Below are 72,089 nucleotides of genomic sequence, written 5' to 3' on the forward strand. Positions count from 1 at the left end.
AAAGAAGAATGTTAAAATTGACAACTTAAAAGTGAAAAATGAACCCGTAAAGAAGTTGATAACTCAAAATGGTAAATTTTACAAAAGGGTTGCAGTAACTCAACAGGCGTGGAAACCTAAAATTGAATCAAAAGTTGAGAAGAAAGTTTCAACTTCTGAGGTGAAAAAGGCTGAAGAGTCAATTACGGTTGATTATGATGCAAATTTTCCACCTCTCAAGGCTGAAAAATTTCAAAATTCAAATTGCGAGAGTCAAGGTTACACCTAAGGCTGATGAAGCATGGGTGGACACCATGTTTGATTAAACAGTTTGAATTGTCGGAGCTTCCTGGTTCGCGAAGCATGAATCAGCATCTTTCTTGAAGTTGTTTAAGTGATGATTTGTTATGTGCAGGATCTTCCAAAACTTGTATCCAGGTGGATCATGGATAGTGGAGCATCGAGACATATGACAGGGAAGACTGCATTACTGTATGATGTGAGAGACATTAACGGTGGTTATGTGGGTTTTGCGGGTAATCAAGGAGGAAGGATCATAGGTGAAGGAACGTTATCGAATGGCATTGTAACGTTTGAGAGAGTTAACTACATCGCTGAGCTGGAGAACAACCTGCTGAGTATCTCCCAGATCTGTGACAGGATGTATACCACTCATTTCACCGACAAAGAATGTTTGATCTTGAAACCGGGATTTGTGATACCTGAAGAGTGGATCATCATGAGGGCACCAAGAGTCAACGATCTGTACGTGTTGGACATGAGCGTTGCTACTACAACCACGGGTCAGGCTCATTGTTTTGTGTCCAGAGCAACGGAAAAAGAGTCGAGGTTATGGCACCGAAAGATGGGGCATATTCACCTAAGGAAAATGAATCACTTGGTGCATAATGATTTGGTCACAGGAGTGCATGTCAAAGGTTTTCATCTGGAAGGGGAGTGCATAAGTTGTGTCAAAGGCAAACAGAAGAAAAAGTCACACCCTACAAAGCAAGTCAATTCAGTTTCAAGACCTTTAGAAAGACTTCACATGGATTTGTTCGGTCCAGTGAATATTAAGAGTATAACAGGAGATTACTACTGTTTGGTCGTGACTGATGATTATTCCAGATTTTCGTGGGTTTCATTCTTGAAATCAAAAGACGAAACGTTTGACAGCTTGATGGCGTTGTTTAAAAGAATTGAGAATCTGTACCAGAGGTCTATCTGTAGAATTCACAGTGATAACGGTACTGAATTCAAAAACAGTAAGATGGAAGAATTTTGTGATGAAAGAGGTGTACTACATGAGTTTAGTGCTCCGTACACTCCGCAGCAGAATGGAGTTGCAGAACGCAAAAACCGGACGCTAATCGAGACAGCCAGAACGATGCTTGCAGATTCTAAGTTACCAATTAATTTCTGGGCTGAAGCTGTTTCTGCTGCATGCTATACTCTCAACAGAGTTCTTACTGTAAAGAAATTCAACAAGACGTGTTTTGAGCTACTCAATAAACGCAAGCCGAATTTGAAGTATCTAGAACCGTTCGGATCACCCTGTACGGTGATAGAGCCTAATGGAAAGTTTGGTTCGAAGAGCATTGAGGGAATCTTTGTTGGTTATTCAAGTCCTATGCGACGTGTCTTCGTTCCAAGTGAGAAGCGGATTATTGAAGCAGCGAATGTTGAATTTCAAGGTTACACTATGCCGCCACAGAATCCTGGTGATTCATGGCGTTATCATTATGAGAAACTTTGGGATTCGTTTGACATGAGGGAAGAATCAGAGGAAGAAGAAGATTTCTTTGATGAGCTGGATATTTTGCGAGAGTATGAGTCGCAGCTCAGGTTCCCAGCGGAGTATTCTAGAAGACCTCGGGAAACTTCAAATGACGATGAAGCAGGTCCTAGTAATGCTGGTGAACATGATGATGAAGTTGCTCCTGGTAATCAGTCGGAGGTGAATGTTGATCAAGAAGCTGATAACATGCCAACATTTGACCATGGTGATTCAGATCTTGAGGGGGAGCAGATCCAGTTATCAAGTCAAACAAACCAAGTTGGTGAACAAGATGCAGATCAAAATGTTACTAATCTGGAGGGAAATGTAGATGTTCCAAGCGAAGTGATGCTGAGAACTCTTTCTTATCATCCAGAGGAGTTGATCATAGGAGAATTGCAATCGGGCGTTCGCACGAGACGTCAAATTGACCAGGGCTTAACATGTTTTTATTCTACAGTAGCACCTTTACAAACTGAATTTTCATTAAGATGTTTTATCTCGCAGATCGAACCGAGAACTTACAAAGAGGCGCTTACTGAAGACTCTTGGGTCATAGCAATGCAAGAAGAGTTAAGTCAGTTTGAAAAGTTGGGAGTGTGAAAGTTAGTGGATTTGCCGGATGGTCAAAGGAAAATCAATACAAAATGGGTTTTCAAATGTAAGAGGGACGACAGAGAAGTGGTTGTAAGGAACAAAGCTCGACTCGTTGTTCAAGGCTTTAGTCAACAGGAGGGGATTGATTTTACCGAAGTCTATGCTCCTGTAGCTCGACTAGAGGCTATCAGAATTTTCCTAGCATTTGCGTCTTGGAAGAATTTCAAAGTATATGAGTTGGATGTTAAGTCAGCGTTTCTTTATGGCAAGGTCAAAGAGGAGGTTTATGTTGGTCAGCCGCCGGGCTTCACTGACCCAATCCACAAAAACAAAGTTTATCTGCTGGACAAAGCGTTGTATGGTCTACATCAGGCGCCGAGAGCCTGGTACGAGACTTTGTCTCAACACCTACTCGCTAACCAGTTCATACGTGGAAAAGTGGATGCCACTCTCTTCACTAAAGTCGTTGATGGTCATCTTCTGATAGTACAAATTTATGTGGACGATATAATTTTTGGGTCAACGAATGAGAAATTGTGCAAAGATTTCGAACAGGTGATGAAGCAGAAATTCGAAATGTCATCAATAGGGGAGATGAAATTCTTTCTGGGTTTACAAGTTGAATAACTACCTGAGGGAATTTTCATTCATCAAACGAAGTATGTGCATGATATTCTAGAGAAATTTGGAATGTCAAGTTCTACTCCAGCTGCTACCTGACGTGACCGTGTCGTCCCGATCAGTCAAAAACCCAATTAAACCTAGGTAGCTAGGGTAAGTCGGGTATCGAATCCACGAAGAGCTTGTGGTCAGTATTGCATGACCTGTTCGACTAGTTAGACTATTTACAAAAATGTACAATGTGATTATGAAGATTGCTAATTTTTATTTTTAGTTTGTTTAGAAAAATTATTAGAAACCACTAATTAGAATGAGTAAAAATAACAAGTTAGAAACAATGGTCACACCCGGTTCGACAACTGCAAGACCTAGAGTTTCTACACGTTAGACTTAATTTAGTTGCATTCGATTATTAACGGATTTAGTATTACGGGGCTTAGGTGTCAAGAGCTATCAACGTCATAGACAACGGACCGCACTACACTTCGTTACCAAGAACATGTAAATCCTAACCTATAGCAAGGCATAATTGCACATATTCATTTCACAAAGTCAAATTTAATAACTCATTCGACAATTCATGAATCCAATACAAATGCAAGACAATTGATATAAGTTTCAAATGGTTAAATACAACTAGTCACAAATTAAATCATAAACAAAATATTGAAACCCTATAATTCTTACAGAGTCTACACCGGGGTGAAACCCTAAGAAGATTAGCCGAGCATTGTGTGTCCAGATCCTCACCAAAAATCCTTTTTTTTTCTTTAGTCTGCGTCCCAGCAGTCAAACCGTAACCCCCGAGATGATATGCGGCTGCCACTATTTTTTCGATAATGCTGATGTTGGGCCGTGGATTCTTATGGAGCAACCCCCAAAAATAATAATGATTCTCCAATCTTGTTATGATCGTGGCCCAATATTAGTGGGTGAGAAGCCCACCAAGTAATTGTTTATGGCTGCCAATAAAATCGAGATATGTTGCTGCCTATTTTTCGAGAGCCCATAAACAATCCCACGTGACCACCCTTTGCCGTCCACCAATAGTGTCTCATGTGCGGCTCTTCTCATAGGTCTGCCAAGTCACGTGCACCTTTCTTTGGTGTTGTGATGATTTATTTTAATGATGATGATAATTCTTTTAATCCTTAAAAGTCCCCTCCTTTTCATGTGAGTATGACTGCCAAATAGTAATTATGATGTCCTTCAAAACAACTCCCAATGTTTCACAATGCCTTTCAAATGTATGCATGATGTTCAAAGAGGTCAGTCATCTGCATGTATTAATCATGTTGTCCATTTTTTTTCTCAACGATGCTATATGTTGGCCGCCTTTAGTGATATCACATATTCCGCTTAATCGTTAAACTCCGTAACTTCACCAAATTACGCGTTCTTACCTGCAAACATACAAACTCTCACAATAATCTAATTCCAATCATATAATCATATAAAACAATCTAAACCACACAGAATCAACCCTTAAACACCCATGTTTCACACTCTACATCACATCCCCACACTTATCGTTTGCTTGCCCTCAAGCAAATCTGTCTTTCACTTTCACGTGGGTCGAACGAGAAACACACTTCCCATTCCCTAGACAAAGGCTAAGGTCTAATGTCATACCCGGTTCAAACTTTGACACATTCCGAAATATTTAACGGTATAGTGAATAATCACATAAGAATGGTTACCCAAGATTAACCCGCCCTTGAAACTAATAATTCATGCACATCCCTCACAATGTTCTCTCCACTCGGTTTAAAATTGGCTAATAATTGATGCATTAGAGCTTTTTGAAATATCACTCAAACCGATTAGAACACGTACCCGTATAGGCTTGCAACTCAATCGTTCTCCACCACCGAACACGAATACTAAGTACAAGTCATAAGGTCTTTGGAGGGTTGTAATGGGGCTAGGCGAAAGGTAGGAATAGGATATTTGAAAGTGGCTAAAGTGATGAAAATTCGATTTTTATTACAAACAACTAATCTAAACAAAACTAACTATAAGCATCACTATGAGGCAACGACTTTCGCCTTTTATTCAACAAACTAATACTCGTATTTTTTTTTGTTCTTTTCTCAATGATTTCTCTATATTTTTTTTCACAACATTTTCTGTTTTTTTTTTTTTCTCTCTCTCTTTTTTTTATTATTATTTTTTTATTTTTATTTTTTTTTTGCAAACACAACTATAGAAACACATAATCCTATAATCGAATTTTCAACACACGGGTTTAAAAAGAAAAGGTTTACGGTTATGGGCTATAGGGTGGTCAAACGAAAGGTTTAGGCTCAAAGTGGGCGACTAGGGGATTTATTTGGGTAAAGGTAAGCAAATGGTGTAAAAGAAAAAGGTTTACCTAATGCCTTAATCATTCTCGTGCTTGTATTCGGTCTATGGTCTCAAACGTATCAAAAGATGCAAGTTCTACAATACATGACTAATGGTCCACTCAAACAAAGAAACATATATATGTAATTCTATTATGTGAAAGTGGCTCAAAACCTCACATATATAAAGGGTATGGTATGTGACGTGCATGATGTGCTAGTTTCTTAGGCGAATTATTCCCAAATATCCACCCGCTAAATACCCGTCATGCTATTAACTTGAACTTGACCATGACAAAAGACTAAATGAGTTGTGACATCCCTCGTTAACTTAGTTACTTGTGCTTTTTAGATTGCTTCAAACAAAGACATTTTGAAAAATTTTTGAAATTTTTCCCCCATCCCCACACTTGAGGTAAACATTGTCCTCAATGTGTAGTGTTTAGATGAACGGGTCAAAAATCGAAAAACTTTTACTACTCCCCCATCCCCACACTTGAGGTAAACATTGTCCTCAATGTGTAAGAACTAGAGTTTTTTTAAAAATGCACAAGGGATGTGACACGACTAACTTCCCCAAAATTTCACCCCGTAAAAATAATATACAATTTACAATCCACTTATTTGCTAACTAAAAAATCAAAAGTAAAAAGGGAACGTATGCACCTGATTTTTGAGCTCATTCCTCGTGTGCTCCTCTTCTCTTCATGAAAGTGGTTGTCCCACGAACCCAATGTACCTACAAATCTTAATCCTTGTGTAGAAGCATGCTTCTCACAACCATCAAAATTTGTTAGTTACCTAGTTCAACCACTTTTATGAAATTATTACCAAGTCATACTTTATTTTACTTTGATTTATGTGGAAAATAATATACAACAATAACAAGCCTAACTCACTTTCGTAGGAATCACGGTTGCATTTAGCTTATGCAACAAGCCCTTTTAAACCCCCCAATAGCTTGGGAGGACGAGAGGTCTCGTGAGGGTTATATAGGGAACACACCCACAACGTTCATTTAACTACTAAAAAAAATAAAACAAATAATAATACAAACTCTACAACAATTATACCTGATTTACCTCTCATGGTGGTCGAAGTGCACATTTGCCTACCGAGTTTCCAACATACGCTCGGTATTTGGCATGCCGGATCCATTCTCTTTTTATTTTGCTCGGCATGCATATTGTACAACTTTGGGGTCGTCTCTTGACGAATTGTCCAATGTCTTGCAAGGTCACCCTTCGAATCCTTATACCCGCACCCGCATCCCCAACTTTGTTGGTTGGAGTGATAAGTTTAGGAGAAGGAGAGATATGACTTTGAGCTTCTTTTGGATCCGATTCGTCTTGCGGTGTCATGTCTTCCGCTCGGTTCAAACATTCATTTTCTTGCTCCAGAAGATCTATAACCTCTTCCACCACATCACCATCAACCAGGGTACCATTAGCCAAAACCTCTTGGTCTCGCCTAAGTTGGGCCATCTCCTCGGTTAGTTGACCAACCTGAATAACCAAAGCCTCAAATGATTTGTCTCTCTGCTCGTCTTTCTTTTTCATTTCTATCATCATGTCCATAATCATATCGAGTTTAGAGTTTAACGAATCTTGAGGCTCCTCGTATGTCGGCTGAGGGGAGTCATGATAATAGTCATCATACTCCTCCTGGTAACTCGGGAAATATGGCAAGTCGGGTTCATAGTTGTTGTAACCCTGCTCTTGCTCATAATGGTAATCCAGCTGCGAATAGTAATATTCTTGGTAATCTGGTGGTGGTGGTCTATCGTATGGATAGTGTGAGGATGGACCATTGAAATCTTCATAATCCGCCCTCCTATATTCATACAATCCGCTGAGGTAGTCTTCCCGATCCTTGTTGGCTTGAACTTTTTCGTAGAAAACAGAGCAATCCTCTAAATAATGCTCTTCGCTTCCGCAACACTCACAGGGATCATCATCTACCCAGTTCATATTGAAAAGTAATTCCTGCAAAACATGTACCTGTACACACAAGCTCGACCACCCAAGGTAAAATCACAAAAATACAAGAAAGAAAACTAACACTAAAATCGAACAAGTAATGAAATACTAAGCGCACTAGCTCCCCGGCAGCGGCGCCATTTTGACGTGACCGTGTCGTCCCGATCAGTCAAAAACCCAATTAAACCTAGGTAGCTAGGGTAAGTCGGGTATCGAATCCACGAAGAGCTTGTGGTCAGTATTGCATGACCTGTTCGACTAGTTAGACTATTTACAAAAATGTACAATGTGATTATGAAGATTGCTAATTTTTATTTTTAGTTTGTTTAGAAAAATTATTAGAAACCACTAATTAGAATGAGTAAAAATAACAAGTTAGAAACAATGGTCACACCCGGTTCGACAACTGCAAGACCTAGAGTTTCTACACGTTAGACTTAATTTAGTTGCATTCGATTATTAACGGATTTAGTATTACGGGGCTTAGGTGTCAAGAGCTATCAACGTCATAGACAACGGACCGCACTACACTTCGTTACCAAGAACATATAAATCCTAACCTATAGCAAGGCATAATTGCACATATTCATTTCACAAAGTCAAATTTAATAACTCATTCGACAATTCATGAATCCAATACAAATGCAAGACAATTGATATAAGTTTCAAATGGTTAAATACAACTAGTCACAAATTAAATCATAAACAAAATATTGAAACCCTATAATTCTTACAGAGTCTACACCGGGGTGAAACCCTAAGAAGATTAGCCGAGCATTGTGTGTCCAGATCCTCACCAAAAATCCTTTTTTTTTCTTTAGTCTGCGTCCCAGCAGTCAAACCGTAACCCCCGAGATGATATGCGGCTGCCACTATTTTTTCGATAATGCTGATGTTGGGCCGTGGATTCTTATGGAGCAACCCCCAAAAATAATAATGATTCTCCAATCTTGTTATGATCGTGGCCCAATATTAGTGGGTGAGAAGCCCACCAAGTAATTGTTTATGGCTGCCAATAAAATCGAGATATGTTGCTGCCTATTTTTCGAGAGCCCATAAACAATCCCACGTGACCACCCTTTGCCGTCCACCAATAGTGTCTCATGTGCGGCTCTTCTCATAGGTCTGCCAAGTCACGTGCACCTTTCTTTGGTGTTGTGATGATTTATTTTAATGATGATGATAATTCTTTTAATCCTTAAAAGTCCCCTCCTTTTCATGTGAGTATGACTGCCAAATAGTAATTATGATGTCCTTCAAAACAACTCCCAATGTTTCACAATGCCTTTCAAATGTATGCATGATGTTCAAAGAGGTCAGTCATCTGCATGTATTAATCATGTTGTCCATTTTTTTTCTCAACGATGCTATATGTTGGCCGCCTTTAGTGATATCACATATTCCGCTTAATCGTTAAACTCCGTAACTTCACCAAATTACGCGTTCTTACCTGCAAACATACAAATTCTCACAATAATCTAATTCCAATCATATAATCATCTAAAACAATCTAAACCACACAGAATCAACCCTTAAACACCCATGTTTCACACTCTACATCACTACCCCACTTGCGACTAATCATGGGATTCACCCAGATCTCACCGGAGACAGGGCTGATGAAACGTTTTACCGTTCCATGATAGGTTCTTTGATGTATCTAACTGCTTCACGTCCTGATATCATGTACCCAACGTGCCTCGCAGCAAGATTTCAGTCTAACCCGAGAGCATCGCACAAGATTATTGTCAAGAGGATATTACGTTACCTGAAAGGTACTCCGTCATTGGGATTATGGTATCCTAGGAAAGGCGATTTTACGCTCGAAGGGTATTCCGATTCGGATTTCGGATGCTGCAAAGTCAACGCGAAATCAACAACTGCAGGATGCTAGTTCTTTGGTCCTAGATTGGTTACCTGGCAGTGTAAGAAACAAACATCTGTGGCACTATCTACATGTGAAGCGGAGTACGTTTCTGCTAGCAGTTGCTGCTCTCAGATCCTGTGGACACAGCAACAGATGCGCGACTATGGTTTGCAGTTTCTTAACACACCTCTGTTTGTTGATAATGAGGCCGCAATTAACATTACTAAAAATCCAGTACATCACGCTAAAACTAAACATATAGAAATTCGTCATCACTTTATTCGCGATTGCTTCGAGAAAAAGTTGATACGAATTGAGAAAATCCACACTGACGAACAAAAAGCTGATTTGCATACCAAAGCTTTTGATAAAAATCGGTTTCAATATTTGTTAAAACTTAATGGTATGAAATTGCTTTCAGTGTCGGATGGGGTTGTGAGCGTTGATGAGAGTACTGTTGCGGATGAAGACGAGAAACAATCTGCAATGGTTTGTCGTTTTTTTACATGTTTTGGTATTAAGGGGGAGATAGCTAGTTGTACATAGTTATACTTTCAGAAAATACAAAAACAGTAAAAAATGCAAAAATACAAAAACATGATAAAATTGAAAAAGAGCTTGTGTATATAGGGAAAATGATTGTACATCAGCTAGACAATTACAGTATGCTAAAGATTTGGAAAGACAAAATGAGTTAAACAGTCTCACTAACGATGTGTCGATAGGTTTTTGTACATTTAGTAAATTTATTCAGCATATAAACCTAAAATTTCAAACTTGTGAAATTCGTGGGGAACATTACTTGGATATATAGGTAACCCCTGAAATCTCGTTTGAAAGGTCCCATATTCTGAGATACTAGGTCTTTATACTCAGTGATATCTGGGGTATTATTCCGGGACTTCTGTTGTATGGAAGTACTGACCTAGTCCCCGAATAATACTTTCTGCAAAATGCTTGAAACATAGCATCGCCCTCAGCAAGCTGATGAAACAATAAAATTGATAGTCGCTGCTGTTGTAATTAAAAGATCCTCTAAAGGGGACACACCAAAAGTCAAGCCGTCATCTCTCTGCTGAACGGAAGTTCTGACCTGAGCTCTCACGGTTTCGCACCTAACCCCTTACAGATATCATCTGTGGTATACTCACCTGTAAGACTGAATATCTGGGATTCTGGATACGGGAGTATATTCAAGAGGTGGAACACATGAATTGAACTAAGTTCTTAAGACACGTAAACTGTATCCTGAGTAGATTGAAGTTTGTGTGAGAATTTAAGATGGATCAGTATATCGACAATCGAGGTGAATTGTTTAAGTCTGAGTATGTAATGCAGCTTAACGGTACTAGTAATTTGTCTGAAAAGCTGATATGATTCCCTGACACGCTCAATCAAAAATAAGTTTGTAAATATTTTACTTTTGTAGTTTAAGTTTTCTGTTATTTCATTTCTTAGTTTAGAACACATTAAAATCCAAAAAGATTTTATTTCTGCTTTATTTTAGATAAACCAGAGTGGAAAGTTGATTGTCGGATTCTAGAAAGATGAAGCAGATGCAGGAGATTCTGAGCTGAAGAATGAGGAGAGCTTATATTGTTGGAAGTTTGTTTGTTTTCTGAGTCTCAAACAAGTTCATTAACTTGATACTTGTTATTTCTAGAAAAAGTTGAAAATGATTTTACTAATTCAGTTTGATTCGTCAAAAGATCAACCAGGGTCATTAAGTTGAACTTGGTAGATTAATCAAGTATCAGGGTCATTAACTTGAATCTGAATACTTGAGTGGATTTCTAAAGCTGATTGTGTTTGTGGTTCATTGTTGAAAAGATACAAGTGTAATGTTATGTGTTGAGTAACAGGTTTTGGACTTCATCATTCCCACGGAAGCTAATTGTCAAAGCTTGAACCAGAACAAGACCTCAGATTCCAGCATACTGAGAGGGGGAGTCTGTGAAAGGAGGAGTCTGGATCAACATCCAAAGGGAAGACTGAAGATGGAGCTCGGAAAAGATTTTGAACCTGTGAAGATTGAGTTGTTACAATGAGGAGACAAAGTTGTAAAGAGACCAAGACTAAAGACTCAGGAGCTGAAGACTACGTCAACATCCAAGGGGGAGTCTGTTGGTGCATTAAGTGTCTGCTGACTACGTCTTATTAAGTCTTGTGTCTAGATAGGTTAATCAAGTGCTCAAACATGATTAAATTAGGGTTGTTTAGGTTTGAAATGGTTCTGGCCGTTTGAAGTCGCCTGGCCGTTTGAAACATGCTGACCGTTTGAAGCATGTCCGGTCGTTTGAAGCATGACCGTTTGAACATGTGTGTGCCATTCAAACGGAAGGGTCATGGGTCTATAAATAGTAGTTCATTTCAAACGGACAGTAACGAATGTTTGTGTGTGTGAGCGAAGGTGCTGTCGGATTTCTGTTAAAATCATTGTAAAAGCTCACGATCAGTAATAGAAAGAAGAATTGAAAGGAATAAGCTGTTTTTGACTTAGTTTACTTTGATTCCGCCTCTGTAAACTGAGATGAACTACTTCTACTGACGATTAAAGTCACCGGAACGGTCCAACATTGTGATAAACACTTTTCACGACGAGCTATTTTCTTGTTAAACTCACAAAAACAGAATCGAAATATTCATGTTACTTAGAGAAAGAAAACAAAGTTCTATTGAACAAAAGACAACATATAATAACCTTGATACAAAAAAAATAATTTATAAAATTTAAAACATCTTTCGCCTTAATAGAAAAAAATTAACTTAGTGGATGGATGAAAATTTATTAAAAAATATGTGACAAAACTATTAATTTTTTCGTATAAAAATTGCATGCATATTCTTTTTTATTATATATGTGACAAAATTAACTAAATAAAAGAAATTAAAAAGAGTTTGAGCATATTTGCCATTTTCGTCCCTGTGGTTTATATTTGCCATTTTCATCCAAATATCCTTTAACTTAATAGAAAAAAATAAACTAAGTTAGTGGTTTGGATGAAAATGGCAAAAAGTTACAAACGTGGGGGGCAAAATGGTACAAAAGTGTCATTTTGGACGAAAATGACAAATGTGCCCAAACCTCAGGGGTGATTTTGGCAATTAACTCAAAATAAAATCAACAAAAGTTGGCAAGTACACAAGTTTGAATACATAGCATAATCGTGTCTAAAAGTTGTTTCATATCCAACATGGTAATTTGCATACATTGTTTATTAACATACTAGCATGTGTTAACTATAAGTCAAACAAAAGTATACCACAATCGTGCATATCCTTGTCGCTGAAATGACAAGGCCGTAAAATAGTTTACTTAACAATACCACAAGAATACGGGCGGTGCGTTAATCCTATAGCACTATAATTGTTAAGGTAGGCTTGCAAAGTTAATGAGCATATAGAACACAAGAATGAATATAGCATGTAACAACAAGAATATAACAAATATCATGAATTAACGAATAGAGTGTTTCGGTGAACAAGTTTAATCGTGAGTATTTGATTTGTAATATAGTGTACATGTTGCACCCAAAGTGTGTAAAAGGAAAATGGGATCGAGTTTACTCACGATTTGCGTAGTAAATCCCACGTACGTGAGTTGATGTGTCGGAGTGTTTAGAGGAACCGTCGGGTTATCCTACAAGGATAAACAAGGCGTATGAGTTCGACGGATTTTGGAGTCGGAATACAATTGCAAGATGATTACTTAGTAGGAAAATACATAAAAACTATCTTGACAAAACATCCAAATTTGGACACCATGATTAGGTGTTTTTCATACGCACAAGTTTGCCTATTAGAAGTCCAAATATGAGGAGTTTAATCCAAGATATTATAACAATAACCCTTGACATATATCCATGAATTGGTTAGTGTTCAGGATTCGGTTGTTAGAACTATTTATATATATATATACACATATATTTGTCCCATAGTCAAGTATTATCAAGTATGTCAAGCAAGTAGGTAGGATGATGTTCAACCATTAAACCTCATTATATGATTCACCAAAGCACAAAATCATCAACTTAGTTCATGATTTCGGTTGGTCATGAATAAAACAAAGAATGGATAAGTAACTAATCATCTAAATCATCAAGAAACCAAGTGAAAACTCAAACTAGACTACTGCATTACAATCATGGCAAATGTTTGGAGACATGGTCTAGTTTGGACAATTTGTTGCTAGAAAGTTTACTTGATGACTTAGGGTAAAGAAAACAGATTAACTAACTAAGTGAGGTGGTGGAATCATAGTTGGAAAGCCAAGGCTTCCATTGTTCACACCTAACCAAAACACAAGTCTTTCAACATTGAAGGTTGAAAGCTTGGATGATTCCATCACTTGTAGGTTGTTTGGAACCTTTAGGGCAACAAATAAGTGAGGTTTTGAACCTCTAATCTTCTGGAAATTATTACACAAGCTCCACAACATGAGTTTAGTTAGGACCAAGTATGGTGCAAGAATTCCACAAGATAAGCATGAACAAGGACAACTTTCTAGAAGTTTTATAAAATAGAATTTTGAACTCACTTTGGAGCCCCATATAAGTGATGTACCACCTTGTTACAACTTATTCAAACAGTCCCGAACCCAATCACATTGTTCTTCCTCTACCCAAACCTGAAGCAACTTGTTTTGCCACTGTAATGTAATTGTTTCATTGATTCTCTTCCCATTCTTACAAAGAATACCAATGCACGTGAACGATAGATCTGCGTCTTCCTCTGATAAGTTGGCCGACTGAACAACCTTGCCAAACTTACTACCAATGACGTTAAACATCGGCGTCAATGACAAGTTCAACGGCACCCCATAAATTTTAACCCAAGCCACTCGTTCATACAGAAGCCATTGGCCTTTCCAAATCTCAATCTTGTGAAACCACTTGTCCCATACCTCCTTCTCCAACATGAAACTGTTTGCTTTGTCTTGACTTTCGAACTTTAGAAGCACGAAGAAAGCACCCACATATTTGATCTCTACAGTCTTGAAACCAGCCGCATAAATATTTTTCCTCAAAGAAATCAAATGCGAAAACTCTTTAACATTTGCTATAATAGCCAAGTCGAACCATAATGAAAATGCACACACGTTAGGAGCAACGTCAATGATCGGGTGAACCTTCAGTGTCTCCTTGTTTAGAAACTTATCCCTGAATTGCGTATCATTAGGTCGATATACATCCTCAGATCCAGAAGCATCAACCTTCTATTCCGTCCTCACTTTCGTCCTCTTCGGTTGTTTTCTTTGTCCCACATAATTCCCATCGACAAACTTTGCCACACTAATAAACATATTATTGTCCCCCATCTTCACATTCTTCATATTGCTCTCGAGTTCTTGTATATTATGAACGTCCAAAAAGTTGACAAACGCAAATCTTTGACCAAACTTGTCCAGTTTTCGAGCCACATAAACCTTATCAATCTTCCCATACTCCCCTAAAAATCTTTTCAAATCCTCTACAGAGCATTTATCCAGAATATTTGACACAAAGAACTTGGTGACGATCCCTTTCTTCTTTTGATTGTTGTCGGCGTTCCAATCCCCTCTTTTCCTTGTCGAAATCTGTTGCCAAGTTTATGTCAACATGATTAGTAAGACGTTAAAAGGGTGATCACTGCCGATCAATGAGACGATTGTAAGGGTTATTACTGCCTTAACAATGATTCATTTAAATGGTGATCACTACCAGCATTAATGAGATGTGAAGAGGTAATGGCCATCTCTAAGGGCATGTTTGGCTAAGCTTTTCCAACCAACTTATTGGCTTATGGACTATTCAAAAAGCCAATAAGTTGTTTGTAGTGTTTGGCAAATGGAAAAGTGCTTTTTAAAATGACTTTTTGATATGAAGGAAAATGAGTTTTTGAAAAGTTAAGAGATTGTGACTTCTTGATCAGCTTATAGCTTTTCAAACAACAAATTACCAATATACCCAAGAATGTCCCTTTTAGTCATTTTACATCAATAAGCTAAACCAAACACTTTTTAAAAACAACTTATTGACTTATTGGTTTTTCCTACCCCATAAGCTAATCCAAACACTTTTTTTAAAACTCCTTTTCAAAAAATCCTTTTCCCAAAAGTCCTTTTTAACTTAAATAACCTTAGCCAAACATGCCCTAAAGTCTCACTAATGGGAAGTAAATTAGTATTTTTTTTTTTTAAACGGCAAATTTGGATCACTGACGGACCACTGGAGTATCATCGTGTCATCAGCGGAACCACCCGATTGTATCCATCTCCACTAGGCATAATGTCTATACAACAATTCAGGAGAAAACCCAATAAATATGGGAAAACCCTCTTGTGGAAATCGAACCCAAGACCTATTAATCCAAAGTCTTATCTCACTCCGAAGATACAATTAGGCTATAAAGCCATGGTTAGTAAATTAGTAATTAGCTCGGCCCTTCTATTCAAGAAAGTACCTAAAAATGAAATTTCTCAAAAGGATATATAAAACCAATTTTTCAAACAAACTAATGATTATTTAGAATAGATCGTTTTAAACGCTATTTGGGTATATTAAATAAAACAAATGTTTTGATTTTACTAAAGAGCTTTGATGTGAGAATGAAAATACAATTATGTCACATCTCTATGGTCTATTATTAAACCAATTATTCGAAACTAATAATTTGATACATTTCAAAAGCAAAATTATTAAATGATAGAAACGACTATTATACTTAAGCTTGTATAATACGTTAATTATTTTCAAATCAAATATAGTGTGTAAAATCGGAGTCATAATTATTGAATAATTTGTTTTAACATTGACTATCCTTTTATAAGGACAAACAAACCTAATGTAGTCTACCCCTATTATTATTATTATTATTATTATTATTATTATTATTATTATTATTATTATTATTATTATTATTATTATTATTATTATTATTATTATTATTATTATTATTATTATTATTATTATTATTAATAATATTATTATTATTATTATTATTATATTATTATTATTATTATTATTATTATATAATTATTATTATTATTATTATTATTAGTATTATTATTATTATTATATAATTATTATTATTATTATTATTATATAATTATTATTATTATTATTTTTTTTTTTTTTTTTGAAACGAAAACTTCATTAGAAAACCATCACGAAACGGGGCGGCAACAAAACGAAAAACAAAACTAAATAATTACAAAATTACACCAATCCCCTCAAGAAATGTTCCTCAACTTTGATCTATTTCTAACCCAAAGGAATCCCAACGTCTTTATTTCAGCCAACACATTTCAAGCCGCGCCGGAGTGCCTTGAAACTTCTGATTGTTCCTAACCTTCCAAAGGCTCTAGCAACTAATCTTGACAATACCATCGAAAATACTTTTTGTCGGTTCTTTCAAACCCACATGGTTATGAAGCTCCAAGAGATTGGTAAACGAGAAGGCGTATATGGTAGGCACACGGCACCACACACTTATGTGTTGCCACAGGAAAGTAGAGAACCTGCAAAAAGTGAACAGATGATCAACCGACTCATCTTTGGCATTGCAGAGCAGGCATTATACATGATTTGAATCCTCCACCTTTAAGATACACTATACAGGATTTGAATCCTACACCTTTAAGATAGAAGAAAGACATCTTACCACCACCCATATGTTCATAAAAATGAATTATGTACCATCAAGAAATAAGTAATTGATTTGTCAAGTTGATATATTTAGATGAATTTAGTACTCTGAAGAATTAATTAATTATGATATTATCATTAACGACATAATTATTATTATTTTTTTTTTTTGTGGAAGTTCTCGTTTTGTATTTCTTGTCGTCACAACCAACTTTTCAACTATCATATATGATATTTTTGTTTATAGCTTGAGAATTTACATTGAGATAATATGAATTATGTACCATCAAGAAATAAGTAATTGATTTGTCAAGTTGATATATTTAGATGAATTTAGTACTCTGAAGAATTAATTAATTATGATATTATCATTAACGACATAATTATTATTTTCTTTTTGTGGAAGTTCTCGTTTTGTATTTCTTGTCGTCACAACCAACTTTTCAACTATCATATATGATATTTTTGTTTATAGCTTGAGAATTTACATTGAGATAATTGGTAAACGGACAACAAGTCGCGCTGCTATCCCCTTTTAATAGCAAATTCAAGCCTTCTAAAAACTACGTCCATAGATCTCGGGGTCATAACATTACTATGCATGACCCTTTGAACTCGACTAAATAGGTCCACAGCCTCTGGCGCCAGAAAACCAAAAGTATCAAAAGCAAATGGAATAAACACGTGTTGGTTGTCAAGTCACGCTTTTTCATGTTTGGTCACTTTACCCGAAGCAGCCTTTAAAGCAGCCTGACCTACCGTGAAAGCACTACCCCCTAAGCCCACAAACGGGGAAACCCCTGTTAGATCCACACATGCATGTTTTCCTCCTACCCATTCAAAGACCAGAATGTCGGCTGGTTGAAGAGTAGATCTCCCTTCCAACGGGTCTGTTAAGAAATTAACGGGTACCTCTTTCTTGGCAGAAATACCAGCGCACCTGAATATGTCAAAAAGGACATCTCTAACCAAATCATGTCGGTATTTGAACCCCGGGAGCTCTCTACAATGAACGGCATGCTCCCCAAAGGAATCCAAACACGCCTTATGACAAACAGGGCATACCTCATTATTTAATTGTTAATTTCCATTTGGTAACATCAAATGTATTGTAAAATATGTCGTCGAAATCATGAATCTAAGTCTTAACTGATATGGAAGGAGACTCGTAAATAGTTTGTGGGTATTCATAATTCATTAATCTTAAAGAAGTTAGCTCTAACCTATACACAATTAAGATTGTCTAACCTAAATACGAGATCCTAAATACATGTGTTGCTCATTTATCTAAATGGATTAAAGTTCTTGACGACTATCCTATCCGTAAAGAACTTGTAATAAAGTGAAATGTTGGAAAGTTGTAACGGATTGTAGGGTCAAGTTATTCTACAAATGCTTCTAATTGTAAGAAGTGTAAGAAGGATTTATAGAGTGACAAGTGTCCAATAAGCTAAAACTAAACCCACTACATCACCACCAAAAACCTAAACACCCACCCCCCCCCCACCCCACCCAACCTCCCCGGCAAAAAAAAAAAAAAAAAAAAAAAAAAAAAAAAAAAAAAAACTATACCTCACCAAAAAAAACCCCCAAAAAACCTAACCCCCCCACTCCCACCCCCGAAAAATCTAAAAAAAACCTAAACCCCCCCCCCACCCACCCAAAAACCTAAACCCCCCACCACACCCCCCCCCCCCCCGGGCAAAAAAAAACTATACCTCACCAAAAAAAAACCCAAAAAACCTAACACCCCCACCCTCCAAAAACCTAAAAAAAACCTAAACCCCCCCCCCCCCACCCCACCCCCCAAAAACCTAAAAAAAACCTACCCCCCCAAAAAAAAAAAAAAAAAAACCTAAAAAAAACTTTAAAAAATTAAACACCCACCCCCACCACCACCCAAAAACCTACCCCCCCCCCCCCCAATCCTCGGCAAAAAAAAAAAAACTTTTTTTTTTTTGGTGGGTGATGTGTGTGTGTGGGGGGGTTAGGTTTTTGGTGGTGGTGGATGTTTAAGGGGGTTTTTTTTTTGTAGTGGGGTTTTTTTGTGTAGTGGGGTTTTTTTGTGTAGTGGGTTTTTTTAGGTTATTAGACACTTGTCACTCTATTCTATAAATCCTTCTTACACTTCTTACAATTAGGATCCTTTGTATTTGATACTAATCCACGTATTGTAATAGATAGATTAAATGGATTGGTAAGTAATTCTTCTAAGTCTCCTATGACCGCTGTAGAGTCTATGATCAGGTCGAACTTGAAGCAACAATTACAAAGTACCAAGTTGTTTAATTTTCGCCAAACAGTGTGTCGGGTCACGTTTAGAAGTTAATCATGCATTTTGGTCCAGTCACGTGTGCGTATGGAGCCATTGTGGCTAACATGTTGACTTGATTAAGGTGATAGGTGTGGAGCCGTGTTTGGTTGGGTTCCGACCTCCTAGACCCATGTGTCCCATCTCCCATTTTCATATTTAAAAGAAAGATTCTTTTTTCGGAAAAGAATTCTTTTCATTAGACTAGAGGGTATGGAGAGGCTCATCCCTATAAGGATGAGCCGTCACGTAGGCGTCACATCACCATCCCATGAAGGATGGGCCTTCTTGTATTTTGAGGGGTGGAGGATGGAGCTACCCCACCTAATTTTTTTATAATTTTCTAACTTTTTTTTTTAACTTAATACAAACTTCATAAAAATTAAAAAATACAACATAAAACAACATAAATAAGTTCATTTCATAACATAAAAAAATACATTTCCTAAAAAATAAAATTACTAATCCTAGAAACGGTAAACATAAAAACGAAAAAAAATAACGATACGATTAAAAAAGTAAACAACCTACGACGTCCCTTTTTTCTTAACCTCCTCTTTCATCCTCCGATAAACCTCGCGTTCATCCTCCGGAACCGAGTCGAGAACCAACCTCGTAATTCTAAAATCCTCCGCTCGGGGACGATTTCTTCATCATCATCGTCAAGTTGAACCGGGGGTTGTGGTTGGGAAGTTGGCGGTTGCGATTGGAATTGTTCAAACGAGTTGCGTTGCATGATTTGTTGGAGTGCTTGGTATTGTTGCATTTGTTGAACTTGGGACATTTGTTTGAAGGCGTTGGGTGATTGTTGGAAACCCGAAAACGTAAATTGCGGAGACACCCATGAAGGATCCATAATCAGAGTGTAAGCGGGAGTCGAAAAAAAGTTAGGTTGGTTCAGGTTGGGATTGTTCGGGTTGGGATTGTTTGGGTTGAATGGATTCATGATTGTATAAAAAAGAGGGAGTGTATTTTATATAATTGGATGAGAATGGGAGAAGAATGGGAGAAAATGGTATAAAAATGGATGAGATGAGGTGTATTTATTTAAAGTTAAAAAGGTTTTTTTTTATTAAAATATAGCCGTTGTAACTGTTGGGAATTCCTAGTCTAATCCGTGGCTTACATGCGTGAAGGATAGCTAGGAGGATTGCTTGGAGTGCAAGACAAGTAATAAACAATATATTAATTAATTAGTGGATTGTTATCTAAGTATCCTATACATGTTGGGTTAGGATGTGTATTAGATAAATATCATGTAATTAATTAATAGGAGTCCTAGTTATAGTCTAACGCGTTTAGGTTAGCTATATATACCAATCTAGTTGGTAGGGATTGTAATTTGCAAGGTTTTGAGTTAAGTTTCCTTGATAATAAACATTGGGTGTTAGCCAATTAGTGTTCATAACTTCAGATTAACAACTAATCTGGTACCAATTCTCTTTAATTGGTATCAGAGCTGAACAACTAGATCGGAAAAAAGGGACCTGCGATAGTTAATCAACCAGCGAAACAAGAGGTTGATTGACTTCTACAGTTACCATACCTGCGAGCAAAGGGGGTGGTTGACAAGGAAAACTGAACCTGCGATTGAAGGGTGTTCGGTCGGATTTACAAGAAGAACTCACCGGAACTGTGTCTAATCGGAACAGAAGATCGGCACTGAAAGGGAGTAGCAGATTTAATCGGTTCTGCAGCAGCTCCTACCAGACGTAATCAGGCCGGAGAAACTTGGTTGTGGGCGATTGGGGTACGGTGAAACAGGACTCCGATAGCAAGGAACAACGTGAAAAAGTTTTTCAAAACAACACTGACGAGGTGCTTTCATTGAGAGACGTGGTGCTTTAACCTGTCAAAGATGGCGAAGGTGGGTGAATGCTTGCCTATCCTCTAGTAAGGCGTCTGTTCTTGTGAATGGATCCCCGTCGAAAGAGTTTTACCTCAAACGGGGACTCCGGCAAGGTGACCCATTATCCCCGTTTCTATTTATTTTAGTGTTGGAAGTTCTTGAAGTGTTCATGAAGAGAGCGGTTAGATTGGGCCTTTTCGAGGGAGTTCAACTTCCGAATGGTGGCCCGGTTTTAACACACTTGTGTTATGCGGATGACGTCATTTTTTTGGGTAGATGGTCGGAAAAGAATGTGATGAATCTCAAAAGAATCCTAAGGTGCCTTTACCTAGTGTCAGGTTTAAAGGTGAATTTAGCCAAAAGTAGCATAATGGGGGTGGGAGTGGATAACGATACTATTCTTGCTATGGCTAACAATCTTAGATGCAAAAAAGGCGATATTCCGTTTATGTTCTTAGGCCTTCCTATTGGTGAGAATATGAAGCACGTTAAGCCGTGGCGACCTATTATTGACAAATTTGCAAAAAAACTGTCTAGATGGAAATCAAAGACTTTGTCGATGGGGGGTAGAATTACCCTTGCCAAGGCGGTGCTTGGTAACTTACCGTCCTACTACCTCTCAATTTTTAAAGCCCTGCTAAAGGTTATCAAAACCTTAGAAGGTATCCGTCGGGATTTTGTTTGGGGTCACACGGGTTCGAGGTGCAAGATGAGGTGGGTGGCTTGGAGCAAAGTTCAAGCTCATATGAGGTTGGGCGGCCTCGGGGTGGGTGAAATTCGCACCCTAAACTGGGCCTTACTTCTTAAATGGAAGTGGAGATTTAAGCATTATCCGAATCACCTTTGGTCCAATGTTATAAAAGCTATTCACAACAGATCTGATGGTGTGCAAGACAGTCCACTTATAACTAATATTGCAGGGAATTGGAAGGACATTTTAATGGTCACAAAAGACATCGACAAAGCTGGAATTCCTGGAGCTGAATCGCTGGGTATTGTTGCATTGGATGGATCTTATTCAGTGGCTCAGTTTCGCTGGAAGGTGGCTGAAATTCTGAACATTCGGGTTATGTCGGATGGTTTTAATTGGAATGTGTGGACCCCGTGCAAAGTTTTATACTTCATTTGGAAGCTCAGATTGGGGAGTATTGCTGTCAAAACTGTACTTGCGCAACGCGGGGTGCCTATCACAAATCTGAGTTGCAGAATGTGTGGCCGCGAGGAGGAAACCATTGACCACCTAGCCGTGTCTTGTGTCTTTGCAAGAGCGGTTTGGTGGCATGTTTGCATGTGGGTCAAGGTCCCGACTTTTACCCAGCCTTTGTTAGTTCGGGAGATGGCGAATGGCTTAAAAGATATGAAAGGGTCGGCTTGCTGGAAGAAGGTAATTGAGGTCATTTTTTACGCCACCTTATGGAGGATTTGGAAGGCGCGTAACGCGTTAATCTTTGATGAGGTGCAATTCAACGTCACTAGAGTGGTGGAGGCGATTAAGGAGGACTTGTATTTGTGGATAAAGTGTAGATCTAAATTCAGCGGGTTAGATTGGGAGAGGTGGCGGGACTTTAACGTCCGAGATATTATCTTGTAATTTGTTTTTTTTCGGGACTCCCAGCTTCTTGTTGGCCCCTCTGTTTCTATTTTTATTCGAATAAAATAGCCGTCGTTCAAAAAAAAAATTGCTTTGTTTTGTCATACAGTATCAATTCACTTTAATTGGTACCAATCATCATTAATTCCTTTTAATTTTGCACAGTACCTTGGTTTTTTAAAAAAAAATTATTTTTAGTACCAATTTTTGGTTTTAAGTATTGAGTTGAATTTAAAATAAGGAGATTATTTTTCGATTCAGATTTGACCAAGTTGGAAACAGTTTTTAACTGTTGATTGTCTTGGTTAATCGTCGATTATAGTAGGTTGGAAACGGGAAACCGTTGATTGTCCTACGACGTTATCGACACGAATCGAAAAACAACTCGATTACAACCGCGTTAAAAGGGTTGTATTAATAAAATTGATTCACCGGGGACTACTAAAACCTATAGCCGACGAAAGAAACGAACGATGGTTGTGGGTGAAGGTTCGAATGCTCCGGTAAAGGAAACGAATCCAGGTTCGTTTCAGTGTCCGATGTTAACTTCAACAAATTACACGATCTGGAGCATACGTATGGAAGTTATTTTTGGGATTCATGGAGTTTGGGATGTGATTGATCCGGGTTCCGATGATGTGAAGAAAAATAACGTGGCGAAAGCTCTTTTGTTTTAATCGATACCGGAGGAACAAATTTTACAGATCGGGAATTTGAAGTCAGCAAAGGAGATGTGGGAAGCAATTCAGTCAAGAAATCTCGGTGCGGAACGTGTGAAAGAAGCAAGACTTCAAACCTTAATAACCGAATTCGATGGTTTGAAGATGAGGGATATCGGAACGATTGATGAGTACGCCTCAAAGTTGTCGTCTATTGCTTCTAAGGCGGCCACACTAGGAGAAAAGTTTGAAGAACAAAAAATGGTCAATAAATTATTCACTAGTTTGCCAAGGCGGTTTATACATATTGTAGCCTTGCTTGAACAAGTTTTTGACTTGAAAACGGTCGGGTATGAAGATGTGGTTGGTAGACTAAAAGCTTATGAAGAGAGGATCAAAGAAGAAGATAACGCACACGACAATTCGGGTAAGTTAATGTTTTCTAAATCTGAATCTTCTTCTAGCCGTGGACGTGATTCTAGTAGGGGTCGAGGATCTCACTCATCGCGAGGGCGTGGCCGTGGTTGGGATAACACCCAAAACCGTGGTCAAAAAGAAGAATATAAGACCCGAGACAACGGAAAGAAAAAGGATAAAAAGCGTGATTTATCGGGAATAAAGTGTTACCGGTGTGACAAATATGGACACTTTGTTTCAAGATGTCCAGATCGATTCAAAAATAATGAGGCGAACATGGCACAAGCTGAGGAACGAAATAATGAGGTTGATGGAACATTTTTTATGATGAAGACCGATCAAGAAACTATCTTTTTAAACGAAGAAAAGGTTTTGCCAAAGAAATTTGAAGTCGATTCTAGCGAAAAAGATGTTTGGTACCTTGATAACGGAGCCAGCAACCACATGACGGGTAACCGGAGTTATTTTGCAGAGCTAAACGAGCGAATAACTGGAAGCGTGAAATTTGGTGACGGTTCGCGTGTGACGATTAAAGGAAAAGGGTCGATTTTATTTGAAGGTAAAACCGGTGAACAAAAGCTTTTAACCGATATTTATTATATCACGGATTTGCAGAGTAACGTGATGAGTTTGGGTCAAGCAACCGAATTTGGATGCGAAATTCGAATGAAAGATAATTTTCTAACGATGTTTGATAGTGGTGGAAAATTATTGATGCGAGTGGCTCGTTCGAAAAATCGTTTGTACAAGGTGAAATTGAAATTGGGCAGTCCCGTTTGTCTTATGGCGAAAATCAGTGAAGAATCGTGGTTATGGCATGCGAGACTCAGGCATGCTAGTTTCAAGACCTTGGAGAAAATCAACGAGATGGTTTTAGGAGTTCCAAAGATTCGTCATGAGAATAAGGTGTGCGAAGCGTGTATGGTTGGAAAACAAACGCGAAAACGTTCCCAAAGAAGGCGACTTTTCGAGCATCACGAACACTTGAATTAGTCCATGGTGATTTATGTGGACCAATTTCCCCATCGACCATGAATGGTAATCGCTATATTTTAGTTTTGATTGATGATTTCTCACGATATATGTGGTCGTACTTGTTAAAGGAGAAAAGTGGAGCATTCGAAACAATAAAATATTTTAAGGCGATGGCGGAAAAAAAGACGGGTAATTTGCTCAAAACTTTACGGACCGATAGAGGTGGAGAGTTCACTTCCCGAGCGTGTAATCGTTTTTGTGATGAAGAGGGCGTTACGAGACACTTGACAACCCCTTATACACCACAACAAAACGGCGTGGTCGAGCGTCGAAACCGTACACTTATGGAGATGGTTCGAAGTATTATGAAAGCAATGAAGGTTCCGAACTATTTATGGGGTGAAGCGGTCAGACATGCGACTTATTTAATTAACCGGTCTCCTACGCGTGCATTGGTGGGAGCCACTCCGTATGAAAAATACAAAGGTAAACAACCTAATTTAGAACATGTTAAAATTTTTGGTTGTATTTCTTTTGCAAAAGTCGAAACAGATATTCAAAAGCTTGATGATCGGTCCGATATTTTGGTGCATCTTGGAAGCAAACCCGGGTCCAAAGGGTACCGTTTATATGATCCGAGAACTCGACAAATTGTGGTAAATAGAGACGTGGAATTTGACGAAACAAGGGGGTGGAAGTGGAATAAAAGTGCTGAAAATCATACCGGAAGTGAATCTGAACCGGGTTATTTTACCGTTTACTGGGGTAGTGTGATTGATACTGGCTTTGGGTCGATAAATTCAAGCCCAATGATGTCTGAAATAGCTCAGAGCAGCCCAGAATCAGCTCAGAGCAGCCCAGAAACAGCTCAGAACAGCCCAGAATCAGCTCAGAGCAGCCCAGAATCAACTCAGAGCAGCCCAGAAGATGAATTTCAGGTCAGGCGTTCCACTCGCCAGTCTATTTTACCTATTAAATATAGTGACTACGAATTAAATACGTGCAAATTGCTTTTAATTGATGACGAACCAGCTAATTTTGGCGAAGCAAAATTAAAGGGGGAATGGGTTAAAGCAATGCGAGAAGAAATTAATTCGATTGAACGAAACCGTACATGGAAACTTGTGGATTTACCAAAAGGCGTTAAACCAATCGGTTTAAAGTGGGTTTTCAAAATAAAAAAGAATGCGGATGGAACAATTAATAAATACAAAGCGAGACTTGTAGCAAAAGGGTACGTGCAGAGACAGGGTATTGATTTTGATGAAGTTTTTGCACCGGTTGCACGAATCGAGACGATTCGGTTTCTTATTTCTCTTGCAGCCGTGGAAGGTTGGGAAATACACCATTTAGATGTGAAAACGGCGTTTTTAAATGGTGATTTGGAGGAAGATGTTTATGTACTTCAACCGGAAGGATTCGTTAAACCGAAAGAAAGTCACAAAGTTTACAAGCTTTTCAAGGCGTTGTACGGGTTAAGACAAGCACCTCGGGCTTGGAATATTAAGCTAGATTCAATGTTGAAGGCATTAAAATTCCATCGGTGTACTAAAGAACAAGCCGTGTATCGAAAGATTGTGGGTAATTCTTTATTAATATTAGCCGTCTATGTTGATGACCTATTCGTTACAGGTTCAAGTTTGTCTATTATTAATGAGTTCAAGAAAGAAATGGCGAAATGCTTCGATATGTCTGATCTTGGAAAATTAACTTATTATTTGGGTATCGAAGTTTCACAAGGCGCAAATGGAATTAAAATCAAACAGGAAGCATATGCCTGGAAGATTTTAAAAGAAGCGAGGATGCACGAGTGCAATTCGGCTCTTGTTCCAATGGACCCGAATTTAAAGTTATCAAAAGCTGAAGACGAAGCTGAAGTTGAAGCAACCAGTTATCGAAAAATAGTTGGGTGTTTGCGTTATTTACTTCAGACACGTCCGGATCTCGCTTATTCAGTTGGCATGGTTAGTCGGTACATGCAAACTCCAAGACAGAGTCATGCGGTAGCTATTAAACAAATACTCCGATATTTGAAGGGAACCGCGAGCTACGGGATTACTTATCCGAGAAAAGCTGAAGGTGTGTTATGCGGCTATAGTGCTAGCAGTCCCAACATTGATGATGATGATGATGGTCGGAGTACAACGGGACACGTGTTTTATTATGGTTCTGCACCAATTACTTGGTGTTCGCAGAAACAGAGTACAATGGCATTATCATCATGTGAAGCTGAATACATGGTAGCTAGTTCAGCAGCTTGTCAGGCTATTTGGTTACGAGAATTAATAAGTGAAGTTACTGGAAGACAACCGCAGAAAGTGATGTTAAAAATGGATAATACTTCAGCAATTGCGTTAGTAAAAAATCCGGTGTTCCATAATCGAAGCAAGCATATAAAATCCCGATTTCACTTTATTCGGGAGTGTGTTGAAAACAACGAAGTGGTCGTTGAGCATGTATCTGGCAGCGAGCAAAGAGCGGATATACTGACAAAGGCATTGGCGAAAATCAAGTTCAAGGAGATGCGGGATCTACTTGGCGTTGAAGACCTCCCGTATACGAGTATACGACTCAGAAATTCAAGGGGTGAATGTTGGGAATTCCTAGTCTAATCCGTGGCTTACATGCGTGAAGGATAGCTAGGAGGATTGCTTGGAGTGCAAGACAAGTAATAAACAATATATTAATTAATTAGTGGATTGTTATCTAAGTATCCTATACATGTTGAGTTAGGATGTGTATTAGATAAATATCATGTAATTAATTAATAGGAGTCCTAGTTATAGTCTAACGCGTTTAGGTTAGTTATATATACCAATCTAGTTGGTAGGGATTGTAATTTGCAAGGTTTTGAGTTAAGTTTCCTTGATAATAAACATTGGGTGTTAGCCAATTAGTGTTCATAACTTCAGATTAACAACTAATCTGGTACCAATTCTCTTTAGTAACGGCTCTAAATTTGAAAAGTGGCCCGTCCTCTCCGTCTTGTGAGAGCCGAAATTGCCTAACCGGACCCGGGGGCGGTGTGGGGTACCGGCGCGGGGCCTCAACCGGCCCCCATACCCTCTAGTCTTAACTCACTAATTATATGGTTTGGAATAGGCTTTGAATGCTCTTAGCAAATATAATAAGAAAATATTAGTATCATTTACATTCAATGCAGAATCTCAAACCTTTGTAGGTTGTCTTTTTCATGTAGGGATCTATTAGACTGGAAGGTATGGAGGAGGCAAGTCCTCCAAGGATGGGCCGTCACGTTGGCATCACGTATGAGTGGTTTGGAGATGATGGACCTAGGGGATGGGGGATGAACCCCTTTGTGTATATATATGTATGTATGTATAGGTATATGTGAGAGAAGGAAGGAGAAGGGAGGACCGGCAACTCTGGCTGTGGGCTGCTGGTGAGGACGGGACGGGGCGAGGGGGGCGGTGTGGGGGACCGGCGCCGGGCCTAAGCCGGCCCCCATACCGTCCAGTCTTATAAGTTTTTTTTATACAAAAAGGAGAATTGGATTAAAAAGTCAGTAAAAATTTTAATGGCTAAAAAGTTAGTAATTGACTTGTAAGGGCGAACAAAGTTACTTTTTTTAAACTAAGATCTTTGGCTACAGATACAGATTATTTCAATAGGGGATGGTTCAAATGAAAACCACTTTTAACGCGAAAACTCGAAAACTAACTAAAAAAAGCCTAAAAAACACACAAAAAAATTTTTTTTTTTTTTCAATTTTTTAATAAAATCGCTAGTTTTTATATATAAAAAAAACTTTTTTTCAAAAAAAAAAAAAAAAAAAAAAAAAATTTGTGTAGTGCACATGTGTAATAATACACATGTGTAGTACACAGACACATGTGCAGTATTACACATGTGCACTACACAAAATTTTTTTTTTTTTTTTTTTTTTTGAAAATTTTTTTTTTTTTAATAAAAAAACCTGCGAAAATTTGATTGAAAAAAAAAAATTTTAAAAAAAAAATTTTTTTGCATGTTTTTTTGGCTTTTTTTAATTAGTTTTCGAGTTTTCGCGTTAACTAGTGGTTTTCATTTGAACCTTCCCCTATTTCAATAATATGGATTCTTATTGACAATGAGTCATACTTTAAATTATTTCAATAATCTTTACAACCAGGAAATATTAATCATTAAAACTATCAAAATGAACATCGAATAAATGATTTGAAACCATAAACACTAATTTTTTAACCATATAAACCGAGTAAATTACTGTTTGAGTCCCTATGTTTTAGTGATTTTAACCACTTGAATCCAAAATCAAAAAGTTTAAAATAAAACACAGGGACTCAAAACATTATAAAATGAGCGGTCAGTGACTCGGAGCATTAAACTTTTTTATTTTAAACTCAAATAATTAAAACCACTAAAACACATGGACTCAAAAAGTAACTTACACGAGATCACAAAACATGTACATGTTGGTCGAGATTTACGCTCGAAGCTAAGCCCAAAAGCTCTACAAGTGCCTAGATACGTTCCAATATGAAAGAAAAAAACTAAAATTTTAATATAAATAGTTGTACGTTGTGATGTGAATGAATCTTTTTCCATATTAAGAGCAACAAGACATGAGTTGTTATGTATGAAAGAGAATCTATTTTTCCATGTAAGATTTTCAACTTATACTTCAAGATTTGTGGATTCTGACTTGGTCATGGGAAAGCTAAGAGACACTTCAGCCCCAAAGGGCGTTAAACACCACCCATTGGGGGTGTTATCGGGGCGTGATCAAGCCTATCTTCATATGGTACCAACTCTTTTATTGAATTTTATTTCCGCTTAAACTCGTGCCGTGTACAAGTACTCGCATGCCAAAAAAATGTTGTTTCACGGTCTGATTACATAATACTTTAACCTAAAAGCAAATTAACCAAGGACCGCCATGATGTCTGATGCGCGTAGAACAATGTAATCCGACCCATCGCTTCCTTTGAAATCATTCCCAGCAAATTTCGAGTAAAGGACCGTGTTACCTTCAGACACTGTTAGCCCTTTTCTACTTCCATCCTCATCTAATGGACCGGGCCCAACCGCAATCACCTGCACTCCCATTTTATAAATGATTAATAAATAATTACCACGCTAAATAAAGTTATCTAGCAGGCTTATATATATTGGCAAAAGATCAAATACAAATAATCTTAACATACTAAACATACAAATTGAAGGAAAACCCAAAAAGACAAGGTGGCATTTTTGTAATTACCACCAACTATCAAAGTTACAACCAAAAATACCTAAAAAAACACAAATTTTTTTTTAACATTTTTTATTAAAAAATCGCTACATTTCGTTAGCAAAAAAAAAAAAAAAAAAAAAATTTTTTTTTTGCTGCTACTAAAAGTAGCGATTTTTTAATAAAAATGTTAAAAAAATAAAATAAAATAATTTGTGTGTGTTTTTTTAGATTTTTTTAGGTTTTTTGGAGGGTTTAGTTTTTAGCAGTTTAGCTTGGGTGGGTGGGGGGGGGGGGGGGGTAGGTTTTTTTGGGGGTGGGGGGAGTGGTTAGGTTTTTTTAGGTATATTTGTAGAGTAACTTTGATAGTTATTGATAATTACAAAAATGCCACCTTGTCTTTTTGAGTTTTCCTTCAATTTGTATGTTTAGTATGTTAAGATTATTTGTACAAAAACTTTACCCTATATATATTTATGAACTAGGTTGTTCCCACCCGCGCGTTGCGGCGGGGAACCAACCTGTTTTGAAAGCAAAAACAACTAAAATAAAAAAGAACCTGGTAGTGGATAACGATTTATGTTTCATTTAGAGATTCCCAATACAATAACATAAACTATTTATAAAACCTATAACTAAATTCAGTGATGCCACCGCTTCCCACTGTTAACCGCCCCCCGGCAACTTACACTCCCAAATAAATTCTACTTTAAAGACTCTTTAACGTTAGCATCACTTCCTTCGAACAAACAATCACCCGAAGGTTGCTTTTTAACATATAGTATAACGTGTTGTAGTGGATCGCTTTAAGTGTAGATAAAAAACATGTAAGAATGGTGTATTTTTACATGAGTGCAAGATGGTTTAAAAATCAAACACTATAAAAACGTCTCAACAGGCTGGTTGAAAAATAATGTTACGTAAATGAATGTCGAAACGTAGATAGAAATAACTCATGTGCACGTTAATATAACGGAAAATTTGTTTAAAATTTAAAGCAGTAACTTTATTAAAGTTTGGGAATTGTAGTGTAAAACGGTTTAAAAGGGATAAAAATAAATTTATTAGTGTTCGGGGGATGTTTGGTAAATTTATTAAAATTCAAGGGATAAGAATGTAAATTAGTATTAAAAAAACTAACAGAATTGAGGGGGCAAAAGTGTAAGAACAAAAAATGTGTGGTCAAAACATAAAAAATACGGTGTCTTGTGGGATGCATAGAAATGCCACTAAAAATTGACTAAATTACCAAGTTGCCATAAAAGAAAAGCTACTAATGTAAGTGTGAATGGCATTCTAGTAAATAAATTTAAAACCAAGGGATTTTCATGTACTGTAGCTTATGATGTGTGTTATTATAATATTATAATATAATTATAATATAATTATAATATAATATAATATAATATAATATAATATAATATAATATAATATAATATAATATAATATAATATAATATAATATAATATAATATAATATAATATAATATAATATAATATAATATAATATAATATAATATAATATAATATAATATAATATAATATAATATAATATAATATAATATAATATAATATAATAATAATATAATATAATTATAATATAATATAATTATAATATAATATAATTATAATTATAATATAATACATTTCCGGTGACTTTCAACCAAGGGAAGCAACCGTTAAATCGTTAAACCCAAACATAACCCTTATAATTATCAGTAAAATCATTTAGATCAACCTGCTTAGACCCCAATCGATCAGTTCATAATATAGAATCTAAAACGTCTGAACGGGGTCGCTTAACACTCACCGTGCCAGTGGAGGGTTTTTCCTTGCTTCCCTGTGTGAGCAACAAACCACCAGCTGTAGTTTCCTCAGCCTCCATAACCTATTCACCAAGTTTCAAACATGTGAAGTTAAGTTAATATTTTTTACCAAGTTAAAGTTACAGCCTAAAGTAGAATAACAGAAGAACAAAAGTCAAAAAGAAGCTTGCAAACCTTGATTAGAATTCTATCATTAAGAGGCTTCAAATCCTTCACATCATCCGTCTCAAGAATACCAACAATGTCATCCTCTTTCAGTAAGAGATGGTTTGAACCATTGAACTCAACCTCTGTTCCAGCATATTTGGAATAAACAATTTGTGTACCAGTCTGAAAAGATGTTAACTTTTCAGCATATCTAATCGAATAACCCTATACTAGAGGCACCAAATTGGCATGTCAAGTAACAAATAAAAACCAACTTGAGATAAAACAGGTTGGGTTGACCCACGAACATTTTATTAACTATATCTATAGATAGCTAATGTGTTCAATATCATTCCAGTCCTACCGTATACGCACGTACAGAGCATTAGAGCTTCAAGATGAATAAGCATTACCTTCACACTTACATCCACCTTGTGCTGCCCAATGGTCCTGCCTTCTCCGACAGCAACAACCTCACCCCCTTGAGGTTTTGACTGTGCTGTTGATGGCAACAATATACCACCTGAAGTCTTCTCCTCCACAGCACTAATCTTCACCAACACTCTATCACCCAATGGCTTCAATGTAGTGTACTACAAAACCAAGAAAAAAGATCTGGCATCAGCCAGATGCAAAATACATAATACCTAGATCATAGAATATTCAATGATGCCCCAGGCTCGAAAGTGGAAGAACCAACCTACATTCAACTTTACTGTTTTATAATAAAGAAAACTGAAATGAAACTATAAGTAACAGGTAGAAAACATACGCATCCAATACAAAGAAAGAAATCACATATAACTATCTAACTAACAAGACTATTTGAAAACTCACAGTTAACAAGATTTCTACCATGCTACAGATTCAAATGTGAGAACTTCTGCCTTCTGAAACTTGACAGCAAATTTAAGAAGAAAAACAAAACACACTCCTAAAAACAAGAAAGTAAGATCTTGAAACAAAACAAAAAAGAAAGTCCCAACCACCGAAGACAACAAAGATTGGTGATTGAACAATTCCCTATCTCTACCTTAATGAGTTAACCACCGAGCTTACACTACACGAAAATGTCAACTAATCTAATCTAATGTAGCATGTTATGATAATAAATAATATTATAATCAAAGCAAAAGAGAAATCCAGGTTACATTAACGATTTAACCACCGAGCGAGCCATACAACATGAAAATGTAACCTAATCTAATTCAATATGATAAGATAATTAATAACTAATAGAGTTAACTGCCATTTTTGTCCCTGTGGTTTGGTGGAAAATGCTACCTCAGTCCAAAAAAATATGTGCCAGTTCCGTCCTCGACATTTTTGAAACGTGCCACTTCAGTCCAAAAAGATAACACGCCGTTAAAAACGTTGAGGACGGAACTGGCGCAAGGCGTTATCTTTTTGAACTGAAGCGGCACGTTTCAAAATTGTTGAGGACGGAACTGGCGCAAATTTTTTTTATTTTTTTTGGACAAGTGGCATTTTTCACCAAAGGCAGTTAACTCTAATTAATAACATTATAACCAAAACAAATTAGAAAACCATATTACATCTATCATAACAACTTACTTCTGTTAAAAAACCAATACACTAAACCGATTCAAAACGCCTAAAACCAAACACCATAACAAAACCTAACCTCACTAAAACTTATACAAATTAGTGAATTACAAAAATGTCTATAAATTAACAAAGTGTGATGCAGCAGACTAAACCTTTGGAGCCACAGTAGTAGCAGCTTTAACAACGAGTCCACGAGTTGACCGGAGAGTCAAACCACCACTGGTTCTAAACGACAGAGACGAAACCTTCATTGTTACCGGCCGGAGACCTTCAAACGGCGGCAGAAAACCACGTGACGATGCGGCGGTGGTCATCTGAGCAGCTGCCATTGTCTACATTCAAACAACAAAAGCAAAATTAGTATCTGAATGATTGAAAAGTGGATTGTATAAATGTGTTTACTCTGTTTACCGAATGGAGATGAAGATAACGTGTGTGTTGGTAGGTATGAAATGGAGATGAAGAAGATAACAAAACCCTAGAGAGATGGAGGAGGTTTATTATCGGAATAGATAAGAGGCTTCCAGAAGCTTTTTGTGTATTCTGAATACGACGCCGTTTGTCTAGAATGCAACTTGTAATAATCGGATTATTATTTTAAAACAAGATATAACCAAAGAGAAAAATTTATAGCCGAGTTAGGGCCACTATAGTATAGTTGACACCACTATAGTATAGTTGACACCGGGGGGTGTAAAGAAATCTTGAGCTTCGAAAACTACTCGTTATTGGCTTGGTTAAAAGTTTAAACGAGTCGAGCTTTAATAAATCCGAGCTTGATTAAAAGCTCGAACGAGTCGAGCTTTAACAAACTCGAGCCTAAAATAGAGCTCGTTTGGTTATCGAGTCTGAGCTCAAGCCTGAAATACAAAGCTCGTTTAGGCTCGCGAGGCTAAATGAGCCCGAACCAAAAAAAAATATTTATATATAATATAATGATGATGATGACATTGGCGAGCCAAGCTTTGTCTCGTTTAAGCGATATTGAAGCGAGTTCAAGCCGAGTTTTTAGCTCGTTTAAGGTTGTTCTCAAAATAGCCCGAGCCAAGCTCGAGCTTTGGGTTTTACTCGCGAGCCGAGCTCTGGCTCAAATAAATTTACTCGAACGGACCGAGATCGGGCTCGGCCCAACTCGTTTATAGCCCTTGTTGACGCTACCCGAAACACCACATGAGAAAAGAAGGATGTGGGTTGAAATATTTGACACAAATAATAATATGGGATAGGTTCGGGTTTTACATTTCAACCCATCAACCTGTCAACCCGACACGATTGAAACCCAAAATTTATTGTTATTGCGTCTTGATGTCCGTGAAGAGGCTTGGAGGAAGCGACGCAAAGAGAGAGTCAAAAACCTTTCTTTAGAAGTGGGGTTGACCAAACAATTTGAGAGGGGAAGTATGTGAACGTAAATGAGAGTGAGATCCGTATGTCATGTGTGCGGACGACAATACCCACACTTTAATCCCCAAAACACTCAGTTGGTCCCATGGTTTCCGTGCACGCGTACCTTAGGCTGCGCAACCCTGACACCTCATAAAGGTACAACTAGTACAAATGGCAGTGGCCTGCAGCCAATCAACATGCGCCAGGCTCTGCCACAACCAATCCCCACGATGATAAATTGTGCAAGGACAAACATTACAAAAGTACAGTAGCGTGTAACCAATCAGAATATATCGTTCACTACTCCATGATCTTTATTCACAGCTGATGACAGATGTGACAACAGGTGCACTTGGCAAGTAACGTGTGCCCAATCACAATGTGTCAACGTCCCTCCACTTCTACGGACACTACATGTCGTGTCAAAGGGGGCCAAGGGGATATTCCTTGATGGCGACGTCCGACCCATGAGCCCATCAGTCCATCTCCTTCTCTAAAGCTTCGGCTATAAATAGCAACCTTTACCAAAAAAGGTTTAAGGATCACTCTCTCACTCTTAACACACACTCGTTTCCTTACTTTTTTGTAAGAACATTACGCAGTCTAACGTCGGATGGCGGTTACGAGAAAAACCCCCTACCTCTCCTTCTCGCAACAAGCTCATGGTGTTTTGTTTTGCAAATCATCCCAAGCTTTATCGATCGAAGAAGACATTAAGAGGATAACCTCCTAGTCGAGACTACCATTATAGTTCTATACCAAACGGATTAGAATTGGTGTTTCTTCATTTTTATACGATTGTTATTATTCTAAAAGTTGCAATTAAAATTGTTTGATATAGCAATTTAGTATATTTTAAGCTTTTGAACCCAAGTTGGAGTTTTACACAAATATTGCTTTGGCTTTGATTTTCTAGTCAACATTTTGGACAAGATCTAGCCCGTCTTCATGGTGCATGCATACAACCGGCTTCACAATTTATTTATTTGAAAAACAAAACCGGGTTTAACTGTTCAACTCACAATTTGAAATTTAAAACCGGTCATATAAACCCAACCAACCATTTCATATATCATTACTTTTAAGTTCTAGAATATGTGATTAAGCATATGATAATATTAACAAATCAACTTTATAACTTTTTAAAATTTAATAAAACCTAATGATTTTCCAAAGATTTTAAAATTGAAAAGCCGCTTCAAACTATCAACTGAACTGTTTTTGGCCATTTGACTCGACTGGACCAACCAATCTAGCCAGTTTGGTTTGTCGTTTTTCAACTGAACTGTAAACATTTCAACCTATAACTTTTATCAAAAGCGGACTTACCAAAACCATGAACACCTGTAAATCGTAATACAAACCCTTGTGTTTATTCATACATACAGATGAAAGCATCCAGGGTTTACAACAGGTGAATAATGTATAACCATTACAAATAATATGTTTTTTTTTTACTTTTTAGTTATACACCACAAAAAAAAAAAAAAAAAAAAAAAAAAAAAAAAAAAAAAAAAAACAGTTTCAGGGTATATTCACATTCAAGAACCTCTTGTCAACAATCAACACACAGGTTCAATTTCCACACCATTGATGCCACCAATGGTCTCTTTTTCAGTTACGTGGCCCGGGTCAAAGTCAACAACCGGAAGTTCGACAGTAGTTTCTTCACTTCCTTCTGTATGATCCACAATACGTTCGTCCTCGTCCTCATCTTCTTCGCTTGCAACTGTCAAGTTTGCAGAAGCGGTTTGTGATGGTCGCTGATTGGCGAATTTTGGGGAGTCTGGGTTTGACCTCACTTCCTCAAGCTCTGCATCAATCTTCATTTTATTTGTCAAATGGTTGAGCCACAACAATAGTTCAACAATATAAGCTTCTGTTGGCCCTTTGTCCGCATGGTTAAATGTTTCAACCCGGTTTATATCGTTCAGCCCATTTGGCTTCCTTACTCCTCCCGAACTGCATAAATCACAAGTTCCGATTCTCAACCCAATTATATATACACAGGTTGATTTGGGTTATGTTTTATCTCTAACGGGTCAAATTGGTTTAGGTCATTATCTTGATTAGGGGATGTAAATGAGCCAAATCATTCGTAAGCTACTCGAGATTGGCTCGCTAAAAACTCAAATCGAGAGCTCGGGCCCAAGCAGCCGAGCTCGAGCCTAAAAATAAGCTTGTTTAATATATTAGCATGCTCAAGTAGGCTCGCAAGCTTAAACGGGGCCTACTATTTATATATTTTCACTTTATATATCTGCATAATAATTATTGTATGTATAAAGTATGATATATAGAAAAAGTATATCGTACAATATGCCTTAACGTACATTGCATACGCGAGGCAAAATCGCACGTTATGTTTTGAAAAATGAAAATCGCATGTATTTAAAAAACTGAAATCGCACGTTATAGTATAAACAATGAAAGTCGCATGTGTTAAAAAAACTTAAAATCGCATGGATTTTAAAAAAGGACACTCGCATGTGGAAAAAAAAATGGAAGTCGCGTGTTATAAATCAATTTCGCATGTTGTTACTAAATCTCGTACGCAATGTACGTTAAGGCATTTTGTACGTTAACCGCCTCATGATATATATAACTAAAAATATTTATATATTTTTGTAATAAAGCTATAGTTATAAATATATATACATATAATTAAAAATATATATGATAAATAAATAATAAACGAACCAAGCTCAAGCTCGAGCATGAAAAATTACTCACGAGCTCGAGTTCTCGTTTACACCCTTAATGTTGATAAGATAGTTTTGTCCGTATATTTAACAGATTAACAGAATTTGTGCTGTCCGGTTTGATACACTTATCATAGTTTCATATTTTGACTTGACCCGTTACCCAACCCGTATAATTTCCAATGGTAAACAGATACTGAAACAAATTTGTGACTCACCCGGTGTCCGCCCACTCGCCAACCCAACCAAATCCATGATGAGCCCTATTGAAAAAACAAGATACACGAAGAAAAGCTAAAACTGATCAGTTTACCAGCTGAAATGGTCAAAGGGTAAAGCGGGTCAGCTTTGCTTACTTTGCTGTGTTTATGGCTATCGGAGAAAACCAACATAGCGTTTTTTCAATTTCGGCTTTAATAGCGGGAACATCGAGCTGCAGAAACAAATAATATAAATTTCTAGAACATAATCGAGGCTTCGGGTCAAAATGGTACATTTTAATGTCCCTTTGGGCCCGTTTTCAAGACGTTTTTTTTGTAAATAATCAATGGAATTTAGGAGGTTGTACGTGTTTGAATATACTTTGACCTGTTAAGTTAACCATATCGACCAATTTCACTTGTTTCCTGATTAGTTATATTTTCTAATTTTGGCCCGTTAAAAACATAACCTAAATCGACCCGTTCATAAGCAAATAAGGTTCAGCTAGAGACAAGGTGAACATTTAGCGTACCTCTTTATCTACACGAAATGAAGTTAGTCTGGACCGATAAGATAATTCTATATCAGGTGGCAGGCTCTGGTATAATGTGCTTCTTGCAATGTAAGTCATAGGGCTGCTTCTAGAAACCTAATAAAATAAGACAACCCGTGTGAAACAATGAGCCCGAAAGAGACCGAAACTGAAATTTGGGAACATTTTGCATATAACTATATAAGTACGTTGTGAACCCTTAGAAATGATATCTAAACTTGAAAGAAAATAAAGGGTGTGTACTCACTATCGAGTCGATTTGAAGGACAATATTAGCATAATGCAACGCAAGACCGGAGGGTCCAAGTTTATGCTGCATGTTTGGGCAAGCACTTGATACTGCATTATTAGATGTCATCATCCAAAACTAGATACCATGAGTATAAACGTAAACAAATAGATTATGCTGCATGTTTGGGCAATCACTTGGTGCTAAACGGGTCGTGTTTGTGGGTTGCCGGGTCGAACCCGATACGAACCCAAAAATTGTGAAAGCCCAAACATGACATGGGTATTTGAGGGATGACACGAATACGGCCCTTTTAACCCACAATTCTAATTATTTTGCATATTTATATTTGAAAATTACAAATTTACAAAAAAGAATACAAATGTATATAAATTTAGTGTTCAGTTTTCTTTTAACTTTTATATTTTGGCACAGCCACTTTATATTATGGCATAAAACATGTTTAAAAAACCTTGTAAAAATAAATGGTTAAATGTGTCGGCCTAAATCTGACCCATTTAGCTAAACATGTTCATGCATTCAACCCACGACAGATAAACCCAAACCCATGAATTTCGTGTTAGATTTGTGTCGTGTCAGAAGTATTTAGATCTTTTTGTAAAAAAAAAAAAGATCATAATTGATAAAAAAAAAAGTTTGGTTGTTGTCTAAAATACCCTTATATAATGACAAAACTACTGAAAGCTTGTAGGCTAAAATTAATAACATCAATAAAAGATAGATTAATTCTTTAAGGAACAGGTTTAGTTAGAAACATTTGGAATTTTTTTGTAATTTTCACGAGACATGGAGTATATATTGAAGCTAAGACCGACATACAACACGAGAAGGACATACATGCGGATTCGAAAGCTTCTTTGATCTGTCGGTTTAGATAGATGACAATATCTACAAGCTTTTCCATAACCTGTATCAGATAGTAAGTCAAAGAAAAATTTTCAACTAAGTCAAAGAAGAAATCAATGACAGAAATTAGAGGTTGTAACGGGTCACACGGGTTTACATCTTCCATACTCCTAGACCAGAGCGACTTCTTCTTCAGGAGTTTTACTTGCTTCTTTTGGCCTTTCAGTGTTTGCATTAAATACAGCTCACGGCCTGCAAAATGCATGATACGCTTATTTGAGTGTAATAAATTAATTCATAAATGATAGAACGGATATACGAAGCATACAACAAAACTATGCTATATAGAGGCGAAACAGGTTGAGCCACTCGTGTGTTACTCAAGATCCGCTCGTTGTAAGCTCGAATCGAACCGAGCATAAATGACTAAACGAGCTCAAGCTTAAGCTGGAGATCATTTAATAAATTATCCCAAGGCTCTACTAGGCTTGCGAGCCTATAAAACCTTTTATTCATATATACATAGGAAATATTATCACTATATATGTATAAAATATATAAGAAAGTAACTAAACATAGTGTGCTATAAAAATAGAATTAAAAATTAAAAAAAAAACAAAATTCAACGTATATGTTAATAAATAAAATAATTAACATAATAAACTAGCCAAGCCCGAGCTGAGCTTGAACTTAAAATACTCACGAGCTGAGTTCGAGCTTTAGATAGAGTGTTCGGCTCGTTCACATCCCTAGTGGTATACTTTCTAATTGGGGTTGTTTTAAACTTCAAAGATCTACAACATTTCCTTTTTTGGTAAGTTTTCAAATTTGAATTACTTTTTTTCCTTTTCTAGTATCAACAATTTTTCTTTACTTTGTCCTAACTAAGGTAATTTTAGACATTTGATCAATAGTTAAAAGTTTATTCAAATTTATATATACATCAAATAAAACATTGCAAGCTTTTGAACTTGTAATTTCCTAATAGATATTTGGATAATTGAATTATGGTTTGACCTTTCGGAGTTGGAGTTGAATTAGGCCCTCCTTGGTCATCTTGCTCAAGTTTGTCCAATACGGATAACTCTCTGTACAAATCCTGCACCCAAAGATGACGGATTAGCTCTGATACCATGTAAAATTATAAGTTGTGACTTTTCGCTAGTTATTCAAGGAAGAGTAAATTACAAAAATCGTCCTTTATGTATGTCACTTATTGCAAACTGTGTCCTTTGTCTTCAATAATTACAGAAAATGTACTCGATGTTTGCAAACCCTTGCAAGTTATGTCCTTTAGCCCTAACTCAGTTAATTTTTGTGGTTAAATCTGACCAAATGGACCCCACATGAGGGTATTTTTGTGGTTAAATCTAACCAAATGGACCCCACATGAGAGTAAAATGACCAAAATACCATCATGTGGGGTCCATTTGGTCAGATTTAACCACACAAAATTAACTGAGTTAGGGCTAAAGTACATAACTTGCAAGGGTTTGCAAAGATCAAGTACGTTTTCTGTAATTATTGAAGATAAAGGACACAGTTTGCAATAAGTGACATACATAAAGGACGATTTTTGTAATTTACTCTTCAAGGAAAAACCTTTCCGTATAGAATACATGATGGGCCACGGGACGAGATTAAGAATTTAAGATAGATGTAAATAAAGAAAAAAAAAACGCACGGGTAAGAAAATTTAGTGTGGGACTAATGGACTACTAACAAAGTTGATTGTTATTTGAATATTTGGGGTGTAACAAGGTTCTAGAAACGACCATAATACCTCTATACTCATTCCAAGTTTAACTTGAGAGTCTAGAACCGCCGGTAGTCAAACTCATCGCGTACATTATTCATATAGATTCCCGAAATGTAATATTCATCCTTTGTAACATTAGATCTTTAAAACATTTAGCTTCCACACAAAAAAGGTGTTTTGAAACTGATTATCTATATTACACATAGTAATATATTTAACTGTAAATATCATAGTGTAGAAGGTATATGTGTGTAATAACTAACTTTACACATCACACATAAAAATCTTCTAGTCCATGATAATCACTTGTTTAATCAATTTCATACCAACAACATTATCTAAGGATAAAAATCTTAGTTTGTCATTTCATTTTAAGACGTCTACGCATTTCATAAAGCATGTTCCTTTTCTTCACAAAAATGTTCTTTTTGGTCATTTTATCTATTAATACCTTATATAGTTAGAATTTGAACACACAAACATCTGATCATCGGATGATTACAAATTCTTATTTTATTACACGTGATTATCTTTATCTAATTATTCCATCTCGGGGTCCACATTTTTTAGCTTCCATTATAGCAAAAGATATTATAACTTGGGATGCTTACAGCTGTATGTTGAACCAAGTTTAGCAATTGCTCCATTGTTACTTCTGGTAGCACCTTAAATTGCTTAGGTCGGGTAAGTCCCCTGTCCTGTCTGGAAAACGGTAAATAAAAAAACCGAGTGAAAACTACGTAACAATTGATAAATAGAGGTGACAATATGGGTAGATTGGGTAACGGGTCAAAATGAATTCAAGTTAAAACCGGTCACTTTTATTATGCTTTGCTCGCAAACACTTTTTCCCCCTTTTGTAATTTAATTGCTTTAATTATGCTTAACATAAAAATATTATATTTAGTAAATCCAAATCTTTGAATAATTCGGGTGGCTTTCAAGTTTCAACCTGTTCAAACCATTCCCCTTCTAGCTAAAAAATTGATTTGGCCCATTTGACTAAACAACTAAAATCGACCCGTTTATAAATAAATGGATAAAACCGCCACCTCCAATAACAAGAAATGCCAGAAGAGTATAATAAATATGCACAAGTTACTTCTCAAAATAAACATCCAAATTGTGCCACTGAGGATCTTTACATCTATTTCCAAACCGAACCACTTCTCCCGTAAAGATTTTCAGCTCGGCCCTGCAAAATCCGCATATCCCATCAACTAAAATAATACCAAAATAAATGACACAGGAACAAAATCTATGATTTTGAACCTCTTATCTGCTGCGACGATTCTTAAAAGCTCGTCCACGTCTTTGGATACTAAATTTTGTACGCCTTCGGAAAGAAAAACTACTTCTTTCAGATGCCTTATATTTCTATCTGACAGAGTGTTCATAAGGCTAGAACCCTTCATGACAGTGTTGGCAACCTCAAATGATAAAATACATAGTTCATTGCCTTTTGTTGTGGGCCCTGTGACGAAATGACTACCGGAGTTTAGACTTTTCACACTGCTTCCAAGAGTGTCTAATACATCCACCGCCTTTCCTATCCCTAAGCTACCGGCTTTGAGTGCAGTCACCTGAGAGCATTAAGCATAAGATAATGGTTAGAGATGGCGATATGGGCAGGTTGGGTACGGGTCAAAACAAGAGATTTGTAGTATGTGTTGAAACGCGCTGGCTTGGGTTGACCCGCAAACACTTCCTTTTTCACTACAATCTGGATGTTTCAATATAGGGGTGCAAACGAGCGGAGCCGAGCTCGAGCTCGGCTCGTTGGTAGTTTCTCAAGCTCGAGCTCAGCTAGTTTTTATTATCTATTAATTTAATATATTAAATAAAAAAATATAAAGAATAGACTCGTTTAGGCTCGCGAGCTCGATAAGTGAAGCTAGGGCTCGTTTACTAAACAAGCTTATTTTTAGTTTCGGTCTCGGCTCGTAAACAAGTTTAAATAAGCTCGGCTCGGCTTGTTTACTAGACTAACTTTAAATAAGGGGGAAATGTTATTAAATATTAATAAAAAATAATATTACACTAAGGCTCGATAAAGCTCGACGAGCCTGACGAGCTTCACATGCCAGGCTCGAGATCGGGCTCGATAAATAAACGAGCTTTATTTTAGGCTCAAACTCGGTTCGGGCTCGATAAGGCTCGGCTCGTTTAGAGCTTTTTCTCGAGCCGCTCGGTTCGTTTGCACCCCTATTTGAATACAACGATCTTGGATGTTGTATGAATTAAAACTAAAATTTGGACACGTTCAACGTGTTTGACCCTGTTCCCCTCTTAGCTACTTCTTTATTTGGTCCGCTTGAGATAAAACACAAACCAGACAGACTAATATACAATAATGGGTTCAAATTTGTCATCTTTAGTAATGGTGGTAAAATCATAATATCTAAAAGATACAAAGAGAATTTTAACTAGCATATAAACTAGAAACAAAACTGTTCAAGAAAATGGCGGATTCATAATTTGCACTATGGTTACAAACTCTTATTCTCTATTTTTACAAAGTAACCTATGTAAAAGATCCACATACCCGGAAGCTTCTAGATCTTGATTTCTCAGACAAAGCTGCAGGGATGCGAGGTATCCCATCATAAAATTCATCTTCTTTGCTACTAAATATAGTCGCATTCTTTTTAGGACTAACAACCTCTTCTTTCGTTTGCTTTCTTTCAAGCGTAGAATTATCGGTTTCCTTTCTTGAAGGAGTCGAGTCATCTTGAAAATTTGATTGCTTCGAGTCACGAGATCCGTATGCATTGGCATATGATGACCCCTTTTTAGGGGTTGAACTCTTCGACGAACGCGCTCCCATATCTCTAAAGAGTGCAAACAAAGGCTTTACAAATCTTAAGGAAAAGACACAGGGTATCAAACTAGTTATGTGTTTAACCGTAATTATCATATTACGAAAGTCGAAAGGTATCTATGTGTAATATCAAACACAATTAATATACATTTACCCTTTGTGGTTTAACTCAAATAACCAACCAAAATATTTCACATAAACTTTCCAATCAATATATAGAATGAGTACTTGACTAATGATTGCCTGTAACCACATAATCAAGATTCAAGAAACATGCTTTTCAAGAAAATAATAAACCAAGGAGAGCAAATCACATTAATCATAATTCATAAAGAAAATACCCACCAAGAACACTTATATTACCCTAATAAACACAAATTTATAACCTTTTTTTTATCAAATTCATCTCAAAATCTTGAAAAAAAAAAATCATGAGTTCCTACTTCAACTACTTGGATCATAAACTATGAACACAAACACAAAAAAAAAAAAAAAAAAAAAAAATCACACACACCCACATAATTTTAATCTAAAACTAAACAGACCCAGATGGTAAAATCTTGATTAAACAATATGCTTACCGAATACAGAAAAAAGTATGAAGCTTGTATGAATAAAAAATGAAATCTTGATTAAAACCCCAAGTGAGTTTTGGGGTTGAAGACGAACCCTAGAAGAAACAGGACGGTCAATGTCGATGGGGAAGAATCAGGAGACCAAAAAAGGTCAAAATCGTTGTGCTAATTCTGAATACACAGCTCAGTATTTGTCAACGTTTTCCTTGTTTCATTTGATGTAAACAAATGTCTATGTTGTCCCGCGTTCCTTTTTATTGTTTCTTTTTTGTTTATGTTTATTGTTTATTTATGTATATTTATTATATATTTTTTCTGACAATTTCTCTTTCATCCTTGTGTGAAAGCAAACACCCCCACAATTTTTTAGTTTGACAGCAAAAGCCATGTTGGACCGGGGGTTGACCTGGGTTACGTAGCTATATTGTAGGTCTAGTCCGATAAAAAGATTGATCGGGCTAGGTTATGTTACGTTACGTGTATGGTTTCGAAAGAGGATAAAGGATTAAAGGGGAGTTGCATCCTTGCAGGGGTCGAAAACGTATATACCCAAAAGTTTCTATAAAATCGGGGGGTCGAAAACGTATTTGCCCAAAATTTCTATATGAAAACTACATACTCTCCACTACTGAGCCAAAAGTTCGAGGGGTCGGCTGCCCCCTCCCATCCACTAGAAATTGTGCCCCTGCTTCCCTCCATCCCTCACTTCCTTTTATTCTGAAACATCTCAAAATCTTTTTTATTTCATATTCCAAACGGGACCTCCATTCTCTCCATACTACAATCCCCTTAAGGGGCGTGGTTGATCCTCCACCTCCATGTCAGCATCCCCGTGATCACACGATGCTCAACCCATAACGCATAAGCTTTAGTTGAGATTTGAGTGCCCCATTATGATCTACGACAAAGGTCAATTATAAGACCGGCTTGATCCAGCCTTGTTTTAGCTTAATTGGTGTTGTATCTCTAAGGTCATGTGTAGTCATAAAGCCCTTTTGTGGGCGTTATGCGACACGTGTCGTGCCACGTCACACGGAGCTTTATGAGGCGTTATATCACTAGAGCCCGTAGTCATAAAGTCCCTACCCATCATTACCTAATTATTAATTTTCATTTTTATTAATTAATTAAAAAAACACTTAGCTATTTTTTATTGGTCCATTTTTGAAAACAAACCTCCATACCGCCGCTATATCTATAACGTTGCATTCATTCTTTTGCCCCATAGCGCCGCCTGTCGTGGTGTGGCGGGCGCTATGGGACGCTATGGCCCAAAAAAAGCCCCATATCACGCCCCACTACAGATGAACTAAGGCCTAAGTCAATTTGAATTTTGATATTATGTCGTAAATAAATGAACTTGTTGAATGAACCGTATACATGGCTAATAGTATCTGTATCTATATATTTAATAACCTACTGAATATGAGCATGTTTTAATATTTGTTTAACTGAATAAAAAAAAAAAAAAAAACAAGAGTGTATGACTTGTTCGCGCATGTATGTTCGTATAGTTGGGTTTTTATAACATATATAGGATAAGTTATATGCTCAAGTAAGTAGGTAAGTGTGTCGAGGGTGTCACACCTCAAAATTCACCTTGCGAAGTACCATCGCTTGGAGGCGTGATATGACCAGAATCGAGCCACCAATCATATTGAACAACGTAATAAGTAAACAAAATCAACCATAATACAATTTGGTGACCAAAGCTAGTTAACTAAGTTCGAATTAATCAGCGGAAGCATTAAAAGTAAAACCCAAAAACATAAGTCCATAGTTCATATGTTTAAAGTCTAAAGCTTAAGTTTAATAAGTTCAAAAGGAATTAAATATTAAATACGGAACATAACAGTCCGTATCCCACAACGACTCCTTCCTCATGCAGGCTCCAAGCATTTAACAACCTGTAAGGCATGTAACAACGAGTCAACAACAAAGTTGAGTGAGTTCACGTTTGGTTGTTTAGTTTTAAGTTGTTTCTGAAAACGTGGTTTGTCTTTCGTTGGCGTAATTGCCGTGGGGGTTACCCCGTAGTTGAAAGTAAAATTAACCAGTTCGTTCTTTATTACCCAAACCATATCCATGATCAGTGGGGGCTTCCCCATGTGAACCACTAGACAGTACCATATCGACTACTAACGCAAATAAGTTGTGCCCTACGTCAGTGTCTATCATCACTGACAGTTTGCCATAGTCCATTAGTACACGCCCGTCCGACTGGCACGGTGTGAGGTTTGTTAAACCTAATAGCTATTAACTAATGACCCGCTCGCCATTGGCCTCGGCGATTAAGTCGATATAAAATGAGGGACTTCATGATAGAGTTTTGTCTAGTAAGTTTTAAGGTTGTTGTCCTACCCAAGGATGACGAACGTACGTAGTTCTACCCAAGGAGAGTACGCAGGATTAATATTGGCATCCTACCTATGGAGGATGGCCGTACATATCCTACCCAAAGAGGATATGTAGATTCCGTTTTAAGTTCTTTAACCCATTCCCAACCACCGGGAATCCCATGCCTTAGAAAGTGTGTGAACTCACCTCGGTTTGCTCGGTTAGATTCTCAAATATAGCTAACAGTCAAAGTCGGTCAATCACGTCCTAGTAGGATTACCACTTAGTTTATTAGTGACTTCAAATAAGCACAAAGTTCCTACACGCGTCTATCACATAACAAGCATCACATCAATAGTTCATGCTCATATCAACATTCCACCTATATCTACTCAAGAACAAGCACACGATATTGCACATATTACTTTCATTGACATATAACAGGTTAGATCATCCTCAGATAATATACTCGACATTTAGACACGCAATCTATTACTTATGTCATTTCAGCTTTACTATCCAAAACTGGGCTGTTTTCGGGCATTTTAATAAAATAGTTATCTTACTTCAAAAATTCCCAACTTTTTACAGAAGGTGCTAAACGATCCAAATATTACTGTGTAAAAATCTCGGGATCCAATTCATCACCAATATTTTATAAAAATTCATTTTCAGGACTGCAATCAGATTCATTACTTTCTGACTGCAGTCCACGGAATAATTCATTAAAAATTCATTGTAAGTCGGATTGACGAAATTCCAGTGGGACAATTACTATGACATCAGTGTCCATCTGCAGTACCAATTTCGTGACCTATTTCTACTCAGGTTTCAAGTTATGATGAAGAATATAACACAGTTTCAGCAGCAAAAATGCAGCTTTAGCTGCTGTTACAAAACAACACTTTAAAAATAGTAAACGAAATCCAAAAATTATGATTCTAGTGCCATTAGAACCGTATTTCATAATACATAAATCTAGGCTTAAAAAAATACATTTATCGTTAAGTTACGGTCTGGTTACAGCCAACTGAAGTTGGCTGTAAACACCAACCAGCTTTCTGTTTTAGTTCCCTACCTTCTAACGCATGTTCGATTGATTCTGTTAACATGTTTAGTGATCACAACAACATCAAACATCAATATTAACCAGCAAATTATCAGGAAATCAGCAAGAATCATAACAACATCATATTAACATCACTTCATCACTAGACTAGTTTATGTTCAAGACTTGATTAAGGTTCTTTAGAGTTTCTTATCATTTTGATCACTACACATCTTTAACCACCTAAACAAGATGAAAGAAGCAAAGATCTAAGTTCTTACCACTAGTTCAAGACTAGGGAAGTTCAAGAGTAGAAAAGTGATGGTTAATAGCAAACGAAGAAGGTCCTTCCACTTCCGAGAGCACCAAGCTTCGTTATGCACCTTGTAGCACCTTGGTATAAGCTTGGATTGAATGAAGATGAGATGAAGGTGATGGTAGGGTGGTGGTGGTCTTCGACCGTGACCAAGAGGGAGAGGGGATAAAGGTTTTGGTGTGGAGTGATGAAAATGATATGGAGCTAGGACCCTTGGTGCATTCTTATAACCATTCCACCATAATAACCCTTGTGTAATATGTCCATTATGGGGGAACAAGATCTATTTAACAATTGAAATAAAATCAATTGTGTAAGGGCCATGTTGGCCGTAGACTAGGTGGGGGGGGGTCTAGGTGTAGGTCTTAACCAACTAGTTAGTTTGTAGTTGAATTTCAAGTGCTAGTTAGGGATTTAGTTACTAGATATTTATGTAGTGTGTGATATGATATTCGGGGACCATAACTAGTTCAGAAAAATAAAAACGATGCCTCTGGTAATATTTTAGTGTTCTGGGTAATATCCGGTTGTTCGGTTTGATACAGTTCCGTTAAAGTGCTTAATTAATCCGTAAAGTGTCTTTTATATATATTTTTGTAACCCTTTTAATTCTCAACACTTAGGAAAGCACACAGGACTATTTAGTAACTTTTCTGTACACTATAGTATGTTTAACAAGCACATGTAAGTATAGCACAATAATCAGAAAGCAGTTAAATGATTCATCACAGTCATCAAGCACTTTAATTATCATTAATAAATTGTAAGGATACATGGAATTATGAGGGTTGTCACATTCTCCCCTTGTTAAGAAAATTTGTCCCGAAATTTAGCTCGTGGTTACTGAGGAAGCTAGTTATGTTGCGTTGGTTTCCTGGTTTTCCTGGGGTGTCACATCATCCCCCCGTTGGTTTGGAATTTCGTCCCGAAATTCTGCAGTAGCTTCAGTCTCAGTAGTGGTTGCGTTTTTCTTAAACAGCTGGGGATACTTGAGTTTCATTTGGTCTTCTCGTTCCCATGTATACTCTGGGCCACGACGGGAATCCCAACGGACTCGGACGAGAGGTATCCTGGTGCGCTTGAGAATTTTAACGTCTCGATCAGTAATCTCTACTGGTTCCTCGACGAATCGTAGCTGGTCTTCGATAGTGAGTTCCTTGAGAGGAACTATGAGGGTCTCATCTGACAAACACTTCTTCAGATTTGACACGTGGAATACGTTGTGAACTCCACTGAGTTCTTCAGGTAGATTCAACCTGTAAGCGACTTTGCCAATTTTCTCAATGATCTCGAACGGTCCGACATAACGCGGATTAAGCTTACCCCGTTTGCCAAAACGAACTACACCTTTCCAAGGTGAGACTTTGAGTAGCACTCGATCCCCAATCTGGAACTCGAGTGGCTTTCTTCGCTTATCGGCATAGCTTTTCTGACGGTCGCGAGCTGCCGCCATTCGTTGTCGTATCTGGGCAATCTTCTCGATTGTATCTACTACAAGTTCTGGGCCTGTGATTTGACTGTCACCAATTTCTGCCCAACAGAGAGGTGATCGGCACTTGCGTCTATACAAAGCCTCGAATGGAGCGGCCTGGATGCTGGTGTGGTAACTGTTGTTAAACGAAAACTCCACTAACGGGAGATGCTTTTCCCAGCCATTACCAAAGTCGATTACACATGCCCTAAGCATGTCTTCAAGGGTTTGGATGGTGCGTTCAGATTGCCCATCCGTCTGTGGATGATAAGCGGTGCTCATATCTAAACGTGAGCCAAAAGACTTGTGCATAGCTTACCACAGTTCAGAGGTAAAACGCGCGTCACGGTCAGAAATGATGGAGGTTGGCACTCCATGCCTTGATACCACTTCCTTTAGGTAGATGTCTGCTAGGGTAGAAAACTTATCCGTTTCCTTGATAGGCAGAAAATGTGCAGACTTGGTCAGTCGATCCACGATCACCCAAATGGTATCATTTCCGCGTTGAGATCTGGGCAGGCCAGTAACGAAATCCATGGAAATTTGCTACCATTTCCATTTAGGTATCTCTGGTTGTTGAAGTGGGCCTGATGGTTTCTGGTATTCGACCTTGACCCTAGCACAAGTCAAACATTTACTGACGTAGGTTGCTATGCTGGCTTTCATACCAGGCCACCAGTATGTAGTCTTTAGATCGTGGTACATCTTATCCGAACCAGGATGTACTGAATAACGAGACTTATGTGCTTCATCCATCACAAGCTCGCATAAATCTCCATAAAGTGGAACCCAGATGTGTCCGTTAACATAGTAGGCGCCGTTTTCCTTTTGTTCTAGTCGTTGCCTCGATCCTCGTAAGGACTCAGCCATGATGTTCTCTGCCTTCAATGCTTCAACCTGAGCATTGTGAATTTGAGCGGGAAGGTTAGATTGAATGGTAAGCTGTAACGCACGTACACGCTTAGGTATAGTATCCTTTCGGCTGAGGGCATCGGCCACAACATTGGCTTTGCCTGGATGGTATTTGATAACGCATTCATAATCGTTCAAGAGCTCGACCCATCGGCGTTGACGCATGTTTAACTCCTTTTGCTTGAAGATATGCTCGAGACTCCTGTGATCGGTGTAAATGGTGCACTTGGTACCGTACAGGCAATGTCTCCATATCTTAAGCGCGAAAACAACTGCTCCCAATTCCAAGTCGTGTGTAGTGTAGTTCCTTTCGTGAACTTTAAGTTGACGCGATGCATAGGCAATGACATTGTCACGTTGCATCAACACGCAACCAAGTCCTTGGATGGAAGCGTCGCAATAAACCACAAAATCATCTGTGCCTTCAGGCAATGAGAGGATAGGCGCGCTACAAAGTCTATCTTTCAAGTGCTGAAATGCGGACTCCTGTGCATCACCCCAACGATAGGTGACACCCTTCTGAGTCAGTGAAGTGAGAGGTTGCGCAATCTTCGAGAAATCCTTGATGAACCTTCTGTAATATCCTGCCAAACCCAAGAATTGGCGGATTTCTGTTGGTGTACGGGGTGCAGGCCAGTTCTTGATCGAGTCAACCTTGGATGGATCAACATGAATTCCATCCTTGTTTACCACGTGGCCTAGAAAGTGGACTTCGCGAAGCCAGAAGTCACATTTCGAAAACTTGGCATACAACTGCTCTTTTCGAAGGAGTTCCAGAATAAGCCTCAGATGTTGCTCGTGTTCCTCCTGACTCTTAGAATAGATCAGGATGTCGTCGATGAAGACTATGACAAATTTGTCCAAGTAAGGCTTGCACACTCGGTTCATGAGATCCATGAATACCGCAGGTGCATTCGTTAATCCAAAAGGCATAACCAGAAACTCATAATGGCCGTAACGAGTTCTGAATGTTGTTTTGGAGACGTCTTCCTTTCGGACTCTCAACTGATGGTAGCCTGATCTCAAATCAATCTTAGAGTAATAACTCGTGTGACATCTGTGCCTCCACGACCATCGAACAAATACCAAATCAATGGAAGGTTGTGTTTCATACTTGAGATTTGTATAAATATGTGTATCATTTGCACATATCAATTCTCGTTCGATTTCGAGCTCTAAATCACTTTCTGGAAAGTTATACGCGAACTGATGCATAAACGTAATCAGTTTAACACGACAAATACTCCGGAAAAGAGCTTCCTCCGCGATTCATTGCTTACTTAGCCTTCTCAGTTTAGCATTCTACCAAAAAATCTTCTAGTGACATAGGCTTAGCATACCTTAAATAACCTTTACATAACTTAGAAATAAGTTTTGGAAGGTTTGGTGTGTCGAAATCAAGTTTATTCCCTAAATATCCTTTACATAGCTTAGAAATATGCTTTGAAGGGTTCGGTATGCTAAAATAAACTTATTGGTCATTCAGGGACTAAAAGCGTCAAAAAGTGCACAAGTTTGCATTTTCGCGCATATCTTACATTCTGAATATATCCGGACACCCAAAAATTTATGTAATCATTAAAATATTTTATTTTAGTGATTGGCATAATAAAATTCCATTCGTTGCTCAATTTGGATCGTTTTTGCGTTCGTTACGACTTCCGTCATAATTAACCGAACAACGCGATCGTACGACCAAACGAACCGACATCCGAGATGCTTTTGAGCATGTTTTGAGTGCCCTATACTTTAACTTCATTTTAGAGCCTTGAAATGGGGTTAACGGGGCTTAAACGTGTCAAATATGCATCGAAAACCAAGTTTTAGGCTTGCAGGGGCTAAAACTGTAATTCTGTCAAACTTCTTAGGCGGCCCGTGTAAGCCTAAGCCCATTTCTTACGCGGCCCGCGAGAGCCCATCAGACAGAAACATTGAATCTGGTCATTTAGCTCGATTTTGATGGTTTTGAACAATGGTTTTCAATGCTATGGACTGGTTTGTGTGGAGAACAAGTCCCCCAATCATTCTCTAACACTTGTACGGCCTACATCATTCCCTATTCTCCAAGAAATGATCTTAACGGTTTTACGAAAACTATATAAAGGCCATGCTTTCATCCCATTTTCCTCACATTTAGTCTGAGATTTCTCTAAGTGGTTGTGATTATTCACTACCTACCTGAGAATACTTGGAACCAAATCTATTTGGACCCTTTGTAAGTCCTCTTTCATTCTTTTATTGCTTTCCTAGCTCGAAAGTCAAACATTGTTTGACTTTCAGCTTTGACCACGAGTTGGTCAACGAGAAGTTCGTTTGAACTTCGCAACGTGAGCGTAATCACGATGGTTATAGTCCTTAGTGACTATACCTACTGATTACCACGTTGACTAGGCGTAGTGACGAGTCGTAGTTTCGGTCAAAATGCGCATTTAAGCGTATTTTGCAACCAAACTACTCTTGGTATCAAAACACTTTGTTTTGATATCAAAACCTGTTTTCTAACTTAGTTAAGCATGTTTTAACATGCTTAGCTCGTCACTTTTAGTTTAGTGCTTGTTTAGAGTCGTAAGTCAAGCGGTCTAAACCACCGCTTAGACTTTCGAACTCGACCCGGTTGGTCGATCATTAGGATCCGACCAAGCACGTTTAGTGACCATAGTTGCATAGGGAATAACCTTCCGAGGTTATACCTTATGGTCACCTAGTTTAAGTAGTTGTATGATAGGTAGTTTATATGCCTTAGGTAAATTACCAAAACGCCATTTTCATGCATAATTGGATTTTAAGCATATGTAATCTAAACTTTTGTCACTTAACTGATTATACAACATATTTAAACATGTTGAGGCATATAATACTTGTCATATGACTAGTTAGACGTCTCGAATGCGCGTTTGCGCGAACGACGCGTTAAAGTAGCGTAAGCTACCTTCATGATTCGTAACGGGTCGAAAGCACTTAGGTTAGGTTTCGATTTAGTATGTACGCATTGTTAAACCATGTCATATGAGTTCCAATAACTCATTTGGTTTACAAGACCTCATCCTATCCGATCTTCCGACTTAGGTCCGGTTTATTTATATAGTTATTAGGTTGCCGATTGATTCCGTGCTCTCTCTAGCTTTGCTTGGTTGTTGTTCAAAGACCACTAAGCATTCTCAAGTGAGTACATAGTTCCCCTATTTTATTGTTTTCGAATGTTTTGGGGTGATTCATATGTGTTAAATGATTTCGATGTTTTAACGATGGTTTAAAAAATAAATGATATGGTTTATACAAAATTTATAACGATTTTGATAAAATAAACAAACTTGTTGGTTGTATTTACATAACGAATAATATCCATTAATTTTGGCCAAACCGACCAGTATTAGGTTATGGTACCATAGGATCTGACAAATCCCGTTATCAGACTGCACCCATGGTTATGTGTGGGTTAGGTGGGTAACGACTGAATCTGTGATTGTTAATTTACCCTCTGGTAGTTTATTAATGCGAGAAGCGATTGGCGAGTCACGAAGGTTTAGATATTATTAGCGAGACAATCAAAAGTAGTTTTCACAATTTAAAACGAGAATGTTTTAAACGACTAAAGCGATTTTTAACGAATTAAACGATTTGCGTAAATGATTGGTTTTTGGTTAGTGTTTAGATAACGGGACGGGTGTAATATGATGAAAGCATGGTGGATACGCCGCTGGTACTTCCTATATATAAGTGTTTTCATCGTATTACATACCGTGGCGTTATTTAGTTCACTTGGGAAACGATTTGAAGCGATGTCACACAACGAGGTTTTTGAAACGATATAAACCATACGAGTTTTATTAACAAGTTTTTACGAGATGTTTACGAGTTGTTTTACTAAAACAAATGTTTTTGGGTTAAGAATCATGGCTTCGAGATTTTATAAACTATAACCAATTTGATTTGAGTCGGTTATTTATGTTGCAATACACTTTTCAAAACGAGGTTTGTATTTTGACTCTTGTAGTCTAACGAGGTACTGCAACATATAAACGAGCCATGGATCCGATACTCTCATAAAACCTATGTACTCGCCAGCATTTCTTTGCTGACTTTGTTTTCACATATGTTTCAGGTGATGTTGATTGCTAGGATGCATACTCACATAGGACTGGACGAGGCCTTAGTGACTTAATAACAATAATAGACTCTGTTTAACTTGTTTGTTAGATTTCAAGACGATGTAAATGTTTAATGTTTAATAAAACGAAACTTCAAATTTCCATGTGTTTTGAAACAATGATTCTGTTACAACACTCCCCGATGTTTCCGCCACGATTTGTTGTTTTATCGTGGTCGGGGTGTGACAACTCGACCCTTGCAATTGGTCGAATAAGTCATCAATGCGCGGGAGGGGATAACGACTCTTCACGGTTACCTTGTTGAGTTCGCGGTAGTCAATACACATTCTGAAGGTACCGTCTTTCTTCTTTACGAATAATACTGGAGCTCCCCAAGGCGAAGAGCTAGGACGTATGAATCCCTTTTCTAAGAGTTCTTGTAGTTGCGTGGACAGTTCTTCAAGTTCTGATGGAGCTAGACGATAAGGTGCTCGAGCTATGGGCACTGCCCCAGGGGCTAGCTCAATCTGAAACTCGACTTGTCTATGAGGCGGAAGACCAGGTAATTCCTCAGGAAAGTCGCGCACAATAGGAATGTCTTCTATCTTCCTTTCTTCCAAGGATGTATCAGAAACGAGGGCTAGAATAGCTATGTGGCCCTTTCGCAAACACTTCTGGGCCTTAAGGAAAGAGATGATGCCTACAACAGCACCACTCTTGTCGCCACGAATCACGAGGGGTTCTTCACCAGAACGAGGGATACGGACGATTTTCTCCTTGCAAATAATCTCCGCTTGGTGTTGAGATAACCAATCCATCCCAGTGACAACGTCAAAACTACCCAGAACAATAGGAATGAGGTCGATAGAAAAGGTCTGATCGGCAAGGACAAGCTTGCAACCCTTAACTACATGTGTAGCCTCTAAACTTTTACCATTTGCTAACTCTACGATGTGCTTGGTGTTCAAAAGTGTCGGAGTATGCTTAAGCATCTGACTAACTTTTAAGGACACGTAGCTAGTATCGGCACCCGAATAAAATAAAACAGTAACAAAGAAATCATCCAGAAGAAACTTACCCATCACAACGTTGGGATCGTTCCTTGCTTCACCCTGACCAATCACGAACGCACGACGTTGGGCGCCATTGCCATTATTGTTACCTCCGTTGTTGCCTCCATTGTTGTTTCCATTGTGGTTCCTGTTTCTTTGATTGTTCTGATTCTGGTGCAGCTGGGGGCAGTTCCTCTTAAAGTGGCCTTCAGCGCCACACTGAAAGCATCCTTTATTGCCCTGCTGCTGCTAGTGGTTCTGTGGAGCTGGTTGTTGTTGTTGGCGATTCTGATTCGCAGGACGTGGGCTCCTGCAATCCTTAGCTTCATGACCCAGCTTGTGACATCTCTGACAACGACCCTTGTTGCACTGCCCGCTATGGTGCAAATTACATTGAGGGTTGTCACATTCTCCCTTTGTTGTACGGATACATGGAATTATGAGGGTTGTCACATAGGGTTCTTGTACGATTTCAATGTTTGTAAGAGGGCCTAACTATCTACATAGTCACCCTTAAAAGGTGTTTTTTATCCTTATATGCACACCTTGCAGTGTCGAACTGTGGCCAAAACGCGGCGTTTTGGTCCGGTTAACCAGACAAAGACTGACGGGTGTCTGACGAGTTTGTTGACCGGACCAAAACGCCGAGCTTTGGCTGCGTTTTGGTCCTATCAACCAGACAGCGTTTTGGTCCTGTCAACCAGACCGGGTGTCAGTCTTTTGTCTGGTTGATAGGACCAAAACGCGGCCAAAGCTTGGCGTTTTGGTCCGGTCAACAGACTCGTCAGACACCCGTCAGTCTTTGTCTGGTTAACCGGACCAAAACGTCGCGTTTTGGCCACAGTTCGACACTGCAGGGTGTGCATATAAGGACAAAAAACACCTTTTTTGGTGTGTAAATAGGCAAAATGGTGTGTAGATAGGTACACCCCTGTAAGAAAAGTAAAACTACTGGCGGATTCAGGAATTTTTTTCAACGTGTTTTTTTCAGTAGATTTTCAGTAATTCTCACTATTTCTTTTTAAATCATATAAAATTTCCACCATTTTTTCCATTTTTTCCAAACCGAGGGGGTTTCCGGGAACCCCAAAACACCACTGGATCCGCCACTGACTATAAACTTAAATAAAGTAAACTGTCATTTTGGTTCCTGAGGTTTAGTAACTTTTGCTAATTTAGTTCAAAACTCAAACATTTTGAATCTGAGTCCCTATGGTTTCAATTTTGTTGGCATTTTGGTCCAAAAGCAAATTTCTAAAAAAAATTCCTGGTTTTTTGTCTTTTTCCTCAGTTTAGTGAAAGGCAAAATGATCATTACAAGTATTATTATAACAAATTATTAATTAAAATAATAAAATTAAATTTTATGTTTGACCAAGCAGACAAATATCTTCATCTTCCCCAAATGCAAAAGATTAAACCATAATTTAACTTCTACTGCACACTCATTTACTAACATCGCTAATTAGGGTTAACATCACAAACAAAAAGAGTATGAAGACACATGTCACACCCCAACCGATGGCGGAAAATTCGGGGCGTGGCACTAGGCGAACCAGATTGCTCAAGAGAATCCATAACGACTATTTGTTACCAATATTTAACAGGTTTAATATCCCATACTATTAAATAAACATTCCAACAAATGTCAAAACAGATAACATGTCTCTCAAACAAAACAAGTCCGACAACCTAGATTTTATTAGATTAGTTTCTAGACTTCCTATCATGTTTGCAGCATACGATAATCATCAACTTGTCACATACGTTAAAATAAAAGTCAATACAATAATGTAAATGTCACACCCCAACCGATGGCGGAAACATCGGGGCGTGGCACTGAGCGAAACAGATTGTCCAGAAGTTTCCATAACAATTATATTTATCAATTACTTAAAACAACATGTCCCATACCATGTCATAAAAGATAGTACAATTATTACAGACAAAATCTAGGCAAATAGTTCTGTTCCGACAACTCATATTTCATTTGTACAGACAACTATTTGTTGGCCTCTAGGACCTTATTCTAGCCTCGCTTTCGTAGCAGATAAGCATCCTAAACACCTGTCACATACGTTAAAATAAAGTCAATACACATAGTGTAAAGGCAAGTATACAAGTTTGATAATAGCATATAGAGTTCGAAATAGTTTACGCATAACCAACATGTACACAGAGGAAAACGAAGCATGTTAGTTAACGACATGAACCTATCGATACCAATGACTGCGGGTTGACTGCCCAAGGCAGTTCGTAATACATGATCACCACTGTAATCCATGCAAACAATTGTCCTTAACAACCCCCGTGTGAACGGGTGCTGAGTCCAAACTATAGTACTATCGTTGCTAAGGCAGGTAGACAACATTCCATGTGTAAACATAACAAACAAGCATTCATTAAGTCACGTATAACATGCGGTATCGGTTAGCGTTAAAAGTATTGCGTAGTGTGTTCGATTGTGATTTAGAATAAGTCACGTATGTAACACCCAAAAGTGCGAAAGCAAAAAGGGATCGAGTATACTCACATCGGTTGATGGATTGAAGGGAGCGCTTGAGAGTAGGGTTAGCCTGAATAGTTCGATAGCATAACGATAAGTAACGCGTAAAACGAGAGCAATTGTTGGTGGTTCGAACAGCTGGTCGATCGGATGGTAGTCCGATCGGACAGCTGATCGTGCGGTTGATAGTTCGTTCGGACGGCTGTCCGCTCGGATGGCCGTTCGAGTGGATTGTTTCTTTCTTTGAGAAGGATGTGTTTGTGTATGATGGTTTGACTTTTGAAGTTTTTGTTGTAGCATTTTGAAAACATCGAAGTATCTACCTTTCAGGTCGGTCGATAGGACGGTCGTTCGATCGGCCGGCAACCCGTTCGGCTGGGTACTTCAGCGAGAACAAGTTCTCAGCAGGATGTCACTCGATCGGACAGCAGTTCGATCGGGTGGCATTCCTAGTGCATTGAACATGTTGAAAATTGTTTAAGTGTGGAAGCTCAAGTGTTTCATGGTACGGACGGCAGTTCGATCGGATGGTAGTTCGATCGGACAACGATTCGTTCAACACTCAACTTCATAGATTGGCAAAAATGGTGAAGTGTGGGTCCCAAGGTGCTAGCCGTTCGGCTGACCGGTCGTTCGGGTGACTGTCCGTTCGGACAGCAGTCCGATCGGACGACACCCCGCCCTGGTCGTCCTGTTCATCTTACACTTGGTTGTTCTGATTGGTTGTCGTTTTATCGAGATGCTTTTAATAACGTGTTAAGCAACAGAAACCTCGTCAATACTTGGTATTCCTGATCGAACAGGAATCACCCAAATCCGGTCAGTTAACTGTTCAAGACGGTGTTCCAAGTTTAACCCGTAATCGGTAACCCTCGTCGATAGGATCCGGATCTTGGACCAACACATCCACAAGAATGAGTAGGAAGTCAGTACAAGCTCCGATTCTATCGGTTTTGAGTGCATTGAGTGTAAAAGAGTTGAAAGAAGGTTGGAAAACATTCTCTCAATCCTTTTCACCGTGAATATGTTTAGATCTATGAAAGATCTTTGTTGTTTATGTGGAAATCGGTTAGATCCAAGTCGTTCTTGGTGGATTGAGGCCAAAACATGAAGTTCTTCGAGAACACATAATGACGTCATCCTAGAATACCTTGAATCTTGGTGATTTCACGGTTAAAAGTTAAGATTTAAAAGATAGAAAGGTGTAGGAGTGCGTGCAGATTAAGAAAGTACAAGATTTAGGACGAGATCTTATCGGAATCGAGAGAAATCGAAGAAAACGTGAGGAGAGCGTGCTGTTCGGTCAGAGAGTTGCCAAAAGTAGAAAGAATGAAAGTGACAGGGGTATTTATAGAGTTCCAAAAGAGGAAAGGGTTGGCCAATCGGCCAGGCAGCTCGATCGGACAGCCTGTAGAACTTGCAACTTTTGATACGTTCGAGACCATAGTACGAATACAAGCACGAGAATGATTAAGGCATTAGTTAAACCTTTTTCTTTTACACCATTTATCTATCCTTACCCAAATGAATCCCCTAGTAGCCCACTTTGAGCCTAATCCTTTCGTTTGTCAACCCAGTTAGCCCATAACCTTAAACCTTTTCTTTTAAACCAGTGTGATGAAAATTCGATTGTAGGTCTATTAGTTTGTATAGTTGTGCTTTACATTTTGCGAAAAAAAATCGAAAAATTCAGAAAAGTTGTGAAAAAAAAGAGAAAATTTGCTGAGAAAAATACCAAAAAAATATGAGTATTAGTTATTGAATAAAAGGCGAAACTCGTTGCCTCTTAGCTTGATGTTTATAGTTTACTCGTGTTTAGAAAAGTTGCATTGTAATAAAAATCGAATTTTCATCATCTCAGCCACTTAAAAAAAATTCCATACCCTTAACCTAACCCCGTTACAACCCTCCAAAGACCTTATGACTTGTTCTTAGTATTCGTGTTCGGTGGTGGAGAATGATTGAGTTGCAAGCCTATGCGGGTACGTGTTCTCATCGGTTTTGAGCGATTACTTTTTAAAAAGTGCTAATACATCATGAAAATTAGCCAGCTTGTAAACCGAGGGGAGTGAACATTGTGAGGGATATGCATGAAATGTGAGTTTCAAGGGCGGGTTAATCTTGGATAACCACTTTTACATGATTAGTCATTTATTGCTAAATATGTGAAAATTGTAAAAAGTTTGAACTTGGGCATGATAAATCGACCTTAACCTTCGTCTCGGGAATGGGGAGTGTATTTTTTGTTCGACCCATGTGAAAGTGAATAACAGATTTGCTTGAGGGCAAGCAAACGACAAGTGTGGGGATGTGATCGGTGCATTTTGAGTACATGTCATTGAATATTATTTATAATAAAAATGCATCGATATTGAGATAATATACACTAGTTTAGTGGGTTTTTATTATCAAGCGGGTTAAGATGAAAAGGATCATTTAAAGAATAATTGTCAACAATTAACCATGATTTAGAGGTACATAATATTAGATTAAAAAATACCTATAAATGTTAGTACGTTAAGCAATCTAATTCTAAATCACAATATGGTTTGAAAAAAAAAACAATAAATTCTTGTTTGATATTTATGCAGGTGACATCATCGAGATTAATGAATTGAAGTAAAATGGATTATTAACATTACAAGATCCTTTCATAGGTTGAAGATTATATTCAAAATGGGAAAATGGGCTTAGGTTGGGCTATTGTTAGCATGTTGAAGACCAAAAAGAATTAAAAACATAGCAGCCCATTACATTAAAGAGAGGAGTTCGATATATGAAAAGGGGGTTACGAGTTCGGACAGGGAGTCGCACGGTTGGAGAGGAGGCAGTACCCTTTGGCTACTTTGCATGCAATTCAAGAAGGGAGTACAAGATTTTGTGATTGGTATTATTGCGAGACGTCATGAATATACGCGGCTAATCTCCTAAGGGTTTCACCCCGGTGTAGACTTTGTAAGAATTCTAGGGTTTCAATATTTTGTTTATGATTTAATTTGTGACTAGTTGTATTTAACCATTTGAAACTTATATCAATTGTCTTGCATTTGTATTGGATTCATGAATTGTCGAATGAGTTATTAAATTTGACTTTGGGAAATGAATATGTGCAATTATGCCTTGCTATAGGTTAGGATTTATATGTTCTTGGTAACGAAGTGTAGTGCGGTCCGTTGTCTATGATGTTGATAGCTCTTGACACCTAAGCCACGTAATACTAAATCCATTAATAATCAAATACAACTAAATTAAGTCTAACGTGTAGAAACTCTAGGTCTTGCAGTTGTCGAACCGGGTGTGACCCTTGTTTCTAACTTGTTATTTTTACTCATTCTAATTAGTGGTTTCTAATAATTTTTCTAAACAAACTAAAAATAAAAATTAGCAAGCTTCATAATTATTTTGCATATTTGTTTGTAAATAACTTTGGCTAATCGAACAACTAGTGTGATACTGACCACATGCTCTTCGTGGATACGATACCGACTTACCCTAGCTACCTAGGTTTAATTGGGTTTTTGACTGATCGGGACGACACGGTCACGTCAAAATGGCGCCGCTGCCGGGGAGCTAGTGCGCTTAGTATTTCATTGCTTGTTCGATTTTAGTTTAGTTTTTCTTTCTTGTATATTCATGATTTTACTTTGGGTGGTCGAGCTTGTTTGTGCAGGTACATGTTTTGCAGGTATCATCTTTCAATATGAATTGGGTAGATGATGATCCGTGTGAGTGTTGCGGAAGCGGAGAGCATTATTTAGAGGATTGCTCTGTCTTCTACGAAAAAGTTCAAGCCAACAAGGATCGAGAAGACTACCTCAGCGGATTGTATGAATATAGGGGGGCGGATGTCACGCCCCCCGACCCACCCTGGACGGAATCGGGAGCCGCGAGCAGTCCAGTGGTACCCGTGGTATCTGATTTACGCGGCAGCGGAAGTCTTTTATTACAGGATCTTTTCACCGTAAAATGCTCGTTTAATATATTATACAAAGTTTTAGGGATAAATTCCCATAATTTACAATACGTTGATTCCACACAGAAATCATTATTTGCCAAAACATGTTTTATTTATTTATTCACAATGAGCCACTTTTCTGAGCTTGTAGTGCTTTACTGCACTTTTCCTGGATCACACAGATCACCTGAAACATGTTTGGAAAAGGTTTTATCAGCGGGGAAATACTGAGTGAATCATTCTATTTTTCTAAAACGACCTGTTAGTTATAAATTACAGTATTAAGGGGAATTACAATGTTTCTGATATCAAACCAACTACCCACAGTATTTGTCACTCGACCAACCATTGGCTAGCCCATTTGTCCAATGGTGTCTGTGACTGTGGTCAGATCACCCCTTGGCCACCCGTTTGTCCAAGTGTGACAGGAAATAAGTAATGTATACAAAACCCCACATACCGGCTGTAATATGGTGATTACATAGACTTAATCCCTGTAATTATAACCTTTGAAAATAACTTGGAGTTTTGTAATACTTACTCACAAACTGTGAGAAAACAGTTTAAAAAGAAGAATGACTCACTTTGCAGATTAACGAGCAAGATATAAGCCTACTGATTAGCCTTGATTAAACCTAGTTTAACACAATGCACACACAGGCAGGTTAGTAACTAATACAGCAGTTACGTCAATTCACGAGATTAAACCCTCACAACGATTAATCAGTGCAATACTTGATAATTCAGTCGGATTCACAACGAATAACAGAGCATAGTCCGAATTCGAACAGCACTCTAATATTCAAGTCGAAATCACGACAAATAATCAAAGTACAAGCTCAATTGAGCAGCACCTGGACTATCGTTGGATAGTTATAATCGATCGGACGTTGAATCGTAATAGAGATCGAGTTATTACCCTGATTGTGGCAGCACCTCGTGATTAGTGTGTGTGTGTGTTGGACTGTTTCTGTAATAACTCAGTCTACGTAACTCGAATTTCCGTCGTTCCAAAGACAGATTTCAAGTTCCAAGGCCTAGTATTTATACGTGAAATTGGACTCCCCCAAGTGTCGCGGAAGAAGTCGTGACCCCTGTCGCGACTCGCCTGGGCTGCACATCTAGCCTAGAGTAGCCTTGTCGTGGAGGTCTGCTGAGTTGCCAGTTCGTTAATTTTCAGTTTGTACAACGCGTTTTAGAGATAACTATCAATTTAGGGTTTAACCCCCTTGAATTTTAGGGGCCCTAATCCTGATTCTGATTATTCTGAAAATATTAGGGTTAGTGCAAAATTACTTGGGTGTCTCAATTAGAGTTTTCTAATTATTGTCCTAATTATTGATTTTAGTGGCAGTTGTTACATCCTCCCCACCTTGAGAAAAATCTCGTCTTCGAGATTTACTGAAATAGATGAGGGTACTTTCGCTTCATTTCTGATTCCAGTTCCCAAGTGTACTCTGGTCCTCTCTTGGATTCCCATTTGACTTTTACTAGCACTAGTCGTTTGTGCTTGAGAAACTTGATCTTCCGGTCTTCTATTTGTAGGGGTTTCTCTACGAATTTCAGCTTTTCATTTACCTCTATATCTTGAAGAGGTACTACTAGGGATTCGTCTGATAAACATTTCTTGAGATTGGATACATGAAATACATCATGTACTCCAGCTAACTCTTCTGGTAGTTGTAAACGATAAGCTACTGGTCCAATTCGTTGGATCACTGGGAATGGTCCAACATATCTTGGACTCAGTTTTCCTTTCTTACCAAATCGTACGACTCCTTTCCAAGGAGATACTTTCAATAGTACTTTGTCTCCTATCTGGAATTCGAGTGGCTTGCGACGATTGTCTGCATAGCTTTTCTGGCGATCTCTGGCTGTTTTCAATCTCTCCTTGATTTGAGTTATCTTGTCTGTAGTTTATTGTACAATTTCAGGACCTGATAATTGACTTTCTCCGATTTCTGCCCAACATACTGGAGTTCTGCACTTACGTCCGTACAATGCTTCGAATGGTGCAGCTTCGATGTTTCAATGATAACTATTGTTATAGGAGAATTCAATTAATGGTAAATGGCTATCCCAATTACCACCAAAGTCAATTACACATGCTCGGAGCATGTCTTCTAGAGTTTGTATTGTCCTTTCACTCTGTCCGTCTGTTTGTGGATGGTAAGCAGTACTTAGATTTAGTCGAGTTCCCATTGCTTTCTGAAAACTTGTCCAGAAATGAGAAGTAAAACGACTATCTCTATCCGATACAATGGAGAGCGGAACTCCATGTAGGGATACTACTTCGTCCACGTACAGTTGTGCTAACCTTTCCATGCTAAAGGTTTCTTTCATTGGTAGGAAATGAGCTGACTTGGTTAATCGGTCTACGATTACCCAAATCGCATCATTACCTCTTTTGGTTTTGGGTAACTTTGTAACAAAATCCATTGTTATGAGTTCCCATTTCCATACAGGCATTTCTAGTTGTTGTAGTAATCCTGAGGGTTTCTGGTGTTCAGCCTTAACTTGTGAACAAGTTATACACTTGGATACGTATTCGGCTATATCCTTTTTCATTCCTATCCACCAGAAATTATTCCTTAAATCTTGGTACATCTTATTATTTCCTGGGTGCATGGTATACCTAGATTTATGAGCTTCTTCTAAAATCTTATTTCTTAATTCTCCTTTCTTAGGTACCCAAATTCGTTTCTTATGGAATTTCCAAATTCCATCATTTCCTTGTTCTAGTTCTTTTAGGTAACCTTTCATTCCTTCAGCATCATCTTTGATTGCTGTTTTCTGAACTTCTTTGATTTGTGCCATTAAATCTACTTGTAGATTTATCCTCAGAGCACGGACTCGTTTCTGTTTCTCATGGTACTTACGACTTAAGGCATCTGCAACTACATTTGCCTTTCCTTCGTGATATTGGATATCACAGTCGTAATCGCTTAGCATCTCCATCCATCTTCTTTGCCTCATGTTTAATTCTTTTTGCCCGAATATATATCTTAAACTCTTATGATCTGTATAAACAGTAAACTTACTTCCATACAGATAATGTCTCCATATTTTAAGGGCAAAAATTATGGCTCCTAGTTCTAGGTCATGAGTCGTATAATTTTCTTCGTGCTTTTTCAATTGTCTAGAAGCATACGCAATTACCTTCTTGCGTTGCATTAACACACATCCATAGCCTAATTTTGAAGCATCACAATATACTTCAAAGTCTTCTGTTCCTTCGGGTAAAGCTAAGATTGGTGCATTCATCAATCTATGCTTTAAAATCTTAAAGGCTTCTTCTTGTCTAGGTCCCCATTCAAACTTAGCAGCTTTACAGGTTAACTTAGTTAATGGTACGGCTATCTTAGAAAAATCTTTGATAAATCGTCTATAGTATCCAGCTAAGCCTAGAAAACTTCTTATCTCCATAGCTGTTTGTGGGACTTTCCACTTTGTAATAGCTTCTATCTTAGCAGGATCTACATGGATACCTTCATGATTTACCACATGACCTAAGAATTGTACTTCTTGCAGCCAAAATTCACACTTCGAGAATTTGGCATAAAGCCTTTCTTTTCTTAACAAAGTTAAGAGAACGTGTAAGTGTTCACAATGTTCTTTTTGGCTTTTGGAGTAAATAAGTATATCGTCGATGAAAACGATCACAAATTTATCCAAGTATGGTTTACAGATTCGATTCATCATGTCCATGAATGCTGCTGGGGCATTTGTTAATCCAAAGGGCATGACTGTAAACTCATAATGACCATACCTAGTTCTGAAAGCAGTTTTAGGTATGTCTTCTTCTTGTACTTTCAACTGATGATATCTGGATCTTAAATCTATCTTAGAGAAATACCTAGCTCCTTGCAATTGATCAAAAAGATCATCAATCCTAGGTAGTGGGTATCGATTCTTAATCGTAACCTTATTCAATTCTCTATAATCGATACACATTCTCATCGATCCATCTTTCTTTTTCACAAACAATACTGGTGCACCCCAAGGGGATGAACTCGGTTGTATGAATCCTTTGCTTAATAATTCATCTAATTGCTTTTTCAATTCTAGCATTTCGGTAGGTGCTAATCTATATGGTGCTTTGGCTATTGGTGCAGTACCTGGAATTAAATGAATTCTAAATTCTACTTCTCTATCAGGTGGTAATCCAGGTAATTCTTCTGGAAAAACGTCTGGGTATTCTGAGACTATGGGAATATCCTGAAGTTCCTTATCTTTAGTGTTAATGATTACTGAAATCATATACACCATTTCCTGCTTTCTCGAATAGCTTGCCAATTTCAGTGGCTTTCGAGGTTTATCTCCAGTAATTAAAATTACCTCTCCTGAAGGGGTTTGAATTTCTACTGCATTTTTATCACATAGGATTCGTGCATGGTTGGCTATTAACCAATCCATTCCTAATACTACATCGAATCCGGCTAAATTCATTGGTAACAAATTTGCAGAAAACTTATGGCCTAATAGTTCTATTTTTCCTTCTTGCCAGACTTTATCTATTTTCACAGAATTTCCTTCTGCGGTTTCAACTGTGAAAATTTGCCTAAGAGTGGTTAATGGTAACTTAAGAGCTTGACAAAATGAAGTATTAATAAAACTTTGGTTCGCACCAGAGTCAAATAATACTTTTGCAAATACGTCATGTATTAGGAACGTACCAGCTATCACATCTGGAATGAGTTCGGCCTCTTGAGTGGTCAGCTGGAATGCGCGTACATTCTTCTTGGTTGCTCCTTCAGCTGGGTTAGCTTTGTTGTCTACTAGTTTAGCTAGCTTAGGACATTCGGATTGAAAATGTCCCCTTTCTCTGCAGTTATAACAAATTCTTGTTTTCTTCCTGCAGTCTTCTTCACGATGTCCTTTTGCCTTGCAAAAATTGCAAACTATATTGCATTGTCCATAATGCTTCTTTTTGCAATTTCTGCAGAAAGGAGGTGATGAGGATTGCCCTGTTCCTCTTTTCTTGATATTACCCATATGAAACCCTTGGGTAATCTTCTGAGCTATTTCCTTCTTACGATCTTCCTCTCTTGTGCGTACCAATTCATCCGTTAGGGTGTTAGCTAATTCTACCGCATCGTCAATGGTACGAGGTCTCGCAGCTTTAACGATGTTTCGGATTTCACTAATTAACCCCCAGATGTAACGGGAAATGAGTACCGGTTCTGGCGAAGCCAGTGTTGGCACCACCCTTGCGTATTCAAAGAATGTCGAAGTATAGCCCCGGCAATCTACCCCTGTCATGCGGTGACTTAGGAATTTGTTTGCCATTTGATCTTTTTCATATTCGGGACAAAATTTTCTTTCTACAAGATTCTTAAATTCTTCCCAACTCATGGCATAGGCTATCCTTCTTCCTTTTGCCTGGAGGACCGTGTTCCACCATTCTAGTGCTCCTTCTTTGAACAGATTTGATGCATACATCACTTGATCCTCTTCGGCACATTTGCTTATTGCAATTACTGCTTCGGTTTTCTCTAACCAGCGCAGTGTTGCAGTTGCCCCTTCGTTACCTGCAAATTCAGTGGGTTTGCAAGCAAGAAACTCTTTGTAAGTGCAACCGGATGTTGCAGCTTTTATTCTCTTAGGGAGTGGGGCCTGTTGCGGATCATGATCGTCATGATTGCCGCCTCCATTTATGCTGTTACTGCCGTTATCTTCTGGAATACGTTTACTAGGATGTAATTGTTGTGGTTCGGCAGGTTTTTGAACAGCAGCCACAATTTCTGGAATAGCATGGGCTATTCCTTGGGCGATAAAGTGCTCAATATCATGTCGGGTTATATATTGATCTTCCTGTTCTTGCTCAGATTGATTTACTTCATTAATTGGTTCATTGTTAGCGTTTTCCATCTGCTAATTAGTAGAAATTTATTAGTGTCTAACTTATTAATAACAAATTTAGCACAGATGAACACATAAATTACTACAATATACAAACATAACCAAAATTGTCGATTTCTCGACTTTCATTTTGTTATTGTATATTGTATATGCCTCCGTACACACCATATCTTACAAGGTTTTATTGCCCATTTTACAGAATTAGTTTTACTACATTAGTTATAATACAGACAACCTTTTTCAAGCCCTTCCTATCTTTTGGTCCACTGGCAGTTTCAGTAACGACGCTCCCTCTCGTCGTACTTCCAAGATAGTTGCTCCCCCATTTCCCTGATCCTATTACCTGTACCTATCCGTTCTTCACCGAACTGACGAAGTTCAGCTAGGTTTTCATTACTCATGGGAGGATTAGGGATAGGTTCTGGATCAAACTGTGGGAGAAAACTATAGGGACTATTAACTATATTTTGGAATTGCCAGTAATTAGTCCACCATTCCTCCATTTGGCCTAATGGTCTGGTGTGAACTAGTGGGTCTGGAATAGCTGGTCCTAGGTTTAGTGGGAATTGGGCTGTAGCAGGATAAGAGAAGAGATTATAGTTGATAGGCTCTAAAACATCACAATTATCCAGTATGCGGTCTATTTCGTCCTGGAACGTGATTTCCTCGGAATGTTTAGAGCTTTCTCCGATCTCTATTCCCTTTTGCTTTAGGTCTATTCCTAATTCCTTTTCTGGTGGTTTTGAACTTTCTCCAGTTTCTATTTCCTTTCCCTTGTTCATGCTCACAAGATTTTCTATTTTAGGAAGTCTCCTAGTGGCTGGTTTCCTACAGCATACTTTCCTCCACCCTACGTATTTTCTCTTCTTTTTAGGTTTGGCTTTTTTTAGCGGTGGAGCTTTGAATTCCACAGGTTCTTCTACGTCAGCAATATAACCAGTAAAGTCGCAAGAGACTTCGATAGGCACTGGATATAAGTTGAGATTCTGAAATGCTTCCGATATCTCATTCATGCTGCATAGTATATATACAAAATACAAGAATGCAATGTTAAAACTTTGGAACAAAGTTTAACAAACAAACACTGAAGTTTTATTGCATACTAATTTATACAAAGGACAACAAAAATAAACACACTGGGACTTTATTTATTTACTGGATAGTGATTTTTTTCTTACTAGCCCCGACTTATCAGATATTTAGAGATTTGTATTTTCTGCTACAGTAGCTAGCATATAGAGATTTGCCCATTTCTGGTCTATTTTATCTTCCCAAGGTGTACTATTACCCAACTCTTGGACTTCTTGGTTAAACCTAACTCTCTTGGTTCGGGGTTTCTTTTCCTCCTGACTCTTTTTAAGTATTGAATCCCTTTTCTCTGGGGAAAAAGGATTTTCATAGTTTGCCTTGCGGACAAAGATTCCTTCTTCTAGGTTTACTAGGTTTTTAGAAGAAGATGTAATATCTAATTTGTGGTAGATAGCAGACAGCTTTTGTTTACCCATACTGTAACTAACAAATAATCAGTTAATACAACAAATAATCACAGAATGATAACTAGTAGGATTAAGTATTTTGTCAAATACTTAATTCCGTAATAGGCTTAAATCAGTGGCTCGATCAGTGGCTCAATAGTTATTAATTATTAGCTCTGATACCACCTTCTGTCACGCCCCCCGACCCACCCTGGACGGAATCGGGAGCCGCGAGCAGTCCAGTGGTACCCGTGGTATCTGATTTACGCGGCAGCGGAAGTCTTTTATTACAGGATCTTTTCACCGTAAAATGCTCGTTTAATATATTATACAAAGTTTTAGGGATAAATTCCCATAATTTACAATACGTTGATTCCACACAGAAATCATTATTTGCCAAAACATGTTTTATTTATTTATTCACAATGAGCCACTTTTCTGAGCTTGTAGTGCTTTACTGCACTTTTCCTGGATCACACAGATCACCTGAAACATGTTTGGAAAAGGTTTTATCAGCGGGGAAATACTGAGTGAATCATTCTATTTTTCTAAAACGACCTGTTAGTTATAAATTACAGTATTAAGGGGAATTACAATGTTTCTGATATCAAACCAACTACCCACAGTATTTGTCACTCGACCAACCATTGGCTAGCCCATTTGTCCAATGGTGTCTGTGACTGTGGTCAGATCACCCCTTGGCCACCCGTTTGTCCAAGTGTGACAGGAAATAAGTAATGTATACAAAACCCCACATACCGGCTGTAATATGGTGATTACATAGACTTAATCCCTGTAATTATAACCTTTGAAAATAACTTGGAGTTTTGTAATACTTACTCACAAACTGTGAGAAAACAGTTTAAAAAGAAGAATGACTCACTTTGCAGATTAACGAGCAAGATATAAGCCTACTGATTAGCCTTGATTAAACCTAGTTTAACACAATGCACACACAGGCAGGTTAGTAACTAATACAGCAGTTACGTCAATTCACGAGATTAAACCCTCACAACGATTAATCAGTGCAATACTTGATAATTCAGTCGGATTCACAACGAATAACAGAGCATAGTCCGAATTCGAACAGCACTCTAATATTCAAGTCGAAATCACGACAAATAATCAAAGTACAAGCTCAATTGAGCAGCACCTGGACTATCGTTGGATAGTTATAATCGATCGGACGTTGAATCGTAATAGCGATCGAGTTATTACCCTGATTGTGGCAACACCTCGTGATTAGTGTGTGTGTGTGTTGGACTGTTTCTGTAATAACTCAGTCTACGTAACTCGAATTTCCGTCGTTCCAAAGACAGATTTCAAGTTCCAAGGCCTAGTATTTATACGTGAAATTGGACTCCCCCAAGTGTCGCGGAAGAAGTCGTGACCCCTGTCGCGACTCGCCTGGGCTGCACATCTAGCCTAGAGTAGCCTTGTCGTGGAGGTCTGCTGAGTTGCCAGTTCGTTAATTTTCAGTTTGTACAACGCGTTTTAGAGATAACTATCAATTTAGGGTTTAACCCCCTTGAATTTTAGGGGCCCTAATCCTGATTCTGATTATTCTGAAAATATTAGGGTTAGTGCAAAATTACTTGGGTGTCTCAATTAGAGTTTTCTAATTATTGTCCTAATTATTGATTTTAGTGGCAGTTGTTACAGCGGATCATGAAGATTTCAATGGTCCACCCTTGTATTATCCATACGATAATCCACCACCACTACATTATCAAGAGTACTACTATGAACCCGAATTGCCACATTTCTAAAGTTACCGGGAGGTGTATGATGATTATTATAATGAATACCCTCAACCGGCATAGAGGAACCTCAAGACTCAATAAGTTCCAAATTTGATGTCCTCATGAATGCTATGAGTGCCCTTACTAATTCACATCAAGAGTTCAAAGCCGAAGTGAGGAAAGAGTTTGAAGTAAGGGATAAAGCTCATGAAGACTTGGCAAAGAAAGTGGGTCATCTCGCCGAAGAATTGGCTCAACTTAGACGAGACCAAGAGGTGTTGGCTAGTGGTACAGTGGTGGATGGTGATGTGGTGGAAGAGGTTATAGATCTTCCTGAGCAAGATGATGAATGTTTGAACCGAGTGGAAGACATGACACCGCGAGACGAGTCGGATCCGAAAGAAGCCCACATTCATATCCATCCTTCTCCCAAACTTATCACTCCAACCAACAAAGTTGGGGATGCGGGTTCGTGTATAAGGCTTCGAAGGGTGGCGTTGCAAGACATTGGCCAATTTGTTAAGAAGCGACCCCGAAGTTGTATAATACGCATGTCGCGTAAAATAAAAAGAGAAAGGATCCGGCATGCCAACTACCAAGCGTATGTTGGAAACTCGACAGGCAAATGTGCACTTCGACCACCATGAGAGGCAAATCAGGTATAATTGTTGTAGAGTTTGTATTATTTTCGTTTATTTTATTTTCTTAGTTAAATGAACGTTGTGGGTGTGTTCCCTATATAACCCTCACGAGACCTACTCGTCCTCCCGAGCTATCGGGAGGTTTAAAAGGGCTTGTTGCATAAGCTAAATGCAACTGTGATTCCTACGAAAGTGAGTTAGGTTTGTTGTTATTGTAAATTATTTTTCCACATAAATCAAAGTGAATTAACGTATGACTTGGTA

General features: G+C 38.0%; 4 protein-coding genes across 5 annotated transcripts; 2 read left to right on the top strand and 2 right to left on the bottom strand.

Moving 5' to 3' along the window:
- Positions 1 to 21,320: 21,320 nt before the first annotated feature.
- LOC110944033 lies at positions 21,321 to 22,541 on the top strand. Its single transcript, XM_022185757.1, has one exon. It carries the CDS (start codon positions 21,321 to 21,323, stop codon positions 22,539 to 22,541), a length of 1,221 nt encoding a protein of 406 aa, XP_022041449.1.
- A 731-nt stretch (positions 22,542 to 23,272) lies between these two features.
- LOC110944031 lies at positions 23,273 to 24,610 on the top strand. The gene has a single exon (XM_022185756.1). The coding sequence runs from the start codon at positions 23,273 to 23,275 to the stop codon at positions 24,608 to 24,610; it is 1,338 nt and encodes a 445-aa protein (XP_022041448.1).
- A 4,739-nt stretch (positions 24,611 to 29,349) lies between these two features.
- On the bottom strand, positions 29,350 to 33,896 carry LOC110941997 (20 kDa chaperonin, chloroplastic). Its single transcript, XM_022183696.2, has 6 exons — positions 33,739 to 33,896; positions 33,480 to 33,659; positions 32,172 to 32,351; positions 31,786 to 31,941; positions 31,596 to 31,673; positions 29,350 to 29,650 (listed from the first exon to the last, which is right to left on the bottom strand). The coding sequence occupies exons 2-6, from the start codon at positions 33,654 to 33,656 to the stop codon at positions 29,477 to 29,479; spliced, it is 765 nt and encodes a 254-aa protein (XP_022039388.1). The 5' UTR covers positions 33,657 to 33,659; positions 33,739 to 33,896; the 3' UTR covers positions 29,350 to 29,476.
- A 2,168-nt stretch (positions 33,897 to 36,064) lies between these two features.
- Positions 36,065 to 44,645, bottom strand: LOC110941995 (protein PSK SIMULATOR 1). 2 transcript variants are annotated; one of them, XM_022183694.2, is made up of 13 exons: positions 44,427 to 44,643; positions 43,570 to 43,853; positions 42,297 to 42,607; positions 42,127 to 42,219; positions 41,636 to 41,726; positions 40,283 to 40,364; positions 39,423 to 39,517; positions 39,257 to 39,326; positions 38,417 to 38,508; positions 38,149 to 38,265; positions 37,772 to 37,848; positions 37,634 to 37,678; positions 36,065 to 36,675 (listed from the first exon to the last, which is right to left on the bottom strand). In XM_022183694.2, exons 2-13 carry the CDS (start codon positions 43,849 to 43,851, stop codon positions 36,276 to 36,278), a joined length of 1,755 nt encoding a protein of 584 aa, XP_022039386.1. In that variant the 5' UTR covers positions 43,852 to 43,853; positions 44,427 to 44,643; the 3' UTR covers positions 36,065 to 36,275. The 2 variants fall into 2 exon arrangements, with proteins under 2 accessions (XP_022039386.1, XP_022039387.1); XM_022183695.2 differs by lacking the exon at positions 36,065 to 36,675 and having other exon boundaries at positions 37,630 to 37,678; positions 43,570 to 43,855; positions 44,427 to 44,645.
- Positions 44,646 to 72,089: the final 27,444 nt, after the last annotated feature.

The sequence above is a fragment of the Helianthus annuus genome, chromosome 14 (genome assembly GCF_002127325.2).
Source record: "Helianthus annuus cultivar XRQ/B chromosome 14, HanXRQr2.0-SUNRISE, whole genome shotgun sequence".
In the NCBI taxonomy this organism is placed as follows: Eukaryota; Viridiplantae; Streptophyta; class Magnoliopsida; order Asterales; family Asteraceae; genus Helianthus; species Helianthus annuus.

Coding starts and splice junctions, on each gene's coding strand:
- LOC110944033 (XM_022185757.1), top strand. CDS start 21,321: ATGGGGGTGGGAGTGGATAACGATACTATTCTTGCTATGGCTAACAAT.
- LOC110944031 (XM_022185756.1), top strand. CDS start 23,273: ATGTGGGAAGCAATTCAGTCAAGAAATCTCGGTGCGGAACGTGTGAAA.
- LOC110941997 (XM_022183696.2), bottom strand. CDS start 33,656: ATGGCAGCTGCTCAGATGACCACCGCCGCATCGTCACGTGGTTTTCTG. Junction 31,942..32,171: donor AGGTGGATGTAAGTGTGAAG/GTAATGCTTATT, acceptor ACATCTTTTCAG/ACTGGTACACAAATTGTTTA. Junction 29,651..31,595: donor AAAAACCCTCCACTGGCACG/GTGAGTGTTAAG, acceptor ATGGGAGTGCAG/GTGATTGCGGTTGGGCCCGG.
- LOC110941995 (XM_022183694.2), bottom strand. CDS start 43,851: ATGGGAGCGCGTTCGTCGAAGAGTTCAACCCCTAAAAAGGGGTCATCA. Junction 41,727..42,126: donor TTGGATGTTTATTTTGAGAA/GTAACTTGTGCA, acceptor ACCGTTTTCCAG/ACAGGACAGGGGACTTACCC. Junction 37,679..37,771: donor ATAGCCATAAACACAGCAAA/GTAAGCAAAGCT, acceptor TTTTTTCAATAG/GGCTCATCATGGATTTGGTT.